Here is a 72089-nt window from a genome sequence, read left to right as displayed (position 1 = left end):
AGACTAATAATTAGTCACGGTAAATATTAGACTAAAATCTAGTAGTAATAATACTAGGTTTCGTCGAAGGAAATTATTTTAAAGTAAACGAAGCGTTGTCCGAGTACCGAGTCACCACCTTCTCAGGTGAGTGCATAGTCCCTTTCATCTTACACATAGATATGAAGTATTTTAATATAAATTACGTGCTGTGTGTGCATATTGTCTGAATACTTGCTGTCTATGCTGGGTGAAAGATTTTTATACATGTTTTAAATGATTTAAACTATATATGTATTTTATATCTACAAAATGTGTTGGGTAAAACATGGGTAGATGAAATAGTTTTTTTTGTGATAACACGATGGGAGACATCAATGTTGTCAGTGATCCAGTCATCTAGTGGAGTATAGATGATGACCATGGGCGATACTAGACGGTCCGGTGGAACGCTAGTAAGCTCGTAACCTGTATGTGTTTTTGAACTAGGTGCTCATTAGGTATTTTGAACTGAGTGTGTTCACTATGTATCTTTGAACTGAGTGTGTTCATTAGGTATTTTGAACTAAGTGTGTTCACTAGTTACTTTTGAACTAAGTGTTTACCAGATGTTTTGGACTACGTGTTCACCAGTTGTAATCTATAAGCTTTGGTAACGATGGACTTCGTGCCAATTCCTTAGGATAATCCTTAGGAATGAATGAACGAGAAATAGCTGATTCTTAGGGTAGAACCTTAAGAGTAAAGAGGATAATAGGGATGGGTAATTGGGTTTAATTGCTTGATTGTTTAAACATAATAATTATATTATTGTGGGTTGAAAACCCTATGTACTCACCAGGTTTCCCAACCCGACCCACTCAGTTTATTTATATCACAAGTGTTGATATGAAGTCACATTACACTGAGAGATTAAAGAGATGTAGATCACTAGTGTAAATAAATGTAAGTTCTGTTTATGCTTATGTTTCTGTATTAACAATGACATCCCAAATGTTTTAAAATGAATAAAATACGTTTCTTCGAAAATGTTTTAATAACGTATTTATCGTGTTTTTCTGGGAACAAATTCCGCAACATTTTTATGAAAAGAAGTACTCTGACTTTTATAAATCATAAACAAAATCGGTCTTTTCTGGACGTGAAAATGGGGATGTCACAGTATCATAACAACATATTATTAGAGTACAAATTCCCAAAATCTCAAAATGCGGAAATCATAGGGTGATACAGTGCAATCAGGCCGGGCCCTTCCCCTTCGAACTGGAAATACCTGAAACATAAACTGAAAGCTGTAAGCACAAAGCTTAGTGAGTTCCCCCAAAATACCCCATACCATACAAACATACAGCCAAGCATATTTGAGTGCTTGCAATCCCATTCGGTCTATTTCAACCAGATACAATCATCTGGGTGCTTGGAATCCCCTTCGGTCTATTTCAACCGGATACCATCAAGTATATATGGGTGCTTGCAATCCCATTTGGTCTATTTCAACCGGATACTAGGTCTATTTCACCCCTACCACTACCATATAAGATCATAACAAAGAATCATATAGTCATCAAACAAACACATGCATAACTCACAGTTGGCATGAAGTCACCCATCATACTACAACATAAATTAGTGGGCCGACATTGGCGCCTTCGACCCACAGATACAGTGAAGGAAGCTCACCTGATGCTAAAGATAACTAAACCTCGTACCCGAACTGGACTCCTCCTGATAACACAATAGTTAACCCTAATTGATAATTAAGGTCCATTACTCAACCCGCGAGTCCAAGGCCCACAAGTAAACCCCTTAAGGGAAAAAAACCATTTTGACCAACCCATGGTCTAAAACCCTAAATCTTGACCAAAAGTCCAAAAGTCAATAAAAGTCAACTGCCCAACACGTATGATGGGCTTACTCTCTTCCTATGTAGGGCGTACTCCGAAAACAGGCGGGAATGGGGTCTCACCTGGCTACGTTGGGTGTAGCCAGTAGTACGACGGGTGTACTCTGTCCGACCCCAAAAACATTACCAAAATGGTCTTAATCATTAAGGCATCCATCCAAACACAAATCTGACCTTCTTAGAACGTCTTAATCCATAAAGTCTAAAACTTTAAGCCTTTGCATAGCTAAACAGGGATTTGACCTTAGAACTCTAACTTAAGCCACACTCATCACCACCAAACTCTTGCATGGCTAGAAGAGACCATCAAGTAACCATTTTCATGAATCTACAAGACCTAACATGCATGGAAGGAAAACTAATATGCTCTACAGTGTCCCCAACTCATAAAGGTCCAAACTTTGGGACAAAAAGCTCATAAAACCCATTTATGGAGATAAAAAAGGAAACATATCAAGGTATAGACTTTATACCTTCAAAAGATACACAAGGAGGAGTAGTTTCTGGATCTATAAGCTTGCAAGCAACACCTCATTCTTTAATGGTCTTCTTCTTCAACAAATAAGAACCAAAGTCACTAATAAGCTCCAAACTCTCGCAAACAAGGCTTAAACTTGAGATTCGGGTTTTTGAGGTAAAGTGGCCGATAATGAATTTCCAAGGGAGGCATAAGGTGGTTTAAATAGTAGAGCAAACCCTTAAAATTAGGGTTTTAAGATGAGCTAGTATGCTCGACGTACCTCACGTACCCACAGCGTACTAGCAGGCCCTAGACGATCAGATCACATGAGTATGATGTGCGTACACACATGTATTCCCAACGTAAGAGATGAAAAGCGAAATTCAACTAAATGGGATTAAATGTGCATACTCAAATATGCTAAGGGCTAAAATGGAGATACCTTATAACTGGATGCTATAGAGGCGTTACGGAAAATAAAATATATCCTTTTGATTAATGCTGATCCGATCTTGGTCAAAACACTAAGATCAAGTTAGGTATTAAAGGGGAAAAATACCAAATTTTTTCATGGTTCTCTTAATTAATGGCAGCAACGACTTCAAAATTTTGGCATAAATCTGTTTGGACATCTTGCTAGGATCTTCTTGGTATAAGGTTATATTTGCTTATAGTGACATGATAACTATTTACATGAATCAAATTGACTATATAGAGTTGACTTTCATCCATGAAATTAAACAGGTGGTTTGGAGTTGTGCTATGGTTAAAACTCTCAGACAAGATGGTTTTTCATTCCTCTTTTATCAAGAACATTTGGATCATTATGGAGGATGATTTCATTGAGCACGAAATCACTCCAAGAAGGCCCTTAAAATTAATAAACAATGCATATCATCAGTTTTAAATAAAATTGTTAATTTACACACATAAATACTATAATTTTAAGCTCTACTACTACAAGCACATAGAGGCTATACTTTCTACTCTATTAGCTTTGAGTATACTAACATTGAATACATAGAGACTATACCATCAGTTCTACTATACTAGCTCTTATATCCTACCACACATGGACATGTATTGTAATACATAGTGTAGTAAGATAACTCAACTCAATAATTACTCTGACGAGTAGCAACTATCTGGGTGATTCACAAGTATTAACCTATAATACTATTACTTATTTATCCTTATGAAAATCTAGTAATAAAAGACAAGATCTTTCACTAATATCAATAAATACTGGGATTTCTATCAAATAAGGACCAGTCAGGCTGGACAGTTGGGAGGCAGGACCATTTCGACATATAGGCTTTCTGAAATTCAACAACCACGCTAACATGACCATTATAGACATCTTTCTCGTACGTAGATCAATCAATATTTATAACTGGAATTAGTGATAAATCTTATTTATAGGTTCATAATAATGACTATAAATATAAGTTATACCGAAAGCGATATAAGTGTAGCTTAACTTACAAAGATTTTCCTGATAAAAGTTCGGAAATTACACTGGAAGAATGCTGACTCGAGAGCTTCCACTTGTCGGGCTCTCATCGACTCCAGAGCTTCACTATAACCTTAAAACAAAAGAGATTTTCTAGACAAAATGGATATATATATATATATATATATATATATATATATATATATATATATACACACACACAGAGAGAGAGAGAGAGAGAGAGAGAGACTTAGGATGGTGTGAGGAATGAAAGAAACCGAAGACTTCTATTTATAGTAGGGGTGCACGCCGCACACCATAGATGTTCGACGCATATATTGTCAGGGTTGGTGATGCGGTTTCAATCAATGGGTGATACGTGGGAAAACTTGGTGGGTCGTGTTGGGCTGTGTTCGCATGCGCATAAACTTCAAAAATTCGTATCTTCTTTATACGAACTCCGTTTTTGATGTTATTTATATCAACGCGTAGCTATTGACGAGATCTACAATTTTCATTTAGATTCCGTCGGTTATTTCTCATTTTATTTTTAAGTTATATTTTTAACAGACTTAGATTGTTAAAGTTCGTATAAAAATCATAACTCTATCATGCAATATCCGTTCTTGACAGTATTTATGTCGAATAATAGGTATCAATGAGATCTTCAACTCTTGTTTAGATTGTTTTCCCAACAATTGATCAATCCTAGTTTAAGCTTTTGTGTTGCGCACTATTATAATGCAACTTCTAAAATCATAATTTCTTTTTATAAAGTCAAATTTGGATGTTCTCTATACATACTCTCTTGGTTTTGTGATTACTATGATTTTTGTTAAGACTATTTATCCTAAATAGTTTTCTATAAAAAAACGTTTAGTTACATGAGTAGTCGCTTATAAAATATGGTGAAACAAGGTGTTAAATTTGAAAAACCAAAAATGGTTGGCAAAACTCATCCCAAACACAAGTTAAATTATAAAAAGTTGTTATTGTGAAAAAAGTAAAATTTCTAGAAAATACAAAACAAAAACAACAAAGCCCAAGGCGGAACACAAGCTCTAAAGGTAGGGGGCCGAAATCGAAACAACCAAACAATATAAACAAGTTTAAATTTGTTTAAAGGGTTCTACTTTGGACACACCAATCTACAATACCAATCTATATTAATAGACTACTTTTTAGATGAATGATGATAGTTATTATCATATAATTACTATATTGATATTACTACTACTATATTGATATTAATACTAATCATTGCATTGTTTTTTGAAAAAGTATTGTTTTTTGAAAAAGTAATTTTCTTTCTATTTCTTTTATATATATATATATATATATATATATATATATATATATATATATATATATATATATATATATATATATATATATTTAAAAAAAGATAAAAAAATAAAGGGTCTTAAAGTTGCATATGACATGTATTGTTAAAGTATTGTCTCAAAAATATATATATAGCATTAGACTTATTTTTTAAGTTATACATAATTGCATATTTTAAAAAAGATTAAATATTGAAAATTGTGTACTCCCATTTACTCATGCTTATTTTTTGTTGGTTTTTTTTTTCTTTTATGGCTACTTTGAATTTTTAAGATAGACACCTCATTTCCTATTTTATATTTTAAGATAGACACCTCGTCTCTTTTGTTTATTATTTTTTTTATGATTTTTATGTAAAGAAAAAAAATAAATAACTCATAGGGTTCTTTTTTATTCTTTTTTTCTTTTATGATTTCTTTGTTAAACCATGCATACTAAATTTTAATTTTTAAATTACTATACAAATATGAATTTATAGTCATTATCATCGTTTTAATTTTAATAGGTTATTTTTTATATCAAAAAACTGAACATATATAAAAGTTATTATCATTATAATTTCAAGGTTTGAAACCGTATAAAAGTTTAATCACACTTACGAGAAATTAAGTTTTTGTTTATATCTTTTTATTTTTGTCTCAAAAAAGGGGCCCTACTGTGGTTTAACAAACAAATCATAAAAGAAAAAAAGAGAAAAAAAGAACCTATGAGTTATTTTATTTTTTTCTTTAGGTAAAAAATCATACAAAAATAAATAAATAAAAGAGACGAGGTGTCTTAAAAAATCAAAGAAATCATAAAAGAAAAAAAAAATTAACAAAAAAGAGCCGTGAGTAAGTAGGAGTACACAATTTTCAAAATTTAACTTTTTTTCAAAAGGATCCATGATTGGTGTGTTGAGTAGGTTGGTATATATAAAAAAATCCCTTGTTTAAATTGTAACATATCATAATACTATTATACTTTTTGTTTATAAATGCGGTTCTAACAGCTACCAACTAGGTTTTTGAATAAAAATGAACTAAAAACTCACAACTTGGGTTATTAATCGTAGTTAATCTTTAGTATTTTCTTTATAAAAAATAGCATTATAATATATATATATATATATATATATATATATATATATATATATATATATATATATATATATATGGGAAGGCTCATGCAAAAATACATATAATTTGTGAAAATGCAAAGAACCAATAATAAATTAACACATCATTCTTAATATAATTTAACTATAAAATATTATAATTATGATAAAAGGTTATATAAGTAATCTACATAACTAAACTTCCATAAACGGTTTTGTTTAAAAACAAACCGTTCTAATTTGAAACCACATACTCACAAGACAACCGCCAATATCTTTTTTTGGTTAGATTGTACAATTATCAGGACAATTTAATCTTATCACCCCCGTTCTAATAATTAAATAGTTAAAATTGGACTATTATTTAATATTATCACCCCCTTCATCCCTCTTTCATAACATCATTCATCTTTCATAATATCACTCGGTTCCATTTTTATAAGATATTGATATTCAGTCAATGTAATAACCATAATTAATCTCCATATTAAGGATCGCATGTCATTAACTAATTCATATTTATTACGAGATGTACAAGAAATATTAAGATAGAAAGTATGAAATTGTTGTGTAGAGTCTTATAAATGATCAAACTGTGGTTTGAATTTTAATATTAATAATAACGACGCAAACTTGGTAAACAAATAGAATGCAGTGAGAACATATTGTCTGAATGTTTGATCATTATGTAAAAAAAACAAATAAAATGTACAGTCACGCTATTACTAGTTGATATAAAAATCCAAGTGTTTACAACACCATAACTAAAATTCTCAACTTGGTGTTGTTCTAAAAAAAATCTCAACTTTTGACGATTGAAATTCAATACCTACGCATTTGGTGAGCAAAATTTTTGTCCAAAAGTAAAGGTACAATAGACCAAATCTTATTCATATCCATGTAATTTTACTTAGAACTCATAGCTTCTCACCATTCTTCAAATTGTGCAGCTTGATTATAACTTTTGGGTTCAAGATTGGCAGATACAACCATAAAAAAGGCACTGCTGTGATGATAAAACCAAAGAAAACTGATAAAAATATACATTAAATAGGCAGTAAAATGAATACCTATCATTTTTCATTTATCCAATTAATGTTTATTTCAAGGACTTTAATTCTTCTTTCCTTGAAATCAATATATTTAGTCGTAATTATGAAGTTCTAACTTCTCTACAATTTCACAAAATTCATGTTGCCTTGATCAATCATCCCACTACAACATCATAAAATTAGAGATCAATATCAAGTTATCAACCACTAAAATCCAAATAAACAAATAATAAATAATATTTATTTCAAAATGTTTTTGTTTCAAAATAGAATATAAAAAAATTACTTGTACTTGAAAATTAAAATCTCCAGGAGCTTTTATGCAGAAGAATCAAACAAGTGAATTTGATACGAATCGGTACCTCATATCCTTTTTGGATCATATATTTGTCATAAATAAAACTACATTTTGGATTTCAAGAAACATTAAATCCAGTAGTAAAAACACTTAACTAACAGAAGTTTTCCTCCGAGACCAAAATAAAAAACTTTATGTTGATAAACAGTAGACATGTATCCAATTTTGGCTAATAATTCCATTCTTTGAGTCTGAATGCCAAACATTATATCACCAGAATTGTGAATTGTTAGTTATGAAGTACTACGAACATGTTGATTGCTATGTATAAATAGAAATTTGAATAAAATTAAATTGATAAAGGAAAAAAAATATTATTTTAGGTTGTTTTAGTTAAATAAAGATATATCTTTAAATAGACTGCATATAAATTATAAATAATTATACTTGTTACATGCTGTTAAAATATATACTATATGTATTCCGGATAGTAAAAAAACAACTTATCATTTTAAAAAGATTGTTCACAAAAAAAATTAAATACTACGGAATCATGAAATAGAATTATAATAGGAAAAAAAATACTTTTTTTGGTAAAATAAAAAACACTTACAAATCTTTATACCCTTTGTGTGCATAATAAAATCACTTTTAAATTCAAGGACACTCGCTAACAATTACTGCAAGCACTAGTTGCATATCAAGATGTAGAAGGGTAAAAAGGTCAATTTGGTTGATAAGAAACATCTTACTGCTAATGACCTTTTTAAAATTATTTGATCAACCATATTTGAAAAATGTTTACCCCTTCTTCTAACCACGATGACCCACTAGAAAATTATTGTGAGTTTGGGACTTGGGATATTGCTGAATGAAGAGAATTACCTTAAAATCCAAATATCAATGAGATTTACCTTAAACTATAAATATCAATATCTCCGAGATCTGACTTGCAAAGATATTTCTGAATGGAAACCAACACCGGATACATCTAAAGTAGATGCAGTTATAAGGACTCTGGTAGTGGTTGAATATGATATCACTGCTATCCTCCCAACATTTGTGTCCACCTAGAAAACATGATATCATGAATATGTATGTATGACTTCATTAACAGGTCAATTTTATAAAATAAATAAATAAATAAATAATTTTGAACAATGATTTACAGGGAAGGCAAGATGATGAAGTCTTAAAAGGAAAACACATTCCACACTTTTCAGCCCCAATCCTCAAAAACTCAGTAAGTATTTCATTCAATACAAAAGATTATATAGTAAGCGAATCATAGAATGTCTAAAGAGAAGACTCTCATTAGACTATCATTATAGGAAACATTTAGGTGCATGATAAAGGATTGGCGTGATTCTTGAAGAATGTCTAAAAAGAATCTTGAAATTTCTTTCCCCTCGTCTTCTCTTTATGCACTGATTCAAGCCACATGATTAATCAGGATCCGCTTACTAACTCAGTTTGGGTTTGACTCCCTACTATAAAACCTACACATTTGAGAGGAAAAGATTACAAAAGATTCATAAAAACATCATATCGAGAATACATAGAGAATGTATCGATACTCTAATTGGGCTTTGAGAAGAGCTTCTCTTTCCTCCAAATTAGCAAGCTCTGATGTTAGGCTTTTTACTTCTTTAATAGATAACGCAACCTGCCAAAATCCCAATACATGCTATAAAACCTCATCGTTGGGATGCCAGAAACTTAGCCAAACAAAGACTCTATTTTAAACCGTAAAAAACACAACCCCAACAAAGTTAGGGTTTCAAACAACCAACAAAATGGATTAATAGTGAATGAATTCAAAGAAAATGAATTTACCTGGTGGAGATGATGTGAAGATGAAAACAAAGAGAAAAATAAGTAAACAAAAATGAAATCAGATAGAAAAAAGAAGAAGTAACATATGAGAAAAGGCATCGTTGCAACTTACCAAGGTATATTCGCATGGCATCGACGATGGAGGAGCAGTGAGTAGTTGTAGATGGTGTACATAGGAAGTTGAAATGTTGGATTGATGAGGAATTGAAGCGGTGAGTGGTAGTAGATGGTGGTGGAAATAGTGGTGGATTGAGGAAATGATCAACGTCAATATTAATGGCAGCATAAACATAAACATTAACCGAGAAAAACACAACTTCATCCCATAATTCTTGCAAATTGCACACATAAACATGAAATTGCAAAACCTAAAAACCAAAATTGACATCTCCACCAGATGTTGAGATAAAAAAAAAATAATGCCCAACCATGCAATGATGCGTCTATGGAGTTTTGACTAGGTATAAAAGGTGGAGCAGACCCCGAATGTTGGTGTTTTATTGACGGAGCAGACCTCAACTATCGATGGTTTTAGGCCGGAGGAGAAACAACAGCGTCTATGGAGTGGTGATGGCGGTGGTGCGTGGTATTGATGGTGGCAGCAGGTGGTAGTCATCGATCTTGTTGTTGGTGTTAGGAGCGGCGAAGGGGGTGATTAGGTTTGGTGGTAATAGAGAATCGACGATGATATGATAATCGGAAGTTTGATCGGGGGAATAAGAGTAAAGGTTAGAGAGAGAGAGAGAGAGAGAGAGAATGCGGAGAATATGAAATCGTGTGTGAATGGAAAAAATGTAAAATTACCGATCAGTACATAATGGCGTAATTACAATTAATAATTTATTTATAAATTGTTATCAGTAAATAATTATAGGTGGCTTATTCTGATTGGTTGTTTTCATTTTCACAAGTTATCTGTGTTTTCACGTGAACTTACTTCTATATATATATATATATATATATATATATATATATATATATATATATATATATATATATATATATATATATATATATATATATATATATATATATATATATATAGAAGTAAGTTCACGTGAAAACACAGATAACTTGTGAAAATGAAAACAACCAATCAGAATAAGCCACCTATAATTATTTACTGATAACAATTTATAAATAAATTATTAATTGTAATTACGCCATTATGTACTGATCGGTAATTTTACATTTTTTCCATTCACACACGATTTCATATTCTCCGCATTCTCTCTCTTTAACCTTTACTCCTATTCCCCCGATCAAACTTCTGATTATCATCATCATCGCCGGTTCTCTCATTACCACCAAACCTAATCACCGCCTCTGCCGCTCCTAACACCAGCAACAAGATCGGTGACTACCACCTGCTGCCACCATCAATACCACGCACCACCGCCATCACCACTCCATAGACGCTGTTGTTTCTCCTTCGACCTAAAACCATCGATAGTTGAGGTCTGCTCCGTCAATAAAACACCAACATTCAGGGTCTGCTCCACCTTTTCTACCTAGTCAAAAATCCATAGACGCATCATTGCATGGTTGGGCATTATTTTTTTTATCTCAACATCTGGTGGAGATGTCAATTTTGATTTTTAGGTTTTGCAATTTCGTGTTTATGTGTGCAATTTGCAAGAATTATGGGATGAAGTTGTGTTTTTCTCGGTTAATGTTTATGTTTATGCTGCCATTAATACTGTCGTTGACCATTTCCTCAATCCACCACTGTTGCCACCACCATCTACTATCACTCACCGCTTCAATTCCTCATCAATCCAACATTTCAACTTCCTATGTACACCATCTACAACTACTCACTGCTCCTCCATCGTCGATGCCATGCGAATATACCTTGGTAAGTTGCAACAATGCCTTTTCTCATATGTTACTTCTTCTTTTTTCTATCCGATTTCATTTTTGTTTACTTATTTTTCTCTTTGTTTTCATCTTCACATCATCTCCACCAGGTAAATTCATTTTCTTTGAATTCATTCACTATTAATCCATTTTGTTGGTTGTTTGAAACCCTAACTTTGTTGGGTTTGTGTTTTTTACAGTTTAAAATAGAGTCTTTGTTTGGCTAAGTTTTTGGCATCCCAACGATGAGGTTTTATAGCATGTATTGGGATTTTGGCAGGTTGCGTTATCTATTAAAGAAGTAAAAAGCCTAACATCAGAGCTTGCTAATTTGGAGGAAAGAGAAGCTCTTCTCAAAGCCCAGTAAGAGTACCGATACATTCTCTATGTATTCTCGATATGATGTTTTTATGAATCTTTTGTAATCTTTTCCTCTTAAATGTGTAGGTTTTATAGTAGGGAGTCAAACCCAAACTGAGTTAGTAACCGGATCCTGATTAATCATGTGGCTTGAATCAGTGCATAAAGAGAAGACGAGGGGAAAGAAATTTCAAGATTCTTTTTAGACATTCTTCAAGAATCACGCCAATCCTTTATCATGCACCTACATGTTGCCTATAATGATAGTCTAATTAAGTGTTTTTACTACTGGATTTAATGTTTCTTGAAATCCAAAATGTAGTTTTATTTATGACAAATATATGATCCAAAAAGGATATGAGGTACCGATTCGTATCAAATTCACTTGCTTGATTCTTCTGCATAAAAGCTCCTGGAGATTTTAATTTTCAAGTACAAGTAATTTTTTTATATTCTATTTTGAAACAAAAACATTTTGAAATGAATATTATTTATTATTTGTTTATTTGGATTTTAGTGGTTGATATTGATCTCTAATTTTATGATATTGTAGTGGGATGATTGATCAAGGCAACATGAATTTTGTGAAATTGTAGAGAGAAGTTAGAACTCCAAAATTACGACTTAATATATTGAATTCAAGGAAAGAAGAATTAAAGTCCTTGAAATAAACATTAATAGGATAAATGAAAAATGGTAGGTATTCATTTTACTGCCTATTTAATGTATATTTTTATCAGTTTTCTTTGGTTTTATCATCACAACAATGCCTTTTTTATGGTTGTATCTGCCAATCTTGAACCCAAAAGTTATAATCAAGCTGCACAATTTGAAGAATGGTGAGAAGCTATGAGTTCTAAGTAAAATGACATGGATATGAATAAGATTTGGTCTATTGTACCTTTACTTTTGGGCAAAAACTTTGCTCATCAAATGTATAGGTATTGAATTTCAATCGTCAAAAGTTGAGATTTTTTTTAGAACGACAGCAAGTTGAGAATTTTAGTTATGGTGTTGTAAACACTTGGATTTTTATATCAACTAGTAATAGCGTGACTGTATATTTTATTTGTTTTTTTACATAATGATCAAACATTCAGACAATATGTTCTCACTGTATTCTATTTGTTTACCAAGTTTGCGTCGTTATTATTAATATTAAAATTCAAACCACAGTTTGATCATTTATAAGACTCTACACAACAATTTCATACTTTCTATCTTAATATTTCTTGTACATCTCGTAATAAATATGAATTAGTTAATGACATGTGATCCTTAATATGGAGATTAATTATGGTTATTACATTGACTGAATATCAATATCTTATAAAAATGGAACCGAGTGATATTATGAAAGATGAATGATGTTATGAAAGAGGGATGAAAGGGGTGATAATATTAAATAATAGTCTAGTTTTAACTATTTAATTATTTACTGGCTTTTTGGTTCTCCTTTATATATTCACTAAGCCTTGTCCCGATAATTGTACAATTTAACAAAAAAAAAAAAAAAAGATATTGGCGGTTGTTTTGTGAGTAGATGGTTTCAAATTAGAACGCTTTGTTTTTAAACAAAACCGTTTATGGAAGTTTAGTTATGTAAATTACTTATATAACCTTTTATCATAATTATAATATTTTATAGTTAAATTATATTAAGAATGATGTGTTAATTTGTTATTGGTTCTTTGCATTTTCACAAATTATATGTATTTTTGCATGAGCCTTCCCCTATATATATATATATATATATATATATATATATATATATATATATATATATATATATATATATATATATATATATATATATATATATATATATATATATATATATATATATATATACACACGGTTTGTAATAAAGGATTTCTCTATATCTCGTCAAATCCTTTTTATTCAATTTATACAATTAAGCAATTACACAAGGTACATATACAAAAATAAAAAGTTTACACAACAAATGGTTTATACATATCTTACAAAAATAGTAATTCTTACTATCTTATATTCCTAAAAAAATTAGTAACAAATTAGTAACAAAATTCGTAATTAGTACTTTACTATCTTATTTTCCTAAAAAAAATTAGTAACAAATATGTGCTCCTATGACTATGAGCCGGGAAAATGATTTAGAAGGGTAACTACCTCTTATCCGTGTTCACATATTGGCAACTTGTTCTTTTTTGTACATAATAAAGCAACTAACTTGTTTTAACTGTTTAAATTACACCAATATTACCGGCTAATACATGTTTTAACCGGTAACTCAAAGGGAAAATGACTTAGGAGGGTAACTACCTCTTATCCGTGTTCACATATTGACAACTTCTTATTTTTTGTGCCTAAGAAAGCAACTAACTTGTTTTAACTGTGTAACATCCCAAAAATCATGACCAAAAATTTCGTTTTTAATTTAATACTAAAACCATAATTGTCAAACAATTAATTTAATATTTCGGCATCGGGTCCCGCCTGGCATCGAGCCCCGCTCGGTATACAGATCTGTCTCTCTTAGGCCCCGCTCGCTAAGCACATACAATCATATAATATGCTAACACATAAAAAAACATACCCTACTGTATCTCTGTCCTAAGAAACATACTCTGCTAATAATGAGATACGGAACATCGTCCGTACTCAGCTAGTAATGAGATACGGGACCTCGCCCACACTCACCTCTCTACCAGGCACATACAAGTATCACACATACAATAAGTATAACCTAACATGCAAACATTCCTCGGGCACCCGCCCAACATCAGACCTTGGTCTGAAATAACATACTAGCATACAATGTCTAGGGCTAACCCCCGGGTCTTACTACTCACAGACTACATGGGCTGGGATTGTGGCCTTAGACCCATTCACACAGTGAGGAGACTCACCTTGCACTCCTGAAGCCCTGGCTGGAACTAGCTGAGTACGGACGAAGTTCCATATCTCATTATTAGCAGAGTATGTTTCTTAGGACAAGGATACAATAGAGTATGTTTCTTAATGTGTTAGCATGTTATATGATTATATGTGTTTAGTGGGCGGGGCCCGGAGACAGGCGGGGCCTAAGAGACACATATATGTATACCGAGCGGCACTCGATGCCAGACGGGGCCTGATACCGGGCGAGGCCCAATGCCGGAGTATTAAATTAATGGTTTGACAATTGTGGTTTTAGTATTAAATTAAAAACGAAATTTTTGGTCATGATTTTTGGGATGTTAGACAGTTAAAACAAGTTAGTTGCTTTCTTATGTACAAAAAATAAGAAGTTGCCAATATGTGAACACGGATAAGAGGTAGTTATCCTCCTAAGTCATTTTCCTTTTGAGTTACCGGTTAAAATATGTATTAGCCGGTAATATTGGTGTAATATAAACAGTTAAAACAAGTTAGTTGCTTTATTAGGTACAAAAAAGAAGAAGTTGCCAATATGTGAATACGGATAAGAGGTAGTTACCCTCCTAAGTCATTTTCCCACTATGAGCCTATCACACATGTATTTGAAGAAAAGTCAAAAGCTATATAGGATATAGAGGCATAGGTGCTCTATTGCAGTATTTAATTAAAAAACAATTCATGTATATGTATACACGCAATGTGTTGGATTCTGCTTAACAACACTTTACCATAAAATACCCTAAAGCAACCACCGAGAAGGAACAAGATACAAGAAAGAGTATGCTGACTTACAACTTATTAGCAAGTGAGACTACAGAGTTGAAGCAAAGTGAGTGCGTGGCGGTCCGAGACGACCGAAGAGACTGAGAAGCTCGACCAATGCATCGTTAAACCATTGGAAAAACGGAGAGGAAGATAAGAGCGGTGTGTTCAGTTACAATCTTTTTGAGACTTTTTAGGTCTTTTTTTCTTCGTTTTATAGTTATACGATAGTTTGAACTTTTAGATTTGAATTTTGGAGCATATGTTTCCTTCAAATTAGGATGGTTAGTTATTCACAAAACTTTTACTTTTATGGTGTTAGTTCCTCTCAGGCCCTCCAATTTCCAAAGCTTCATTTTTTTAATATCCTAGAAATAACTAAAAAATAATATATAAACAGGTATAAGTAGGCTGGAAAGCGGGGAGGCCATGGCCCCCTCTGGCCTCTAAAAAGTAAATACTTTTCTAATTTGAACAATAATACAAAAAATATAAAAACACTTTATTTTGCCAAAACATTGGTGTAAGTGTGTAACCACCAATTTGTAAAATTAGGACCGGTATTTATATATCATATTAGCCACGATTAACTTTTATAAAAATATTATCTTTTAACACAATCAAATCAAAACTGAATAATTAAACCTGAAAAAAGAAATAACAAAATACAATGTTTTTTTTATGTTAGTTATAACAATATAGTAGTATTTATTTAAGAAAAATGACAACATATAATGTCTTTCGTTATAAGCAACATATTTATTTATACAACTGTCTTAGAGTAAACTACAAGATTGATCCTCCAATTATACTCAGGCAACAAATTCCGTCCTTCAACTTTTGTTTTTCGCCTTTAATCATCGGACATATGTTTGGATAAGTTCTTCCGTCCAAACTAACCTCTAACCGTCTACTGTTTTTAAAAAGTCGTTATCATAAGCATCTCATAAAATTATTACTATTTGTTATGTATGAAAAGACATATCTTGTTAAAAATTCTGAATCTGCATTGCTATAATCTGTCGACCGAATTTGTATGACATTTTATAAGCAAATAAAAGTTACAAAAAAATAACAAAACATATGATCATAAGTTCGATCAATTACTCCTTGATTAATATTTCTTCAGCCATCTTCATATATAACACCTCCATACATATATCCACCACTAAATTAATTTACTTGTCATCATCATCAGCGGGTTTGGTGGTGGTGGTTTCGGTGGTGGTCGTATTGCCGTCAGCGTCAGTTTTGGTGGTGGTGGTGTGGGTTGTCTCATATTTATGAAGGTATTCCTCCGCCTGGTCCATATACTTCCCCAATCCTTGCTTCTCATCTACAATTCCATAGGTCGCCGCTGCATCCAGGATGTCAGCAGCAGCTCCGGCTATCTTGCCCGTGTCAGTCTCCTGGCCAGTCACCGCCTCAGACATCACCTTGGCGCTCGCCATAAGCTCAGAATTGGATGGATGATCGCCGGAGTCCTTGTCAGCGGTTGTCTCGTTCTCCATGGTTTGTTTAGGGTTGTGACCTTTGAGAAAATTTGGATGAAAACGAGTGGGGTGAATAAATAGGTGGTCTATTTCTGAATTTGACCCTGGTTGTCAAAGCGTAAGTTGAGCTTTGTTGGATACGTGTTGATGATAAAGTAAGGGTGAAATGGACATTATGCCATGATCAGAAGAATGAGCGGTGATCAAATTATTGCCAAAAATGGATGTGACTTGAATCGGAACAAAAAAATATTGACCGTTAACTTTAATGTATTTATATTTAACGACATGCATGGCTTTAGTGGACTTATATATTCCTTAATTCTTATGAAAGTATTCTTCAACTGACCATGGATCTCTATTCTCTAAGTTTGCATAAGTGATTTAGTCATATTTATGAATTATGACCCAAAAAAAGTAAATTGCAAAAAGTGAGTTAGGTTGCTAAGCATTTTGTCTCTCAAATGCGTAGTTTTAGTTTAGCTTACTTACATAAAGTCAAGGCTAGTTTTTGTTGGTGATTTTATATCACTAATGTTATTTAAGTATAATGGGATTAATTTGTTGATTAATGTCACTGTGATAATTATTGAACAAATCGGTATGGTGTAGAGTGCACATTTGTTTAATTTTGTCTTTGTTGAAAGTATATTGCTATTTAGGGGCGAACCGACGGGGGTCCAAGGGCAGCGCCCCTAGGAATGAGGTCAGCGCGGAAATTTTTTATATATGTTATTTTGCTATATTAAAAATGCCTTAAAATCTGGATTTTTGGTAAATGTACCCAGTTTTGTGATCCATATGCTAGACCCGAATTTAAGTTAGTTTATGACGTTTTGACAGTTTTAGGACATAAAACTGTCATGTGGCAGTTTTAAGACTGGAAGTTTTTCTGTTTATATGATCATATCCGAAATTTGTTGTTGGTACTCTTCTTCTTCATAAAATTTTGAACATTCTCTCTTCTGTTTTTTCAATTCTGAGTCTTATCCGATTAAAGATTGGGAATACCACCCAAATACTTTAATCTGAAAGTGAAAACCACAATTCTCATAATTTTCAAGCCTTTTCTATACCCCAATTCTTACAAAGATTAAAGTATTTCTGTGATCATGGCAAATGGTGATTATGTGAAGGAAATGACAAGTAAGTTTGAAAAACTGAACAAGTTTGAAGGGAAAGATTTTCGTAGATGACAGAAGAAGATGAAGTTTCTCCTTACCACTCTGAAAGTGGTGTATGATCTGAGTACACCCATGCAAGTCTTACCAGCACCGGGATATAGTAAGAGGAACATGTTGCGGGTAACAGGGAAGGAACCAACACTGGGAGTGGATGGAGCTTTGGTATAGCAAAGGGTTGTTCTACCTAAGGATCGAGAAGGTTGTTGTTATGGAAAGTTGCCTTGGGAAGGCCGGTCAACGCGCAGGAAAAGAAGGGGTGAACCCTTAGGATGTTCAGCATGAGTACTCGGGGAGTACCGGAAGGAGTATTTGTTGGGTAAGAGAAATGCACTAAAGGTTTATGGCGATTGGATGATTCTATGGAGGATGTCCTCTAGGGTTAGCCTTTTGCTCAAGAAAGATCGGGCGAAAGACAAATGGAAGGGGTGCTTTGAGGGCTGGACCGGGCAGTCAGAGTATGCATCATATCGGAGCACCGTGAGAGGTTGCGGGGTAGTGGGTCGTAACTGACTTCAAGGACGAAGTATAGTTTAAGTGGGGGAAAGTTGTAACACCCCGAATTCAGAAGAACTAGAAAGGAAAGGAAAACCTCAAAATCATAAGGCGACTCGTCGAGTAGGTAGGGTGACTCGACGAGTAGGAGCGCGTTCCGGGTCGCGGGTTAAGTGACCTACTCGACGAGTCGGAGGACCGACTCGGCGAGTTGGTCAGGGTTTGGGAAACCCTAAATTCGGGACTTAGCACCCTATTAAGCATCTTATTCTCCTCCTCTTGGTTCCATTCCCAACCCCTATTGTCCAGAACTTAACCCACGAAACCCTAGATCATTTGGTAAGTGTGTTAGCCATTCTTGAGTGTTTTGGTGTTCTTGGAGACTAGAAGAGGAAGAAGGAGATTGAAGGTTCAAGTAGGAACTTGTAGATCCAACAACACCATCTTATTTCCAACATTTTCTGGTAATCAAGTCTTCATCTTGACTTATAGCTTCTTAGATCTATTTATGTCCACTTTATGAGAGTTTTGATCCATGGAGCTTGATCCATGGGACAAGGATGTCCCAAGAAAAGATCCTTTTAGATCTGGGGTCCCTAAGAGTGGTTAAGGCATAAAGGTGCAAGCTTTATGCCATTGTAACCCTCATGCAAGCTTTAAGGAGTTCTTATGGCCTTTTAAGCCTCAAAAGGCCATGCTTGGAAGAAAAGGTAGAGACTTTACGTGTCCTTCTGGTGTATAAGGCCTAGATCTATGTTGTTATGCCTTGGATTGGAGTAATAAGAGTTTTTAGGACCAAGAGTTATGTCTTAAGGAGCTAGGGTTTGGCTTAACCCATTAAGAAGGATTAGTAGTGGGTAAAGTTGGAAACTTTACCCTCATGAGGTCATCTTCAGCATGTAGACGAAGTTTGGGGTTTGAATATGAAGTGTAAGGGCTTAATCTGTTAAGATGGCCAATCAGACTGGGGGGACTCGGCGAGTCCAGCGAGGGACTCGACGAGTCTAAGTGTATTGTCCCATTTTTTTTATTATGTTGGGACTTAGCGAGTCTGAGGGCTGACTCGACGAGTTGACTCGATAAATCGCGATATTGAGTAGCCAGTGAACTCGATGAGTCAGGGGTTGATTCGACGAGTTGGATCGCGATCTCAGGATTTTGACTTATTGGACTCGGTGAGTTAAAGGAGCAACTCGGCGAGTTGGGTCAACTTGGAGCGTTGACTTTGACTTTGACCAGGGTTGTTTTGGTTTGACTTTTGGAGGGTATTTTGGTCTAAGTGTTATTTTGGGAATTAATAGTTTGGGGAGCCGAAGGATCAACAGTTTAGGAGTTGCTGGTTAGCAGTCGGAGGTGTTCAGCTAGCCTTCAACAGTGCAAGGTGATTCTCCTCACTATGTGAATGGGTCTAAGGCCACAATGCCGACCCATGTAGTTTATGAGTAGGAAGACCCGGGGGTTAGCCCTAGGCACTGTATGCTAGTATGTTATTCCGGACCAAGGTCTGATGCCGGGCGGGTGCCCGGAGAAGGATTATATGTATGCGATTCCGGAACAAGGTCCGATGTTGGGCGGTTGCACAAGGAATGTTTGTATGTTAGTTTATACTTGTTGTTTGTGTAATACTTGTATGTGCATGGTAGGGAGGTGTGTGGGCGAGGTCCCGTATCTCACCACTAGCATAGTATGGACGGGGTTTCGTATCTCATTAGTAGCAGAGCAGGGGCGGGGCCGAGTTAGGAGAGAGGTGAGTGTGGGTGGGGACCCGTATTCACTGTCAGCAGGAGCGTGGACAAGGTTCCATGACTCATCAGTAGCATAGCAGGGGCGGGGCCCAAGATAGGCGAGGCGTTAGAACATGAATTCAGTAGAGTATGTTTAGTTTATGTGTTATGTGCTATATTATAGATTGTATGTGTTTAGCGGGCGGGGCCCGGAGACAGGCAGAGCCTAAAGGAGACAGATCTGTATACCGAGTGGGGCTCGATGCCAGGCGGGGCCCTATGCCGGGCAAGGCCCGATGCAGCGGGCGGGGGCCCAGTATGTGGTTATGTATATGTGGTTATGCGTATGTGGTATGTGGTAGGTTGGGGAACTCACTAAGTTTCGTGCTTACAGTTTTCAGTTTTGGTTTCAGGTACTTCCGGTAGCGGAGGGAAGAGCTCCAGCTGATCGCATGGTACACACCAAGAAGTTTTAGCCTGAGATGTTTACTCTGATAAAAGAATATGTTTTGAGATGATACTCTAATTTGATATAAACCTTTGCTTAAGAATAAAATGATTTGTTACTTATGGTTTTATTAATGATTTAAATAAAATTTCCGGACCGTATTTTGGGGACGTTACAGTTTCTTTCTTTTTGTTCACGATTATAATCAACTAGGCGTTTCAAACATATTTGGAGCCCAGGGTAAAAATAAAACGGAGATCCTTCAATTACTGAATATTTGGATGATCACTAAATTTTAGTTAAATTTGATAAAAAATTTATAGTTAATATATGAATTAAATACCTAAGTTTTTTAACTGAGCTGTACTACAAATTTACTATTGTTATGTGAAAGCAAAATTACACATAACATAATTTGATAAATTTAAATTAATTTTTGAAAAACAAATGCAAAATCAGAAATTAAAGGTGTTAAATGTCATAAAAATAATAGTTAAATGAAAAGGAATTAAACAAAATTGAAATAAATGAAAAGTATGAAATTGAAGGGGGTAAATGTGCATTTTAGAAAGTGTAACATAAGTAAAGAAAATAGAAAACTTCCACTTTTGTTTGTGATATGAACAAGTGGAGGATCTGATAGAACCATTATAATTAGGAAAAAGAACGCTACGAGAGTGAATCCAACAACCTAGACACACCCTTTACCATGTAATCTACAACAATTTTGATTTTATCATTTAACATATTAAATATAATATAAAAATAAAACCAGTTTTAAAATTGTGCCCTAAACTTTTATGTGTCCTGGGGCGTCGCCCAACTTTCCCACCCATTGGGTGGGACCCCATAATGAATAAAAAGCATCATTGAGTCACCTTAATTTTTGTTGTTTTTTTCTTCTCATTATCTTTTATAAACACAATTACACATTAAAATAGCACAACAAAAAGGTTGAAAAGCTATATCTATTGTTTCAACCTAAACATGAAACGGATTAGATATGTTACTTTTTATTAACTAAGTTTCTTTAATGCAGAAATGTGTTGAACGTGTTGAGTAGCAACTGTACATGTGGAGAAAGTTTGAGAATGTTGTTGGATGTTTGTGATACTAAGGTCTGTTGTTGATTAAAGAGAAATATCAAGGGGCTCCCAAAGAAATGACTGTACATTTGCACTGCTACTGTGTGCTACAAAACTGTGTCATTTTGACAAATTTGCCACGGATAAGTTTTGAATACCGACGGAATTATCAACGTGTATGACCTAATTTACCGCTAGAATTTGCTATTGGTAATTAGTAACGTACTAACGTAGCAGCGACAAAATTCAGTTGTTAATTCATCGAGTTTTAGGGAAAAAAAACAATTTAAATTTTACATTACTCAAGATTTTTTCAATATTAAATACAAAAGTTCTAATACAACAAACACCGTGATTGTTGTATTGCATTTTTTGTATTTAATATTGAAATTTAAAGATTTTTGTAAAATTTAAAATGTTCTTTTTTCTTCCTAAATTGCTAATTCATCGATTTTTGTTACAAAGTATAAATTAGCTTTTGAAAAATGTTGGCATTCCACTAATGATGTAAGATTGAGAAATAAAACAGGTGAAATGGCATTGTTGACGAATGTTGTTTTTGTTTTTTTTTTGTTTTTTCTTTTTTGCAAGACTAATATTCAAAAAGAACCTAGCGACAGGCTAGGCAAAAGGAGGTTACAACATTGGGCTAATTAGTCATTTCTCCCATTTATATTGTGAAACATTTTTTGAGCGGCTATTAAGCCAAATAAAAGAATACATCTGAATTTCTGAAACTAGAATTGGACAATGTTGGTGATTTTGTATCATCAATGTGTATTTAAATGTAATGGATTGACTTGTTGATCAAAAGTCAATCTTGATGAATATTAAACAAGTAAGAAAGGTGTGGAGTGCACACTTGTTTAAATTTATTCAAGATTCAAAGTAGACTGTCATTTAGGGGCGAAGCCCCTAAACGAACGGGGGTCCGAGAGCAGTGCCTCTGGGAGCGGGGTCCAAGAGGCGGCAGCCCCTGGCGGGGTCCAAGGAGCAGAGCCCATGACTGGTGACTGTTATTGGTTTTGACAGTTGGAGTAGTTTTTGAACAAAGAAAACTGTCTTGACAGTTTTCAGACAAATGAACTACTTAATCTTTTTGGTCATCATTTTTTCTGGGTACAACAACAATCACGAAATTCATAACAACCAAATTTTATGTTCTTGCGTTTTATCCGATTAAAGATTGGGAGTACTACCCAAATATTTTAATCTAAAAGTGAAACTACAATTCTCAGAATTTTCAAGTCTATTTTATCCCGATTTTCTTACAGACAAGACTTTTCATTGGCTTTGAAAATGACCTCATTTTTGTACCTCAAAGGACCCAACAAAAAAAAAGCCAAAATCACTCTCCATCTCTCGACCTGCAGCTTGTGCATACCTGAATAGTGATAATCGCCCAAACATCTCCTCCAAAGAATTTAAAAATGGTGACGATGGTTTATTATAGATAATGATTAAGGATAAGTAATTTAGAATGGTATTTAATTAGAAATTGAGTAATATGATTTTGTATGTCACGGCTCAGGTGTAATTAACCTTAAAAATACCAATGCAAAGCGTGTCGGTAACCAGGCCCGACCCTGACATTTCGGAGGCCTTGTGCAAAAATTAAAATGAGGCCCCACAAAAATTTCTTGTAAATATTATTAATAGGGATGAGCAAAAGGACCGAACCGGCCGGAACCGGACCGGACCGGGGAACCGGCTTCGGCCAAAATCAAGAACCGAACCGGCCCGGCGGTTCTACCGGTTCCGGTTCTACCGGTTCCCGGTTCCTACCGGTTCTTGTCGTGTCTTCAAATGTTGGAACCGCTCCTTGAAAAATAGCATCATAAGGTACCGGTTTTTGCCGGTTCTACCGGTTTTTTCCGGTTCTACCGGTTCCGGTTAAATCGGTTCCGGTTCTTACCGGTTCCCGGTTCCAAAAATCCACAAAAATAACGTCCCGGTCCCGGCCCGACCGGTTCCATCGGGTTCCGGTTCCGGTGCCGGTTCCGGTTCCGGTACCGATTCCGGCCGGTTCCCCGGTCCATATGCTCATCCCTAATTATTAACTACATTTGCTACCACTAATTCAAAACATAAAGTTGCTAAAAAACATCTTATAAATTCACTACCACAAAATAATGTCTTCATCACTCATTAGTAATCAAATAAAACTGTAAAACTGTTATAAACAACTTTTCAACAACAACAAAAAAAAAACAATGCATTACCATTTTCTAAACATTGACCTTCTAGCATTTTTAGAAGAAAATTCATCTATGAGACTTTCATAATCAAGAAACTCGTTCTTAATCGAAATCAATGCCAAAATGTTTAATCTCTCTTGAGACATGGTCGAGCGTAGATAAGATTTTAAAAGCTTTAGTTTGGAAGAACTTTTTTCCGTTGATGCAACTGTAATAGGAATAGTCAACAATATTCTATATGCTAGACAAGAAACTAGATAAGTATTCATCATTTTTAGGAAATTTAGTATTTCGTTAGCTGTATTGTGTTCAACCGGTAAATGTTTTTGTAACAACTCCATTTTGTTGAATAAATCATCAACATTAATGTCTGAAATATGACCATTTTGCAGCCTCTTTTCCAGATTTTTGCAACATGATTTTTGCAACTATTTCAGGAGCTTGAGTAACTATGACTTTCACACTTTCAATCCTACTTTCCCACCTTGTAGTTGACAATGAATTTAAAGTGAGACTTTGTTTCGGTAATTAAAACGCATCGGAGGCCAAATGTTAAAACACATCTAAAATTGGAACCAAAAGTTACCGGACTAATTTTATTTATTGATAAAACATAAAAATCGATTTTACAAAAATACCAATACTATAACTATAAATTATCCTAAAAGTCGGAGGCCCCCTAAAATCGGAGGCCTGGTGCGACCGCACCACCGGCACCACCCCAGGGCCGCCACTGTCGGTAACTCGTACAACTTCAATATTTAATAATAACAATTAACAAATTAAAAATAGTGTAAAATGGTTCTTGGTTTTGTGTGGGACATCGCTAATTGAATCTTCTCTTGTTTTGTGGATGTATTGCACAATGTTATGTTTTACTATGAATCTATTCACAGCTGGACGTGAACTTCTATATTTTGGTTCGGTTATAGATACAATCAAAAAATAAAAATAATATAAAAGTGCTCTAAGGCCTAAACATTCGTTTGGAAACAATACGTTAAACTTTTCATAATAGCAATTAATCGAAGTATACAATCAACGAACCAATGCTTATAATTAGGGCCGTAAACGAACTGAACATTCGGTGAACCGTTTGTCAACTGTTCGGCGGGAAATTCACTTATTTTTGTTTATTTAATAAATGAACGAACATTAACAAAAATTATCGTTTGTTTAGTTAAACGAACGAACATGAACAATGGTCTCGTTCGTTCAATTATATTCGTGAACGTTAGTTTACATTCATTTATGTTTGTTCGTTTAATTTATTTATATTCATCTTTGTTCAATTTTTTTATTATATTACCATATTATATGTTTGTTTATGTTAATATATGTTCAATTGTGTTTGTTTCTATTTGTCTGTTTATGTTCGTTTAGTATGTTCATGAATATAAACGAACGAACATGAACAAAATAATTTGTTAAACGAACAAACACGAAAAAGAAAATCTTGTTCGTTTATCCATTCGTGTTTATTTGTTTGTTCAACTAACTTAAACGAACGAAAATGAACAAACCCTTATTCGTGTTCATTTGATTCGTTTATAACCCTACTTATAATACATTAGCGTGCTTTTAAAGGCATTAATTAAATAATCGGGTTAAAGTTGAATTAATGATCAACCAATATTTTTTTTATGATCACTAAACTTATTTTTCTAGGCATAGGATTCCTAAACAAAGTTTTTTGTTTGTCAATTTTGTATTATTTATATATTATGATGAGTAAATTACACGAATGGTCATTATGGTTTGTGTAATTTGCGCGTTTGGTTCCTAACTTATTTTTTAACTCGGAAAGTCCCTATTGTTTGTTTTTGTTACGCGCTTGGTCCCTAATGTTTGTTTTTGTTACGTGTGTGGTCCATGTCTTACCTTGAAAGACTATTATTTAAATAAGGAAAAATAGTAGGGTAGGTATGGTAAGGTGATGGGGTGTGGTTGGGGGTGTGTTTATTTAAATAAATTAAAAAATCAAGGGCAAAATAATTTTTTTAGGTATGACAGGGACCAAACACGTAACAAAAACAAATAGTAGGGACCTTCCAAGTTAAAAAAGTAAGTTGGGAACTAAACGTGCAAATTACTATAAACCATAGAGACCATTCGTGTAATTTACTCTATTATGATCAACAATAAAATGCTATAATGATATAAAGATGAACAAAATGTTTACTAGTTGAACCAATTATATTCGGATGTCAATTTTATAGAAACGTTATGTGTATAAAAACAAAATAGTAACCAATTATTTTGCTTATATCTTGCATCAAAGATAAAGATCCATTGACTAATAATCTTATGCAAATTGATCTATGTTTCTTTGGCATGCAGCTACTATGCGGCTCTACACCCATACATTTGTGAAGTTACCTTTTGAGAAAATACTTTATTGATAACCACTCAAATGGGCCACAATTCCTGCTATCAATCTCTGATCAGTTTTACAAAATTTGTTCAAGGCCATTTAGTTTGACAAGATCTAGATTTAGTGTCAAAACTATGAGTTTGTTTAGGTCAGTTAAGAATATGTATTAATCATAAATGTTTTATCAATAATCAGACAGTTTACTGAAAAAGCAATCACTATTTGTTGTCTTGTAACGTTCTCTTTTCCAAATTTAAGATTCTTTATATTAACCAATTATTAATGAATTAAATATAGTACTACATAGATAAAATCAACGACACAATACCAGAAACTAGGACATCAAGATTAGTTACTTAATCTATATATATAAGACTAATGTTGATAATATTTCTAAATATGGGTAACATTGTTTTATTCTGAAATACGAAGACGATTTTTGGAAAATGGTGGAACTTCAATTGCTTTTGAAGAACAACTATGACATAGTTTTAGCTGTACTTCTTTCATGTGTTGTCTTAAGTTTCCTTACCAATAAAAAGAGGAAATCAGTGGACACGATACCTGGAAGACTTGGTCTTCCTCTCATTGGCGAAACATTATCCCTTCTTTCAGCTGCTAATAGTAGCAAAGGTTGCTATGAATTTGTTCGTATTCGGAGACTATGGTAATCTCTTTCTCATATATGTAGCTGTTTTCATGCTATTGTTAATTTCTGCACAAAACAAATAAAATGGCCCACTTAGAAAACCATAGCATGACATGCATGACCTGGGAACCATTGTATTGATTTAAATTCCTCATATGATATATGTAGTTGCATCATGCATGATCTAGATGATATTTAAAAGGATTTAATTTATGAATGATAAATATAGGTTAACAAGTTTGTTAGTTGGTAAATTTAATAAATAAATTCCTCATTCAACAACATGTCAAACAAGATGCATATATTTCCTGATTTTAGTTGACTTTCTTTACTTAATTAAGTGACGAAATTAATTAATTATGTACGTACATAGGCATGGAAACTGGTTCAAAACGCGACTGTTTGGCAAAGTTCATGTATTTGTCCCAAGTGTAGTGGGTGCAAAAACAATTTTGACAAATGAATTTAAGCTGTTCAACAAGTGTTTGGTGAAATCAATGGCAGATGCTGTTGGGAAGAAAAGCTTGCTTTGTGTACCAGTTGAGAGTCATAAACGAATCAGACGCCTTCTTTCTGGTCCTTTCTCCATGGAATCTTTATCCCAGTTTGTTCAGAAGTTTGATAAGTTGCTCTCCTTAAGATTCAAGAAGTTGGCTGAAGATGGTAAGAGTTTTGTGGCTCTTGACTTCAGCATGAAGGTATAATCGATGAGGAGACTTGGTTTTACTAATCAACTAAAGTACTTTTCAATATTTTCATCAAGATCTTATCCAATTCAGATAGCATTTGATGCAATGTGTGACATGCTCATGAGCATCACGGACGAATCCTTGTTGAAAAATATAGAACAAGATTGTACAACTATTTCAAACGCGATGCTCTCAATTCCAATCATGATTCCTGGCACTAGATACTACAAAGGCATGAAGGTAGAGCATGTCGTTTCATATTTCTATTGAGATGTTGTAACTAAGTGAGAAATAATATGTTGATGTAGGCACGTGAAAGACTTATGAACCTTTTCAAAGAAATGATTGCTAGTAGACGTAGTAGCAAAGAACCTTATGAAGACTTCTTGCAGTCAATGTTACAGAGAGACTCATTTCCAGCTGATGAGAAGCTTGATGATTCAGAACTTATGGACAACATGCTAACGTTGATATTAGCTGGGCAGACTACCACCGCAGCTGCAATGATGTGGAGTGTAAAGTTCTTAGATGAGAACAAAGAAGTCCAAAACAAGTTAAGAGTGAGTAACCATGACCAAATTATGTCATCAAACTTTATAACATCTGATACACAAAGTGACGACATTAAAGTGAAATAACAGGAAGAACAGTTGTTGATACAAAGAAATAAATCAGGAGGGGCTTTACTTTGTCTCGAGGATCTGAACAAGATGTCTTATGGTTCAAAGGTCAGAAACACAATACTACAAGCTTGTTTGTTTTGATTTTTGATTTTATACTTATCCAAGATTGATAACTCGTTTGAGTTGGTCTATAATCTTGGGACATTTTAGGTTGTCAAAGAAACCCTGAGAATGGCAAATGTGTTGCTATGGTTCCCTCGTGTTGTGATTGATGACTGCAAAATTCAGGGTAAGTACTTTTTTGATTTCTTGATAACAGAAAGAAATATCTCGGACATAATATTTCTTGATGAACTCTTGACCCTTTCTGCGACAATACAAATATAAAGGTATCCATAATACATTAAACTCTATAAAGTTTGATAGATTGACAAATCTCACATTTCATACAAGTTTACTGTTTTTTCTCTACAATGCATTGATTTCTACAAAAAAAAAATCAATAGAACATATTTAAAAATTTGCATTTTTCCGTTCAACAATTAAATGGTCATTTACCTCCATATACAATGAATGTCAATGTGACATCCAACTATGATGAGGTTTAATCCATTGAATGCTAACTATATATTACACCTTATTCAATTATTCCATTAAACTATGTATTATGGTTGCACTTAGTAATTACCATTTCGTAACAGTACCACTACCACCCCCGCCGCCGCCCCCTCCGCCACTGCCATCGCCATCGTCACCACCACCAACAACAACAGAAAAAAAAAACAAAGAAACAAAAGCAGACCCCGAGAATCTGATTATAATGAGGTAGGGTAGATATATGTCGACAATCATGTCTTTGTAGGGGCAGTGACTGTGTCACATAGGTATGACCTATGACATATGCAAACAAATAACCCGCAATACAAAAATACAAGAAGAGAGTAAGTCAAAGTGAGTAGTAATCTTAAAAATTGATAAATCTCAATATAAACATATGGGTCAAGGAACTTGCAAGTGAGACAAAATTTAACAAAAGGGGAGAAAGTCAACAAGAGCAGTAAAAATACAAAAATAAAATGAGGGACTAAAACCGACAACTGAAACTTCATCCCCATATTTGGAGAAATGAATAGTATTACTCCATATATGGTGTAATACTACTCATATCTCAAAAAATGGGTGAAAATGAGTAGGGTTGGAGAAGAATGAGGGGGAAAATAAAGGAAAAAATAACATTTGGGGATGGGTTGGACATGCTCTAAGCATGAAAAGTATCAACATAATTGATCAGAAGACGCAACATATAAAAGCTCTAGACTACTCATTAACTCAAATGTTTAACCTCCATACCCTACTATCTAAAGTGATGTCCTAATAAGAAGTTCCTCCATGTCTAAGCTCACAATATCCTCTCACTTCCCTCTAGAACATCTTCTCATCCTTTTACTATCAATCATCATTGATTCAACACTCCTTATTGTCATTGATGGTAGGCTCCTTTGGACATATCCATACCACATCAATTGTCATTTTCTCAATTTCACGGTGATCTATGTCTTTCCCAACAAATTTCTAATAGCTGCATTCAGGGTCCTATCAAGAACTTGTTTTCCACAAATCCACATAAACATCCATATTCCATAACATCATGCATAATGAAAACCTAAAATTTGTTTATTTTGAAGGAATCAAGGGTAAATACGATAATTAGACAAGATAGTTAGAGAAGTAACCACACTTATACCATGATATTACAAAATCAAAACAACTCACAATACCAAGGAATAGTTTGTCAAAGAACTTTTGGGTCTATCAGAAGTGGAATATATGCCAATATTTTTATAGAAATTATCAAGTTCCAACAGTTTAAGAGAAAGATTTGCAACTTTATGTGAACGATGTTGAGTGTAGTCTATTAGTTCTTTGATATTAAAGATATCAAATGAGACACACTAAACTTGCAAATCAATATTACATCTTTAGAACTTCAAATGTCTTCGTAGTTATATTGTGAATATTTTCGATAACCCTCTTTAAGAATTAGAAGATGTGCCACACATATGATTTGACTGGAATTTTGATTTAGTGATCATATGAAAAACTTTCATCCCATTTAGTCCAGTCGTAATGTAGTTAATATTTTCTTAGTAGGAGTAACATAAAGCTTAGAATTAATTACATATGTATTTGAAAGTTTTGCCATAGTTGATTTCATCATAATCTATAGTTATATTGTAAAGATCATTTCTTTATTATTGGAACTAATTTAAGTAGTTATTTTTACTTAAAAAAATTATGTTCAAGGAAGCAACTAGAAAATGTGTCATGGTTACAAGATTCTCTCCATCACATATATAATTTATAGATTTTGTAGTCTAACACCATCTTTCATTTACTATGGAAGCCACCTGATCTATGGGAGAAATCAGAAATGTAAGAAGACCACTTTTTTAGGAAAAATAGTATAAAGTGGTTTTCTAAGTATACATACTATGACCAATAAAAAATATCGCTTCCAAATACATATATTGTTTGTTATGCCCTCACTAAAGATGAGTCATATGGGCCGCCTTGAAATGTAGACTATATCGCTTTATCATTAGAGCACCTTTTATAAATTTACTTTTTCGTGACTCACTGTTTTTTCTTTATCTTGATTCTTGAACTACAGATTTTGAGATAAAGAAAGGATGGCATGTTGATATAGATGCTACTCACATACATTATGATCCAACATTATACAAGGATCCTTTGCAGTTTAATCCATCTAGATTTGATGTATCGGGATAACCATCTATTTCCATTTTTTCAATCAAATCATATAGAACTGGTCATGCTAGAATTAATAAAATTTGACAAGGCTATTCATGTCTCCAGGAAATACAAAAGCCATACTGTTATATACCTTTTGGATCCGGGCCTAGGACATGCTTAGGAATCAATATGGCAAAGGTGACAATGTTGGTATTCTTGCATAGGCTAACATGCGGATACATGTGAGTTGATTTTTTAATTGCCACAATCTATCTTTTTCTATTATATTTTTTTTCTCAACATCTTTCTCCTTATTCCTACACATACAGGTGGACTGTCAACGATCAAGATCTTAGCCTAGAAAAGAAATCTCACATCCCTAGATTGAAAAGTGGAGTTCCAATTACATTAACTGCTTTAAAAGACGAGAACTGAAATAATATCAAGTTCAATGGTCTTTTAGCATCTCCCATGCTCAAGAGTTACGTAATAGGTTGGCTGCTAATATTGTTTTGTATCCCTTTAGTGAGTTATGTTCTTCTTACTATATCATTCTGTTTTGCTCAATAAAACATGTTCCTACAAAACACTTCATTTATTCGACATGAATACATCAAAAGATTAACTAAAACTAAATGTACCATGAAGGTGAACACTGTAATAATGTTATTAATATCTTTAAAATTTTAAACGATATGCATCAACTCGAGTTTGTCGCTTATAATTAAGTACTATAAATTGTATCCCTTTTGAATAAATTTTTTGAGGGAAAACTTATTGTGTATAAATTCCAACTATTTTCCAACAAAATTCAAACTTGAAGGAAACCCCCAATTTAGCGACGCAATAAGGATAAAATACTGGGAAAAAAGCCTTAGAAATTTGTCGAAACATTTCGACATTTTTCCGACCAAAATAATCAATATTGTTTTTTTTAAATAAACTTCCTCGGAAATGTGTCAGAAATTTCAAACTATATCACCATTAAAATAGTTCTAATAAAAAATGTTGATCCCCTCAAAATTTGAACACATCATTTGATTCGCTACATACACTCTTAAGGTGGAGGGAGTCATTCCCTCCCAACCCATTCAACCCACTGCCACATCAACATTTCTCTTTACTATCTCTTCCATCTTTCTCAACCCACCATACATGGAAATCCTATCTTTCTCAACCCACTCAACTCACTTAATTTTTATTTTAAAATAAACACAAACTAATAAAAATTATACAAAATTAATTTGGATAATATTAAAAATATACAAAATAATTTAAAAACTAATTAAATAGCATACAAAATTGATTTGGTACAAGTTTTGATGCATAATGTATAAGTGATTAGTGCATGAGTTGAAATGATATATACGGGTTAGTGAAGCCGCATATGTAACTCACTCAACCTAAAAGTGTCAACCCGCTCAAGAAGGTTTCATACATTGGAGGTACCGCCGGTACCTCCCACAAAATTTTCCATGATACCCTCCTCCCTTACTAGTTTGCATAGAGTTCAAGCCAAGAAAACCTCTACGATATCTAGTATATACAAATAACTACTTCCATTGGGGTTTTACATTTTTTTTGCTCGCGTTGCTAAGGTTTTTAACCACTTCTCTTATTTTTATTATTATTATTATTATTATTATTATATACGAGCTGAGGACCGGGCGGTGTGCCAGACTTGTACTGAGGGTTTGATGGTATTCTGTTCGAGGACTGATTTAGTCGTGGAGCAAGCCAGACATAAGTTATGGGCACCGAGGGCAAGCCAGACTTATGTTGTGGGCTTAGGGGTAATCCAGTCTTTTAGTTGTGGACCCATTGCATGATGTTAATATATATATATATATATATATATATATATATATATATATATATATATATATATATATATGTGTGTGTGTGTGTGTGTGTGTTAATTGGTTATGTGTTCGTATTTTGGGGGAACTCATTAAGCTTTGGCTTACAGTTTTTGGTTATGTTTCAGGTACTTCGGATAACCGCGGGAAGGATGTGACCGTACACATCCTCTTGTAATGATCTATGATTTTGGGAAAACTATATTGTTGGAAATGTTTTGAAATTTGTTTTATAAACACTTTATGGTTTTGGGTTATATTTAAAAAGTTTAAATTTATCATGATTTTTATGAGTGTTCCAGTTACCTTCTGAGCATTTATACAAAATCATATATGTTCATAATTGAACATTCATATATATATATATATATATATATATATATATATATATATATATATATATATATATATATATATATATATATATATATATATATATATTTGTAAAACCCCAAATCGTAATGTATCAATCGGATTCACCAAAATTGGTGTAGAATCTCAATCTGGTGATTAATGTAAAACGAGATATGGAACAAGAACACAGGATGAATCTTCAATGCACACTATATTTAATGATAGTCTAGTACATAAGATTCGGATTACACTCGGTTTTCTCTCTATTTCTCTCTAGAACACATTCTTGGCTGATGATAATCACACGTCTACGCCTTTACTCGCCTATTAATAGGCTATATATACATAGACCTAAATAAAAAAGGCCCAACCCAAAACCCAAAAGCTTAATCGAAATCACATGTGATTTTGGTCCAAACACCACCGAAAACATGTTGTTTTCGATCCAAGACCGAGAACTCTAATATCTATGAAAAGCAAAGTATAAATCTCAATTTATGACCTAACAATCTCCCCCTTGGTTTATAGCATTCTTTTCTCTTCAATCTTCTCTTTGATCTTGAATTTTAGCTTTAATCTTCGATTTCTTCACAACTTCATGATGAACATATGAATTTCTACATGAATGACTTCATCTTGAACAGTCGGTCTTTCTTTTAAGAATTAGACTTGGAACGCACATTGGATGTAGAGGCTTCTTGTAAAGGTTCTTTAAAATCAACACTTTCAGCTTTGAAATACTTTAGAGATAATGACAAAGAGACCGATTGTTCTAGATCACTTCAGCAAGTTCATAGATAGCGACAAATTGATTGAGGAGACTTCAATGCAATTCGTCACATAACTTCAAATACAACTTCACCTTGCTTCTGGGGTTGAAAGATTGTATGTTGAAAAATAATCTTCACTTCCAGTTCCTTCGAATGAAAATTCTTCATCTATCACAATAGTGCTTGAAAAGTCACCATGACTAAAAAGTCCATGTGGATCACAAATTCATAAAAACCCTTCTCACCACAGGTGTTCAAGGAACCAGCCTTGGCTCAGATGGAGACTACTCGCAGTATCTGTGTGAACACGGAGGAACGCACTGCAATTTGTTGAGTATCAGAGAACTACTTGTGGCTATTTTTGATGTTAGCCCCTGCATATCCTAGATCACAGACCTCAATGCAATTTTTCAAGTTAACAAGTTAACTTGGCCCTTGGCAAGACGTTCAGCGATAATCGTGCCTTGCGAGGTGCATAGCCCTAGTGTCATTATTGTTAATTCCTTACCTGTGAAGAATGTATCCGAGAATACATTTGAGTCTCCATAGTTTTTCATGACAAAGAGATTGTCAAGATCTTGGGTGGGATGTTCAACGATATCTATTTCCCTGTTGGGTGAATCGCCCAGGTGCCGTGACATCTATATAGTTTTTCAGACTTTCAATTCCTTGAATATGATAGATCTTAGAAAGAAACTGCCTAACTGATAGTTTGTACAGTTTCATGCCTTCAATTCATTTCCAATTTTCTTCTCCTTGCTTAGAAAATTACGATACAGTCTGATACGATCTTCTTGAGTCTCTTCTTCTTTTGAATTTCTGATACAGCCTCCTTGAGTCTCTTTTTCTTCTGAATTTCTGATACAGTCTCCTTGAGTCTCTTCTTCTTCTGAATTCGCTTTTTAAGACAAACGAAATTTTGAGATAAAAAATAAAAGTAAAAATAAATTTAGCACACAATAAAATTAAACCAAAAAATAAAAATAAAAATAAAATACACTCAAAAGTAAAAATAAAATATTTTTGGATTTTTGATTGTACTGAAAAAGAAATAAAAGAAAAAACATACATATTTTTTATTTTTTTAATTTTTAATTCTCCCCCTAAATTTGTGCATAAAGGAAAAATATGAACAAATTTAACAAAAATAAAATACAAAATGTAAAAGAAACTTTTGGGATCAAAAGTTGTCAAAAAATATAATATCGTTTATCAGCACACACTTGCATGTAAGACTCTGGTCAAACACCAATATTGTGATCCACTTAAACACAAAGGATATTTGTAAGTTGGATAGATTATAAGTGACAAGACATTGCAACTAAATTTCTAAATAGACCATTTAGCTGACAACAACCAAGAATATTGTTGTCCACTTAAATTCAGCAGCGAGATCTACAGTCAGCCTTTAGTTAATTTAATTTTAAGTGCACTAGACTGTGTTCCCCACTTCACGACATACCCTAGCAATCAAGGAATTCCAAATAGATCTTTACTTTAGGTGAATGTTCAATTATTTGAGAGAGAAAATAGATATAGAGATGCATATGTTGTATCCCAGGTCGGATCTCTTCCAATCACATAGAGGGACAACATACGACTAACATAGATATAAATAGAAATATGAATATGTTGTGTCCTAGGTTGGATCTTCCGATCACACAGAGGGGAAAACATATGACTGAAATAGATAGATAGATAGAAGCATAGATAGAGATGCATATGTTGCGTCCTGGGTCGGATCTTCCGATCACGCAAAGGGGGCAACATATGACTGACATAGAGGATAAGAAAGAAAAACAATTTCACACCGACCTACTTTATCAGAACCCCCCAGTCACCCTATCAGCACCAGAATTAAGGACATAAGTTTGTACGTCGAAGAAGTGTTGAGCCACACTTCTATATGATAAGTAACTTTAATGTATCTCGCAAGCACCCTTGTTTATCTCATTGCTCAATCTATCCAAGCGTCGTATGTTCAGTCCAAATGTAGCTTTTTAAGTCCAGATGAGTTAACATTGTCAAGTCCTTTCATTTTGAATCCTTCGTGCCTACCAGCACATTGAACATAGAGTCTAAACAATTTAGTTTCAGTGCATTACACGTATTTCATATTGCCCTTTAATACTAAACTTCATATCACTTCCCAAAAGATTATCAAAAGAAAAAATGGAAGAAAATAATAAATACTAAATAAAATTGAAAAAAAAATCAGTCTTTAAAATGCATCATCTTAAGAAATACCGTAAGAACAAGCTTGGTTTTAAGAAAAACTTGGCTTTTGGACAATTAAAAACAACATCATTATCACAGAGAAGATAAGAGTCGGAAAATTCAAACCGTAAATCAGCAATTGAAGTTACATTCAGATGACATGAGAACAGCAAGTAGTGACAACAACGTATTCATCCTCAGTTGTGTTTCAATTCTGGAATGAAGTTAACAAATTCAAGATTCAACATGCCATTAAATACAATCCCCATTTGTGATCCTTTCTCTCTTCCTTCCCACAAAGGACACATACCCTCAACTAAGGTTCTGAATGTTGTATAGATGAGAGAAGTCTCGTTTCATGTGCCTGGAAAAAACACTATCAACATACTGAAGTCTGATGATATTCCTCCATAGTTGCTCTGACACAGAGTGCGGGATTAGTCATTCTTGGGAACCCAGTCCATTTTGAAGTTGGATCTACCATTACTCTCTACACAAGATACTCTTCCCATGACATATCCTGTTTATCAGACATAGAAGATGAAGAAATGTTAGAACTATTAGATGATTTAGGAGTGTGAACTTTTGGTACCCATCTGTAGTCCGGTTTAACCCATTTCTTGTTTGATCGGATGAATGCCTCAACACTCGTTTTAGAACTTGAAACCGATCGCCGAGATGACTTGGACCTAACCGATATTTGTTTAACTGAACCATCTCTTGAATTTGGCATCGTGTCCATTTGAGTTTGATTATTTCCCTTTTTATCATTCCAATCACCATTGTGTGAACGTGACCTCGAAGGGTTTCTTTTGAAGGATCTCCCTATTGGTACATTCTCCCAACCTTTTTTTGTAGTAGGGAACATACACACGATTTGGACAATTTCTGACAATGTGTCCAGGTGTTCCACAGTGGAAACATGTATGTTTATTCACGTAGAAGTTGTTTCTGCCTGTCCCTGGTAGCGTTCCCACGCCTTGTCTTTGATTGGTTCTACAAGCACACTTATAACAAGCAGTCTGTTTTGCTTGTTTTAGTGGCCTGTATTTACCAACAGCAGGTTTATTAGAAGTAACAAAATTAGAAGCAACAGATTCAGAGTTCAAAGAGACATTGTTTAGACAATCAACATAATTAACAGAACTAGAACTATTTTTGTTCTCCTTGTTCTCATCTTCCACTACTTTACCTACACATGAAGTAGAAGCATTAGTATCGCTCACCTCAATACTCTCGGTTGGGCCGGATTGTTCAGTCTTAACTGAAGTTGGTACACGGGGTTGGCCACACTGAGCAGGTATCTCTACCTCATTATTTTCAAGGGGCGGGGTATAGTTATCATTGAAGGGAGGTGGAATACTATCATACCCTGGACCCTTATTCTGATTATCTTTAAATTTTAACTGTTTTTCTATCATGGACACAACTACCTCACTTGACACATCAAATTTCTTAAAGTTAAATTCGGCATCTTTATATTAACCTTTTAATGCATCAAGTTCGGTAGTTAATTTGGCAATTTTCTTTTTCGCATAATCGTAGTGTTCACATTTAATTCTATATTCCTCTTTAATTCTTTTTAGGTCTTTAGTTTGAGCATCTACTTTTTCTTTAAGAGATTTATTGAGTTTCTTAACATTGTAGATTTCATTTTTAAGGTCAAAAACCTCTCTTACCAATAATTCCTTTTGTTCACGGTAATGATTTATTTTATCTTCATAGGATTAAGAAAATGAGGTTTCACTTACCTTGGTGATTGAAGAACTCATTATTCATCAAAAAGAATAATTTTACCAAAAAAATAGATCTGATTGTGAAGCCAAAAAAATACCCTTTGACTTGAAACCTTGAAAGTCAAACTTTTTGTCTAAAGAATAACCTTGACTGAGAACAAAAGTTTCTAGACCGAGAATGAAGCTTCAAGACCAAAAACGAGGGTATTTGACCGAATACGTGGCTTTTTGACCGAATGCAAAGCTTTAGGATCGAAAACGAGGTTATTTGAACGAACACGTGGCTTTTGGACCGAAAACTAAGTTTTAGACTGAGAATGTGAGGCCTCTTAACTGAAATCTTGAAAATCTGAGAATACCACCGATAATGCAAGAACGAATACTCTTAACCGAGATCTTGAAAACCAAGAAGTGGAGTTGATCAAGATCTCGCACCGAATACGCGGACCGAAAAAAGATCTGAAAATTGAAGGCGCATCGAGAACCTGCGAGGTTGCGGACCGAGAACGAGGTGAAACCGAGAACCTGAACAAGAACACGCGCCCTAACCGAAATCGTTGTTGGCCGTCGAGATCTCTTAGGGTTTGAGCGAAGACCAAGGTCTGCCGCCGAGATCTCGCAAATTTTTGACCAAAAACACCCAAAACATGCCAAAAACACGAAATTTTCAATTATTTGTTCCCAAATTCGACTAAACTCCCTAAAATAGTGAAGAACATGAAGAACAATGGCAAAAACTTTGTCAAAAATAAATCAAAAACACCAAAAAGCTCCAACAAAAACCGTTAATATTTTGCAATAACCCGATTGATACCAATCCTTAGCTTTGATACCAACTGTAAAACCCCAAATCGTGACGTATCAATCAGATTCACCAGAATTGGTGCAAAATCCCAATCTGATGATTAATGCAAAACGAGATATTGAACAAGAACACAAGATAAATCTTCAATGCACACTATATTCAATGATAATCTAGTACATAAGATTCGGATTACACTCAGTTTTCTCTCTGTTTCTCTCTAGAACACGTTCTTGGCTGATGATAATTACACGTCTACGCCTTTACATGCCTAATACTAGGCTATATATATACCTAGACCTAAATAACAAAAGCCCAACCCAAAACCCAAAAGCTTAACCGAAATTACCTGTGATTTCAGTCCAAACACCATCAAAAACATGTTGTTTTCGGTCAAAGACCGAGAACTCTAATATTTATGAAAAGAAAAGTATAAACCACAATTTATGACCTAACATATATAAATGAACATTTATACAAAAATCATACACATTTATAACTAAAGATTTATACAAACCTTCCATTCGCTCAAAATCATGTCCTTCATAACTATAGTTAATACAAGCAATTCGAATATGATTACAACCCTTCCCATCGCTTAGAAATTGTTATTTATTCCACCATCACCATCTATTTCCCCTTGTTCTAAGTAAAACCTAGAAAATAAAAACAAAACTTCTAGAGCAAGACGAGAACTTCCATTAAACACCATTTGAGGCTAACCGATCTTGGTGAAGCGACGATGTGTAGAGATCCTAATCTCATGAGTTAAAGTTTCACTACGAGACATATGTGGTAATTAGGAATAGGGTAAATTATATCATTCGTCCCTCGTACATGTGCCAAAATGTACGTTTAATCTCTATTTTCAAAAATTAACTCGGATCGTCCTTGGGTTTGTTTTTTTATTGCACTTTTAGTCTATATTGACATGAAATGACTATTTTACCCTTAGTAATTTCTTTTTTTAATTGTCTATTATTTATTTATAAATTTTTATATTTTAAAAAAAAAGGTAAAAAAATATCCTACCCCTTCCCTTCCTCCTTTCTCCAGTTACCTTCTTCTTCTCTCTCATTTAAACTCACTGCCAACAACCACCGAACTTCGACACTCCTCCTCCTTTCTCCGATGAGACCAACTTTTCTTTTTCTCTCTTTTCCGACCGCCACCCACTGTCGCTACCACCTGCTTTTTTCGGGATTCTAGTTGACGAGGTGTATTTCCCAATTTCCTTTCTTCTTCTTCTTTGAATTTTATCGGTCATATCCCTCACTCTTTCTCTCTTTCTCTCTCTCTCTCTCTCTCTTATAGACTGCTATCTTTATCTCTTCCATATCCTCTTTCTAAGCTCCGACACCTCTATATGTCCTTGCGAAGACCCCTTGCAACCACTACCAACCATCACTCAAACCTAAAAAAACGAACCCTTAACCATAAAATCAAACCTAACTAAACCCTAAACCTATAAATTATAGAAGATGAAGATTTAGATCGGAGAAGCAAGTTAAGATCAAACCCAAATCTTCTCTATCGACGATGGAGATAGAGAGAGGATTACATTCCCTAATTTCCTTTCTTCTTCTTCTTTGAATTTGATCGGTCATCTCCCTCACTCTCTCTCTCTCTATCTCTCTCTCTTATAGACTGCTATCTCTGTCTCTTCCATATCCTCTTTCTAAGCTCCAACACCTCCACCTGTCCTTGCGAACACCCCCTTGCAACCACCACCAACCATCACTCAAACTTAAAAAAAACGAACCCTAAACCATAAAATCAAACCTAACTAAACCCTAAACCTATAAATCAGAGAAGATGGATATTTAAATTGGAGAAGCAAGTTCATATCAAATCCAAATCTTCTCTATCGACAATGGAGACAGAGAGGGGATCACATTTCAGACTGGTGTTTGAGATGGTTTTCAAGGGCCGATTTGGTGGTGATTCTAGGCAGTTTTGGTGAAGGTAAGGTTCAAAAATGGTTGTCAGTATTCAAAAACAAGTTCAATGGCTAGGTGGTGGCATTTGGAGGCATCAGTTTTCGAGGGTGGTAGTAGCAACGGTTTCTGTTTTCGATGGTGTGGTTCACGATGAAGACAATGTTCTTCTAGGAAAAGAAATAATTGATGGTTCAGTGAATATGAATAAGGGATGCTACAAAAAAATGGCTAGATTTTGACTTCAAGGAGTGTGCTCCGGTGGTGGTTGTCCGAAAATGGTGGCTCGGTGGTTCTTTAAGAGTTAACAGAAAATAAAAGGGAAGAAGAGAGATCAGTAAAAGAAGGCGAGGGGTGGGGTGGATCGGGCCCTATTTTTTTCTCTTATTTTTAAATTAATAATAATTATTATAATAGTAAATTAATTGAAAAATAAATAAAAAGGGCATAACGGTCATTTTATGTCTCCTAAGGGATGAAGCGTGCAACTTTTAACCAAACTAGAGACGATCCGAGTTAATTTTTGAAAATATAGATTAAACACACATTGTGGCATATTCACGAGAGACGATTGATGTAATTTACCCTTAGGAATATGTTTGTTTGCCGTTTAAAAAAAATGAAATGGCTTTAATAACCATGAGATATAGACATGGGGGGTGTTAGGAAGCAAAGTGGGCAGGTGTACAGGACTACCCTGTATATAGATAATGATTAAGGATAAGTATTTGATACAATGTTGCAAAGGTATTTGGTAGTATTTATGTCGTGTATCAAGGGTATATAAAAATCGGTATATTAGATGGTAATTGTTTTTAATTTGAATGGTAATTAGAAATCGAGTAATATGATTTTGTATGTCACAACTCATGTGTAACCTTAAAAATATCAATGCAAAGCTTGTCGTCAACTCCTAAAACTTCAATAGTTAATAATAACAATTAACAAATTCAAAATAGTGTAATATGGTTTTTGGCTTTGTGTTGGACATCGCCAGTTAAATATTCTCTTGTTTTGTGGATATGTATTGCACAATGTCATGTTTTACTATAAATCTATGCACAGCTGGACGTTAACTTCTATATATTGGTTTGGTTAAAGATACAATTAAAAAATGAAAATATTAATATAAAAGTTCGGTTATAGATACAATTAAAAATCCAATAATATAAAAGTGCTCTAAGCATTCGTTTGGTAACAGTACGCTAAGTTGGACTTTTCAGACTAGCAATTAATTGAAGCATGCAATCAATCGAACCAAAAATCATCAAGTAATAATCCATTATTGAGCTGAACATACATACGATCATTAATTATTAATTGGCTGATATGAATGCCAACCATTCGACCGGTTTCAAGTACAATTTATGAAATTATTGACCAAAGGAAAACACACATTTTCAGATGTCTTCAACATATGCAAGAAGCGACTGGTCTTTTTCCAAGATGGCCATTTCTTCTTTTTGCAGACGAACTAGTGCTTCAATACCATCTCTAGATGGAGTATCCATAAGAAGGATACAACTGTCATTCACATCAGGAAATCTTACCATTATTTCTAGCGGCTTTCCCCATCCAAAATCCAATTCGTAAAGTGGAAAACTACACAAGCTTGAACAAGTATACGCTCGAGTTTCATGATCACCTGCTAACATCGACAATCTGCCCAACAAATTTCCAGCTGCTTCTTGCACATCTCTTAATCCTTCTAGCTCCATGATCCCATTCCTCAACTTAGCAATCACCTCATTCAGCTTGATTGCACCTGAATCCGCCATGTTTGCTATCACCATTGTACTTATGTTGCCTGCTGCTACTTCTTGACAATTTTTGATGATTTTGCTCCTCAAGTTCACCGTATGAAACAAGTTTGTTGGCTTTGAAGAGCCTGACTTTGTTGTCGCTGCACCCGCTGCACATTTGAACAGTAGAGATGTCACTAATTCGACCCGAGTAGGGTTCATCGGAGTTGCTGCCATCGCGTTAACCTTATTTTTGAGCTCATTTAGTTTGGCATTGGGGAACACCAATCTCTTTCTTGCATAGTTAAGTTTCTCTATGCTTTTAAGCTCAAACTCAGGCATTTCGGTGTTACTTATGGCGGAAGAGATGAAACTTGGATTTATTGGCGATCCACCACGTGAAACAGTGGCCCAGTGGTTGAAGAAGTTGACCATCGTGAATCCATCAGCTACCTTGTGCGATATGGACACAGCCACTGCGGCTCCACCACCAGCGAAATGGTTCAGTTGGACCTCGACCAAATTAGGGCTAGTGTTGTGAACGCTAGGAATGAGTTGATCAAGGATTTCTTCTTTCTCTTTCTGAAGAATGAAGTCATCAAGTCGGGTGTCAATAGAAGCTTCCAAGAACTCAACTCCTTCGTCATTACAGTTGATGTGAGAGGCATGAGGCCCAGGGAACCTACCCGCAAACGGATAGTATTGTGTTAAACACTGTGATAACGACTTCTTTAGGATGTTGGGGTTGCCGTTGTTATAGTTTGGGTAGAAAAATACAATTGGCATGTGAATGTGGGCAGCAAACTGATCGAGCAATGAAAGATTATGAGTTCTGAGGTGTGGAGGTGTTGGGGATGCTGGTCTTATGATTTCTTGAGATATGATTGTGTGAAGTTGCCTTATCCTTCCAAATCTTTGGAGCTTCGCCATAATCGTCCTCATTACTGATAGGAAAATGAAGATGTAGCCATATATAGTGTTAGATTTAAAAAAGCAAACTAAAAAACATAGAACTAAGAAAAATACCATGTATGATTGTTGGATCCAAAATAACCCAAAAACTTAAATACAAAATTTATATTTTTTCCTCTATAAATGCTGAGATATTATAAAATAATCTTCAAAATTTAAGCTAATTGACATTAACAATATGAATCTAAACTTTACGCAATAATCCGACTCTTGTGTACAAATTCGTACCATATCTATAGATTTCTGGTTTACATGATTTTCATTTGATGTTAAGGATGAATATTAATTAATGATATATATCTATTTAAATGATCATTGATCTAGACAAATTAAATTTACATGATATTCATATTTATATGTGAAGTTGAGTAAGTTTAGTAAATTCACAAAACACTATATAAATGAAAAAGTTTTATGGAAGTCGGACTCTTCCGCAATAAAAAATAGAACAATTCTTATAATAATGATACATAAGATTCATATACAAACAAAGTTTTTTTGTTTGTCCTTTCTATATTATTATATTATTATGACCAACAATAAAATGTTATAAAGGAAATTAACCCTTATGATCTGCTGTAACAGGTTACATCCAATCGTAATGGTCATATGTAAACACTTTCAACAAGTTTGTTATCTAGTTGTCACTATAAGAAATTAGAGTATTACCGACGACATGCGTCGCTGCTAAAAGTGATGTTTGTCGCCGCTAATGCTATTTGCAGCGATGCGTCGTCACTAAAAGTCTGTTGTTGATGCTTTGTCGTTAATACTCTAAATGTCGCCGCTAATGTGACATGTCGCCGTTAATAAGCGGACGTCGCCGCTAAAGTATTGTCTCCGCTAATAATCCTTGTTTTTTATGTATTTCACATTAAAATTGAAAAAAACTATATAAAAAGTATAAAAACTGTTATGATATTAATTACTCTAATCATACATCCTTCCGTTCCAAAATATTAATCCAATATCCGCTTAAAATACTTATCCAATTTAACATAATGCAAAATACTAGTCTAAAATACTTATACAAACAAAACATTACAAAAATTCTACAAGTAGCTACTCGTCATCATCGTTCTCCTCATTTCCTCCGGTTTCATTTTGTTGCGGCAACGAACAAAACCAATCTTCAAGTGCGGTACTACATGTCAGATCTTTTAACATTGTTTGAAGCATGTCTAACTACAAAGAAAACAACATAGTCTTATAACTTAAACCAGAATTATAACATTCTATATACAAAATATACATTCTACATACAAGCAAAGTACAAAATACAGCATTGAACTATAACTAATAATTACCAAACTACAAAATACCATTATAGCATTGTACTTTCATAAACTAACAATTAGCAAATTACACATATTGCATATAACACATTATAACATTGTATTATAACTAACAATTACCAAACTACAAAATACCATTATAGCATTGTACTTTCATAAACTAACAATTACCAAATTACACATATTGTATATAACACATTATAGCATTGTACTATAACTAGCAATTCCCAAAGTACACATATTGCATATAACACATTATAACATTGTACTTTTTTTATTTTTTCCATTATAGCATTATACTTATATAAACTAACAATTACCAAACTATTAAAATACTAATATATCAAACTATAACAAAACTAACAATTACCAACATATAAACTATTATCAAACTAAAAATTACCAACATCAGAAACTATTACTAAGCTAACAATTACCAACATTTGAAACAATTACCAAAACTATATAGTCTTGTTACATGTAATTATGGTGGTGGCTGTGTCAGTGGTTGTTCCTGATCGTACATCGACACAACCTTAGAAGGTTTACACCAAATGCCTCTGATATGGCCTTGTCGAACACCCAATATTCTTTCAAAACAATTTTGTGTATCCTTTAGTGTTAGACCGTTGGCTTCAGAAGAAGCTTAAGTAAGTTGATTGATCTCATGGAGTAAAGCATTCTCTATTTTCAAAAAATGATAAACATCATAAAAATTAGATTACTAAATATCCTTTGACGATATAAATACTTATATGAAAATAAAAATTACGCACTTACATATTGTTGCTCAACTACAGGACTGCTAAATACCCCTTGACGGTAAGTATTAGCCTTACGAAATGCTTCGATTCAAGTGATATCCTATTTAACATTAAAAAATAGATTTATTATAATTTAAATAAACAGTTAAATATATCATAACTTACTTCTTTGAAACAAGCATTGCTACACGAGCACAAACCCCCTCTATTTACAACTTCTTGTGCACGGACTCCTTTATTTGACGTCGAACACTTTAAAATTTTGGGAGTTTGAAAATATTTGACTGCTTGCGCCTAATTTTCATGTGACAGGGGGGTGGCTAATGCTCTTGGGATATCTCTAAGCCCTCCGACATTCTGAAAATAAGTATGGCTTTATTTTTCCGGCCACTATAAACTCTTTGTAAATTTGTATCAATGCTCTGCAGCAACTAAGCACGCTTTGGATCAAAGTTAACCTTATCCAAATCAAATTTAATCTACAAATACAAAAAAGTAAGTTAATTAAATACCAATCACAACTAAACTTCAAATATTATCCAAGATACCTTTAGCTGCACGACTGTGACATTCCTTAAAGTCAGGGGAACATTGTCCCAACCAGATACATTCAAAGGGATGTTCATCCACATATACATCCTAATCTCACGAATAAACCAATTACCACGGTTCCCGACAGGGGAATGTGTAAGCTCCCTGTCGAAATCCAAATCCATGGGTTTTCCCTTGTTTACGTGTATCAGCTTTAACTTCAAATAAGAACAATAAATAAAAGTGAGAACATGAGAACACTAGTTTTATGTTATTATTCTGATACGAATTTAATATGTGTAGTATAGTAGTAATTATAATGTGAATATTAACATATAAGTTTTCATATATTCATTTTTAGGTTATTATTCTACTATAAAGTTCATATATATGTAATAATTTAGTAAATTTTAATGTGAATATTAATGTTTGGTTTTATAGAAAACAAAATTGTAGAATGCGTAAAACAATTAACGATTAATAGGGTACATGCATCCTATAAAAGGTCTATATCATACACCTTAATTGCAACATAAAATGAACAACTAAACCTAGCATAACCTTAGTATAACAAGTATATAGTTACATACCTTTTGATTCGTTATAGTAACAAATTCATTTCAATCTCCTTGTAATGTAGGTCTTGGAAAGCTTAGCACCAAAAGGATGATGCCTCTAATAGCTCACACCCAAACCCTAGAACTAAAATACTGGAGGAAGGAGGAAGGAGGAGATTTTCGGCTAGATTATCTTCCTAGGAAGAATATGAAAGAATTTGACGTCCTAAAGGGTCATATTTATAGTTTTGGTAACTTAGGGACAAAACAATATTTGAATGACTACATAATAGATTTAATCATAGTTCAAAGCATTTCCTTATTTACAACTATGAGGCTTCTGGAAACCCTAGAATCCCTCCTAATTTCATTCACCACGTATATGGGTCCTAGAATCTTCATTCCTTACTCAATTATTAACAGTTACAATTCAACCATTAGACCAAATGTGTCAAAGAGGGACATATGGCGAAGGATTGCCCCAAGGGGTTTGCAGTCTGCTTTCACTGCAACCAGACCGTCCATCGGAAGGCCGAGTGCCCCCAGCGTCTTCTGGGATCAGCACAGGGATTTGCACCTGCTTCTTTACGTGCTACTGAGAGTCGGCTCGAGAAGGTCGAGACACCAAGGGTTCTTGGGAAAGCCTTTCAGCTGACAGCGGAGGAGGTCCGTGCAGTACCGGACTTTGTGGCCGGTATGTATTCTTTATTTATATTCCTTTGAGATGTGTTGTGCTTATATTATGTTGTGTGTAGGTACTCTTTTTTTGTGAGTTCTGTACCTGCTTTGGTGTTATTTGACTCGGGTGCGAGTCGATCCTCCGTGTCTTTAGCTTTTAGTCGTGACATCAGTATCTGACGTAAGGCATTGAGTTGACCTCTTAGGGTTTCTATAAACGACGAGCATGTGGTTTTTGCTATTGATGTGATCCAGGGATGTGTACTAGAGATATTTGGTATTGAGTTTTCGATAGACCTGGTACCGATCGCGATGGGTGATGTTTGTGTCATAGTGGGCATCGACTGGTTGAGTCCATTTGGAGTTGTGATCGACTGTGAACGATAGTTAGTGACTATACGAGACCCTAGTATGGGAGTGCTTACGTTGTATGGTGAGGGTACTAGATCTGGATCAGCTTTTTGTTCTGCTGCCAGAGCGAGACAGAGTCTACAGCAGGGTTGTATGGGCTTTTTGGTGTATGTGATGGATACGCAGGTTGCCACAGAGAGGCCAAGTTCTATTGTCGAGGTTCTAATAGTGTGTGAGTTTCCAGATGTTTTTCCCGAGGAGTTTTCGGGTGTGCCTCCCGAAGAGGCAGGTGGAGTTCCAGATCGATTTGGTTCCTGGAGCGGCGCCTATTGCCAAGGCACCTTATCGTCTTCCGCCACCAGAGATGCAGGAGTTATCCTCACAGCTCCAGGAGCTTCTGGGGAAGGGTTTTATCAGACCAAGTAGCTCGCCGTGGGGAGCGCCGATCATTTTTGTCACGAAAAAGGTGGTTTACACAGGATGTGTATTGATTACCGGGAGTTGAACAAGCTGACGGTCAAGAACCGTTATCCATTACCGAGGATCGACGATCTGTTCGATCAGTTGTATGGGGCGTCTTGGTTTTCCAAGATTGATTTGAGGTCGGGATATCATCAAATGAGAGTTTGCGAGGAGGACGTCCAAAAGACGTCCTTTAGGACTCGTTATGGGCACTACGAGTTTGTGGTGATGCCTTTCGGGCTCACCAACGCACCGGCATCGTTCATGGACCTCATGAAGTGGGTGTGCAGGCCTATGTTGGATCGATCAGTGATCGTGTTCATCGATGATATCCTAGTGTATTCGAGATCCAGATAGCAGCACGAAGTCCATCTTAGAGAGATCCTTGGAGTTTTGAGGACGGAGAGTCTTTATGCCAAATTCTCCAAGTGTGATTTTTGGTTACGAGAGGTCCAGTTCCTGGGATACCTCATTAATCAGAATGGCATATTGGTCGACCTGGCCAAGATCGAGACAGTTATGAGATGGTAAGTGCCGAGATCCCCGACTGAGATCAGGAGTTTCATGGGTTTAGCCGACTACTATCGAAGATTTATCAGAGATTTCTCCAAGATTGTCGTTCCTCTCACCAGGTTGACCCGGAAGGGTGCTACTTTTACTTGGGGTCCCGAGCAGCAAGCCTCATTTAAGACTCTTCGCTAGAGATTGTGCGAAGCCTCGGTGTTATCCCTTCCGGAGGGAGTGGAGGAATTGTGGTTTACTGTGATGCTTCTATATCCGGGATGGGTGCGGTCTTGATGTAGAGAAGTCACGTGATAGCATATGAATTGAGGCAGCAGAAACCTTATGAGACGAGGTATACCACCCACGACCTGGAGCTGGGGGTAGTGGTGTTCGCCCTCAAGATCCGGCGCCACTACCTGTATGGAGTTCGACGTACCATATATACGGACCATAAGAGCCTGAAGTACCTCATGGATTAGCTCAACATGAATATGGGGTAGAGGAGGTGGTTAGATGTAGTGAAGGATTATAACTGCGAGATCTTATATCATCCGGGCAAGGCTAATGTGGTAGCCGACGCCTTGAGCCGTAGAGCAGCGAGTGCTCTGATCTGAGATGTGTGCATGAGGATGACAGTGATGACTCCAATCTTAGACACCATCCGATAGGCCCATGTGGAGGCCGTGAGACCGGCGAACCGCAAGAGGGAGCGGGTTATTGGATAGGTGTCCAAGTTTGAGACGGACATTCATGGACTTATGACCTTCCGAGGGTGGATTTAGGTGCCCTACACATGTGGAGCTTGTCGTATATTGATGGAAGAAGTGCATAGATCAAGATTATCGATCCACCCAGGGGCCACTAAGATGTATTTGGACCTGAAGAGAGAATATCGGCGGCCCTGTATGAAGAGGGATGTGGCATGGGTAGTTGAGAGGTGCTTGACCTGTTGTCGGGTTAAGGCGGAGCACCAAAGACCACATGGCCCGTTACAGCCTCTAGAGATTCCCCAGTGGAAGTGGGAGCGGATTAGGATGAATTTTATCACCAAGCTACCAAGGACCGCACGTGGGGTTCACGCGATATGAGTGATTGTAGACCGGTTGACGAAAAGTGCTCACTTCCTCGCCATCAGTGAAATCTCTTCTACAGAGAAACTGGCTGAGATTTATGTGAGAGAGGTGGTAGCACGGCATAGAGTGCCGACCTCGATAGTGTCAGATCGATATGTGCGTTTTACTTCTAGGTTCTGGAATAAATTTTATGAGGATATGGGTACTCACTTGCATTTCAGTACAGCATACCACCCGCAGACAGACGCGCAGAGTGAGCGAACGATTCGTACTCTCGAGGACATGCTACGCACATGTGTTATGGACTTCGGAGGAAGTTGGGACACCTATTTTCCCTTGGTTGGGTTTTCTTACAACAACAGCCACCATTATAGTATCGGCATGCCTCCCTTCGAGCTCTTATATGGGAGGAGGTGTCGGACTCCCATCTGTTGGGGAGAGGTAGGGCAACGAGTGATGGATGGCACTGAGATAGTGCTGAAGATGACCGAGCAGATTCAGCAGGTCAGACAGAGGCTACTGACAACCCAAAGTCGCTAAAAGAGTTACACAAATCGGCGGCGATCCAAGTTAGAGTTCTAGGTTGGATATTTTATCCCCATGGAAAGGGGTGATCCGATTCAGGAAACGGGGCAAATTGGGGCCCCGATACATTGGTCCTTTCAGAGTAATCGCCAAAGTGGATAAGGTATCTTACCGACTGGAGCTACCTTCAGAGTTGAGTCAAATTTATAACACCTTCCACGTGTCTCAGTTGAGGAAGTGTGTGGCCGATGAGACGCCGATGGTACCACTAGAGGACATTCAGGTGGATACGAGCCTGAATTATATTAAGATTCCGATTACGATATTGGATCGGAAAGTGAAGGTTCTGAGGAACAAAGAGGTGCCCCTAGTTCAGGTCCAGTGACAACATCGGAAGAGATCCGAGTAGACGTGGGAGCCAGAGTCCAAGATGCGCGAGCAATACCCAAAGCTATTTCTAGAGCATGACTTCGAGGGCGAAGTCTGATTCTAGTGGGGAGAATTGTATCATTCGGGCTCCCAGGTATATTATTTATTTATTTATTTTTGAGATTTACTGAGTGACTCGACGAGTTGTGAGCCCAACTCGTCGAGTAGAGTCGATTTGGCCACGTGGGTTTAATAACTAACTCGACGAGTCAGAGAGCCGACTCACCGAGTTGGCGCTATGAGGTGAAACCCTAAATCTCCAGGTTTGGGGACTATTTAAGAGAACTTATGTCCTCATTTCCACCTCACCAGCTGCCTAACTCCCTTGTGTGAAACCCTAAACGTTTGTTGTGTGCTAAGAGAGTTATAGAGCTAATCTTTGAGTATTCTAGTGTATATTTTGAGGAGAATAAGAGATTATCCAGCAAGGAACGAGGAGAAATTGTTGGATCTAGTGCTATATTACCCAGAGCTTCTGCGGAAGGTAAAATGCCTACACCTTTCTCATCTTATTGGTTAGATCTCATGATTATGGAAGTTAGGGCTTTTACCACCTTTTTATTGGGACATTGAGTGCATTGAGTCTATTAGGAGGTCTAGACTTCAGATCTGGACCTTGTGAGGTCCATAGAGTCCAAAGGTCCTTGCTTTATTCAGCCATATAAGAGTATTTATGCTTAAACACCCTTATTAGAGTTGTATTGGCATTTTGGAGCAAAATATGCCATGCATGAACGTAAAGATCGAAGCTTTACGTGACATTCCAGCCTTAGGAGCCTAGATCTAGAGTAAGGAGTGGTAGATCTACCTTAAAACGTCTGAATAAGAATTCACACTGAAGGGACTTGCCGAGTCAACGAGCTGACTCGACGAGTCGGCTAGGGTTTTCCCCAATGAGTCTGGACATAGGTAACTTGGCGAGTTGACGGGACAACTCGATGAGTTGAGTTAGGTTTTCGCAATGTTCTGAAGGAACAAGGAGGACTCGGCGAGTCACATAGATGCACTAGGCGAGTCAGGTCAACATGGACAGTTGACTTGAGTATTGACTTATGTTGACTTTAGGGTTTGGTCAAGGAAGGGAGAATGGGAACCATGGAGGGGTAAAATGATCTTTTACCCATTCCTAATAGTTTGAGAAAGAGAGAGAGAGAGAGAGAGAGAGAGAGAATAACCTAGTTTATTTTGAATCGTGATTTAAGTGTTAATTAGGGATTATTATCTTATGTGTTAGGCGGAGGCTAGTTCAAGATTCGTGTACGAGATTATTACTTACTAGCTTACGAGGTGAGTCTTCTCATTATACTTTACCTAGTGTGGTAATCCTTGTGTGACCGGAGGGTCTTACGTGTTATATTAAGTATTATGATATCATGCATTATGTCTTTGTGTTTTGTGGTGTGTATTATTATGAGCTTACCAAGTTAGGACCGGAGGGTCCACCCGAGTTGTGGGACTGGAGGGTCCCACTGAGACACATTGACCGGAGGGCCTTATTTGAGCATAGCCATGAGAGGCTAATGAGATATGTGTGGTATTTAGGGGAACTCACTAAGATTCGTGCTTACCATGTTATGTGTTATGTGTTTCAGGTACCTCTTAGGATCACAGGAATGCACCGGCTTGATAGTACACACTGGAGCGAGATTATTTTCATGATTCTGGGATAGTGATTTTTATTTGTGGATTTGTTGACATTTGAGACACTTGTGATTTTTGAGAAAAGAGTTTTTATTGTGTTTTAAAATGAAAATTTTTATTTGAAAATTTACGGTGTAACAAATCCACCGATAAACACCATTTCCACAACCTAGTGGGTTGGCTGTGGAATTGTAAAATACCTACGTGGCGCTAATTTGGCTGGTGGTTTAGCCGTGACCACTCTCCACAACCTTATTATGCATACTTTGATTTAATTATGCAATTGTTTAGATTGTTTTTATGTTTAATTTTCACCCATTTTATTTTAGAAAAATATATAAAATCAAAAAATTGAGACGCGCAAAAATGATATCCAATAATTCGCATATCCTCTCTAATAAATGAAGGTTTTATTTTTGTCACTTGTCACACTCTCATTCAATTTGTCAAATGTTATTTTATGGTTATTTTGAATTAATTTTTTTCCACATGTCATTTTATGAGTTTTTCTATTTTTTAAAATACCACATAATATTTTAATATAATAATTGAAATAAATATAGTAATAAATGAATATTAATATTATTAATGAACTTACCTTTTAATTTCAAATTTTTTTAAAATTAAAGTTCATTAGTTTTTTTGTTTATTTATTTAAATTATTTGTTTAAATTTAAAAGATAAAAAACATTTTTATTATAATAATTTATTGTTTTTCTTATTTTATTATAAATTCAAAGAATATTAAGAACTTATGCCTTGTAGTGATGGATTTCTATTTAAAAACCCATGAAAAAAGAAATTTATGTATTTTATGTATGATAACAAACCACGGCCAAAGGGTATATATAAACATTTTCAGACTTCTTCAACATAAGTAAGAAACTCTTTGTCGTTTTGAAGAATGGCTATTTCTTCTTCAGGCAGATGGACAAGTGCTGCAATACCATCTCCAGATGGTGTATCCATCAGAATGAGAGTCTTCTCCTCCACATCTGGAATTCGTATTATTACTTCTACCGGCTTTCCCCACCCGAAATCTACTTCATAAAATGGAAGCCTACACACGCTTGAACTATAATAAACATCACCCTGTAAGCTTGAGGATGTGTTTGCAAACTTTTCAACTACTTCTTGCTCATCTCTTATTCCTTCAAGCTCCATTTTTGCTTTTCTTACCTCAGCAATCATCTCACTCAACCTGATTTCACCAGAATCCACTAGCTTTACTGTCGTCCATGTAAATATGCTGCCTACTGCTGTTTCAGGATATTTTTCAACAAATTTGTTCCTCATGTTCATTGCTACAGACAAGTTCGATGGCTCAAAAGAACCTGACTTTGTCTTCGCTGCACTAACTGCATGTTTATATAGTAGAGATGTCAACACTTCGACTCGAGTAGGGTTCATTGGAGCTGCACCCATGGAAATAACCTTGTCCTTGAGCTCATTTAGTTTTGAATTAGGAAATATAAATCTCCTGGTAGCATAGGTTACTTTATCTATGTCCTTAACGATTAACTTAGGCATTCTAATTTCATTACTTGTGGAGGATGAGATGAAACATGGGTTTACGGGTGACCCGCCACGTGTAATAGTGGCCCAATGGTTGATGAAGTTGGCTACGGTTGCTGCGTCAGCAAGCTTGTGTGACATGGACAACGCCACTGCCACTCCACCTCCTGCAAAATGGTTTAGTTGAACCTCGAGCAACTTAGAGCAAGAAGCACGAGCAGTGCTACTGAGACCATAAGGAAAGAGCTGGTCTATGGTTTCATCTTGCTCATTCTTGTGAAGGAAGTTATCGAGTAGGCTATCATTAGTAGCTTCCAAGAACTCGACCCCTTCGTCATTGCAGTTGATGTAAGATGCAGGAAGTGTTGTAAGCCTACCCGCGAAGGGATAGTAGTGTGTTAAACACTGCGATAATGATTTCTTTAGGATGTTGGTGTCGCTTTTTTTGTAGTTTCGGAAGAAGAAAACAGATGGCGTGTGCATGTCGGGAGCAAACTGATCAAGCAATGAAAGATTATAAGTTTTGAGGTGTGGAGGTGTTGGGGAAGATGGTCGAATGGTTTCTCGGGATATGATTGTGTGAAGTTGCCTTATCGTTCCAAATCTTTGGAGCTTTGTCATCATCTTGTTCATTAATTCGTATTGACAAGATTAATGCAAGTGTCTGCGGATGAAACCTGTGTGCGTCTTTATATATATATATATATATATATATATATATATATATATATATATATATATATATATATATATATATATATATATATATACCATGCTGTCCATGCACATCACGTAGTTGAATTTTCAGTATTTAACTTGGGCACGTACGGCAAGTTCCGTGTTTGACTAGAGAATTACAAAAACAAGCACATGGGTTTTATATAATCGCTTTAGATTAGATAAAAACATAATGAATTGGATTTATTTAATTATCTACACAGTTAATAGTTTGTTGTCCTATCAAATCATTAACCTACAAAAATAATGTCTGAAACCGGCTATACCGATTATTGTTTGTCAAAAACTCAAAATGCAGGTGTTTTATAAATAGTTAAAGGTGATTTTAATGGTAATCATGTAAGAAAAATGAACAATGTCTAAGAGCTAATACTTGCGTATCATATTAACTCGTTAAGCAATAAAATAATTAAAAAAATATATAGAGTAAACTTGAGGTGTTTTCAATGTTCGGCCAGACCTACAAACATCATCCATGACGAATTGGCTGTATACTTTCGTTGACCATGGGTTTTTAACAAACTTCGTTTTAGTAGCCAAATGGGAACCATCGGCTAGTGAGACATTGGAATATACAAAATTGTTGTATGGAAAAAGATCAAAGGAGAACTCCTGCCACGTGGGTTCTATATCTACACGTAAACGGCTGTGAAGATTGTTTTCATATTAATTTTTCATCTTTTTGGAAAATATAACGGGGAATATTGAAACGGAAATTCCTATCAAATAATATGTTAATCGATTGGTAGGATATAAAAATGGTTGAATTTGTTTCCAAGCAAAACTTCAAGAAATTTATATATACCCCCTTCTTGAATTAACACGAGATTGTTATTAACTAGCTACCATATGGATCCCAACCAATTGATGGCCAGCGAGGTCCTCTTTGCAAAGTTTCATTTAAACCCACCCTCTTGAAAGATCATAAGGGTAAGTGGAATACATATCATCGGATACCTCCATGTAGTGCTGCATCCAACCCGAAAGTCAAGTGGAATGCACATTTTGACAGTTAACTATTGACCATTGACCATTGATCGTTTCTTTCTTCTTTCTCATTTGTGTATTCCAACTAGTAAAGCCAAAGACTTATGTCACAAAAGCATCACCCCAGACTCTTTTATTTTGTTCATTTCTAACTAGGCATGGGTTGAATAAAGTTTGGTTGGAAATTTTAACCGAAGATGGTCCTTCTTTTGATATTCTTCTTTTTAGATATCTTTCCATTGTCCTTTGTTATTTTGTTAAACAATAAGATAACCATTAAACAAGAACATAAAATTAGCATAAAAATATCCGAAAAACTAAACAATAAAAAACCAAAAACACAATAATATAAAACCTCTAAATTAAAATCTTTAATCTTTATAAAGAAAAAACAGAATAATATCGAGTGGCTCACTAATTAGAAGTCAAATTATTAAATTAATCATAACAATACCTCTTAAACTATACAAAAACAAGGTCACCCTAATAGAAAACAAAAACACCTAAACCCTAAACTCTAAGATTATAATGGATCACCAATTGAACTTTCCTATAAAGAGACAAACACTTCGATTAAATTAAAATGGCGACAACAAGACAACAAAGTACCCATTAAACTAAGCAAAAACAAAATTCAAAGTCCCAGAATTCCATGTTCTTGAATCTTAGAGTTGAATCCAATAAGATTCCTCTTCAGCCGATCTGATGTCCCCTATTTTCCAAAAATAATAATAATAATAATTATTATTATTATTATTATTTAAGCTTTAAAATCATAGTAATTTTGTTTGAGTAAAAATGTTGTTTCAAAATACAAAAACTCTAAGGATATCATAATTAATACATAACATTGTTACAGCGTAAAGACTAATAGTTTTGGATATTATTGCAGGTTGTCTCTTAATAAATCAGCAATCATAAACAAGTTTCAGCAGTTTTAACCATGTTATATGTGAAGTATTTAAATTGAATGGTCAGGTTGGGAAACCTAGTGAGACACATAGAGTTTTCAATCCCACAATATTATTATGATAATAATATATAATTACAAAATCTGCAAAACCAACTGTTACCAAACAATATAGATATATCCCATAACTTATCTATCTATAAACATTATACTCATACATACCCATCCCAACTGATTCTCACAAATCATAGTCCATGATTATCAAGAAGAACCAACTCGTCTGATGAATCGTTTAGAGTAAGGTTGTGACTACACAGCTAGGGATTTCCTTGGCTAATATAAGTCATAAAGTGTGACATCCCCAAAATCACGGCCAGAAAAGACCGGTTTGTTTATGCTTTGTTTAAAAATCAGAGTTACATTTTAAATGAAAGTGTTGCGGAATTTGTCCCAAAACAAAAATATGATAAAGATTTATCAAAAGCATTTCCATAGAAATGTATTTCATTAAAAGACTCGGGATGTCATGTTCGTACAGATCAAAAGCATAAACAGTACAATATAAGCCTTACTACATTATTTCATATCTACAGGCCTATATCCGTAATCCCTCGTCCAAAACATCACACCTATGCTCATGCGCCACTACCTGTAATACATAAAACTGAGTGGGTCAGGCTTGGGAGCCTGGTGAGCACATAGGGTTTTCAACCCACAATAAATAAGTTTATTAATTTCATCGATCAACAATAACCCGATTACCCGTTCCCGTTATCCTCACTTTACGTCCCTAAACACCTATCATAAGGGACCTAGCCTAAGGATCATCATCGGGACGGACACTACTGCTAAGGGGATTCCTCAGCAATAAATGTCCTAAAGGCAACCATGTGGGGGATGGAGTACACTGGTGAACATATCGTTCACAAACACCTACAGGTTGCGAGCCTGCTAGTGTTCCACTGGACTGTCTAGAATAGTCTGTGGTCGTCATCCATACTCTGCTAGATGACAAAATCAACAACATCAACATCGAGGCCTCTCATCATTTTATCACACATCACCTATTGCATCTACCCATGTTTTACCCCAACATTTTCGTAGATATAAAATACATATACAGTTTAAATCATTGAAAACATGTATAACAACGTTCATCTAGCATAGATAGCAAGTATTCAGATAATATGCACACATAGCACGTAATTTATATAAAATACTTCATATCTATGTGTAAGTTGAAAGTAACTATGCACTCACTTGTTAAGGTGATGATTCCAAAATCGGGCAGCGCTTGCTTCTAACGATTCTATTTTCCTTCGACGAAACCTAACATTATTATCGTTAAATTTTAGTCTAATATTTATCGTGACCAACTATTAGTCTTAGTATTATTATTATTATATAAGCGTTAAACAATATTTTCCAACCACTATGTACAGACAGGGGCCAGACATAAAACACCGGAGGGCAGGACCATTTTGGCATATAGCACTTCTGAAATCCAACAACCCTATGTGGCCCTTTAAACCAGATTCCCCGTACCGCGAGTAGTTAAAAAAAATATTATAACGACACTTATATAAGTTATAATAATAGCTCAAATATTTATTATAAGTTCATAATAACAATACTAATTTTAAATATAAGCTATATTAAAATAAGGTAAGCATAACTTACTTACAAGGGGGTTTTAGCTAGGAGTCGGGCTCTGCAGGGGCAAAACTTCGTCGCTGAATCTTTCTAAGAAAGATTCGTGCAGCGCTTCAGCGCTCACCTTACTATACTAAGCTACAGAAAGAGAAGTCGAATCACAAGGGACCGAAATGCTCGGGGGATAAGGAGAGAAAGACTCTTGAATCAAGATAATGGTGCAAGAAATATGAGAGCCCAAGGCTCTTATTTATACTAATTGAATTTTCAAAAACTACCCTCCATAATTACTTAATGACCTTTTAGTTATATAAACAACTAAACACCCCTCTATAATACTATTATAAATGGATTTAATGATATTTGTACTAAACTAATGTCGAAAGAACTCAACATTAGTCTTATAATGACCGCATCGTCGATACCTTTCTAATGATATATACATATGTATATATATCTGTACGTATACATGATTTGTACGTTATTTTAATACGTAAATATGCTATTATAATTTGTAACTCGTTCATACGAACTCCGTTTTTGACGTTCTTTATATCCACGCGTAGGTGAAGACGTACTCTACAACTTTCGTTTAGACTCCGTCGGCTAATTTTAACTTTATTTTTAAAGTTATACTTTTAACAAGCCGGGACAGGATTGGTCTGTTTAAAATCTCATAACTTCTTCATACGAAGTCAGATTTGGGCGTTCTTTTTATCGATGTTCTTAGTTTAACATATTCTACGACTTTCGTTTAGATCACTAAGGCTAAATCTCGCTCTATCGTAAATTCACTATTCACGCTTCCCGGTATCGTGTCGGTTCTGTCGTGAAACTTCGACGGGTCATAACTTCTTCGTTATAACTTGGATTTCGGCGTTCCTTATATGCACGGAAACCTTGAGACATATTCTACAACTTTATGTAGAGATATCGGGATTATCTCACACTTTAATTTTGACGCTCATTTTTATTCTTTATTAATTATACATTTATAATTAAATAATAAACACATATAATTCACATAATACTCAAATATTTCATCTTTATTACTTCAAAAAGAGTTACAAGAGTTGACCTAGACTATTACATTGACAAAAATGCTTAGCCCTGAAACCCAGGCGTTACAATTCTCTCCCCCTTAGGATGACTCCGTCCCGGAATCATGCATCAGCAAACAGATGTGGATAGCGACTCATCATGTCATCCTCTGTTTCCCAAGTGAGATTCGGCCCATTCGAATGTTTCCATCGGACTAGCACCAAGTCGACCATCTTGCGTCGTAACTTCTTAGTCTTACGGTCAACAATTGCCTCAGGCTCTTCGATCAACCTTTTATTTTCATCCATCCTTAACTCTGAGATTGGAATTATGTCGGGAACATCTCCCGTGAATTTCCTCAAATAACACACATGGAAGGTGTTATGAATACCATTGAGTTCTTCGGGCAATTCCAGCTTGTAAGCTTGGTTCCCTATCTTCTGAAGAACTTTGAACGGTCCAATAAACCTTGGACTCAACTTTCCTCGTTTCCCAAATTGTATAAGTCCCTTCCACGGTGAGACTTTAAGCAAAACGGAATCCCCAACTTTGAAAGTTATCGGTCGTTTTTTCTTGTCAGCATAGCTCTTCTGACGATCCTAGGCTGCTAACATCCTTTCCCTAATCACCTTCAACTTCTCAGCAGTCTCATGGACTATCTCGGGGCCCATAAACTACTTCTCTCCGGCTTCAAGCCAACAAGACGGCGTACGACACTTCTGCCCATACAAGGCTTGATAAGGAGCCATCTTGATGCTCGAGTGAAAACTATTGTTGTAGGAAAATTCTACCAGAGGTAAGTGCTCGTCCCAATTCCCTTGGAATTCGAGGGTACATGCTCTCAGCATATCTTCCAGCGTCTGAATTGTTCTTTCACTCTGACCATCAGTTTGCAGATGATAAGCAGTACTCAAACACAACTTTGTACCTAACTCCTCTTGTAGACTCCTCCAAAACCTTGACGTGAAACGACTATCACGATCTGATACAATCGTAAGAGGGACACCGTGAAGTCTTACAATTTCCTTCACGTAAGCATTTGCGAGCTTATCCATAGACCACTTCTCGTTGGCTGCTATGAAGTGTGCACTCTTGGTGAAACGATCCACGACTACCCAAATCATGTCGTGACCGTTCTTCGTCCTGGGCAGTTTAGTCACAAAATCCATGGTGATGTCTTCCCATTTACCCATGGGTATAGGTAAAGGTTCCAAACTCCCATACGGTTTCTGATGTTGTGCCTTAACCCTCGCACATGTTACGCACTCGGCCACATACTTCGCAACATCGAGCTTCATCGTCGGCCACCAGTAGTAGGGTTTTAGGTCCCTATACATTTTAGTGCTACCGGGATGAATCGAGTACATGGTCTTGTGTGCTTCTTCCATCAGAAGATCTCTTATTCCTCCCGTCTTAGGTACCCAAATTCGATCTTGGAATACCTTCAGTCCTCGACTGTTTGTACCAAACACTAACGTTCTTCCCAAACGTTCTTCCTTTCGGTCATTTTTCTCTAAAGCTTCTTCTTGAGCTTTCCTGATACTTTCCACAATCGTCGAGACGACTTCAATTCTTAACGCTCTTGGCCTTTTCCTTTCCAGATTGACTTTCCGACTGAGAGCATCAGCAACAATATTTGCTTTACCTGGGTGGTAAAGTATCTCACAGTCGTAGTCCTTGAGAAGTTCTAGCCAGCGTCGTTGCCTCATGTTTAACTCCTTCTGATTAAAGAGATACTGGAGACTCTTATGATCAGTGAAGAGCTTGCACTTCGTGCCGTAGAGGTAATGCCTCCATATCTTTAAGGCAAAAACTACCGCTGCCAACTCCAGATCATGAGTGGGGTAGTTCTTTTCGTGCTCTTTCAATTGTCGAGATGCGTATGCTATCACCTTTTCTCTTTGGGTCAGAACACAACCCAACCCGACTCCATAAGCGTCACTATAAACCGCGAAATCTTCGACTCCATCGGGTAGAGAAAGTATCGGTGCTTCACATAACTTCTTCTTTAGCTTCTCGAATGCCTCATCGTGTTTCTCACTCCACGTATACGTAGCTCCTTTATGAGTCAAAGCTGTTAATGGAGCAGCTATCGAAGAAAAGCCTTGGATAAATCGTCGATAATATCCGGCTAATCCTAGAAAGCTTCGAATCTCCGTGGGACTCTTTGGACGTTCCCACTTCATTACAGCCTCGATCTTTGCGGGGTCAACCATTATTCCCTCCTGGTTAACAACATGACCCAAGAATTGGACTTCCCGTATCCAAAAGTCGCATTTGGAGAACTTTGCAAAAAGCTTCTCCTTCTTCAACACTTCTAATACTTCCCGTAGATGCTTGCCATGCTCCTCTTGGCTTTTCGAGTAGATGAGAATGTCGTCGATGAACACTATCACGGATTTATCGAGGAATGGTTTACAAACCCTATTCATCAAATCCATGAATGTTGCGGGAGCATTGGTTAGCCCGGATGACATAACCAAGAACTCGTAGTGTCCATATCTCGTTCTGAATGCAGTCATCTCAATATCCTGCTTTCTCACCTTTAGCTGATAATATCCTGACCTAAGATCGATCTTTGAGAAGTAGCTCGAACCTTGCAGCTGATCGAATAGGTCATCAATCCTCGGCAATGGATACTTGTTCTTCACCGTTGCCTTATTCAGCTCTCGGTAGTCTATACACATTCTCATACTTCCGTCCTTCTTCTTCACGAATAACACCGGAGCTCCCCAGGGTGATGAACTAGGTCGAATAAAACCGTTGTCCAACAGCTCCTGAAGTTGCGTCATGAGCTCCTTCATCTCCGTCGGTGCTAATCGGTAAGGTGCCTTTGCTATCGGTGTTGTTCCTGGTAACAAGTCTATACGAAACTCCACTTGCCTATCAGGTGGTAATCCAGGAAGATCTTCGGGAAAGACTTCAGGATAATCACACACAACCGGTATATTCTGCACCTCTTTCTTCTCCTTCTTGGCATCGATTACGAATGCCAAGTATGATGCATATCCTTTGGACAAACATTTCCTGGCTTTCATCAGGGAGATGATTCCAGAATTCACTCTGTGTTTGTCCCCATACACCATAAATGATTCTTTTCTGGGTGGGTTTACCTTTACTATCTTCTTTCGGCATTGAATCTCAGCATCGTTGGCGCTAAGCCAATCCATACCCAAAACGATGTTGAAACCGTTTAACTCTATGGGTAATAGCTCTTCGTGGAATTCGTTTCCCTTTAGGTCAATGACGATGTTCCTAATACGATTACTAACATGTACAAATTTGCCACTGGCAACTTCTACAATCAGGGCATTATCTAGTTTTTCTACAGGCAATGCTAATTTCCCACCAAATTTATGCGACACAAAGGAGTAGTTGGCTCCGGAATCAAATAGTATATTTGCAGGCAAACCATTTACAAGAAAGGTACCTGAAGCGACGTCTGCTGCCTCCTTTGCAGCCTCGAGCGTTATCTGGAAGGCTCTCGCCTTCGGCTTCGGTGGTATGTTGGGTCTTCCTGTCTCCTTCTTCTTCGAGCAGTCCTTCAAAATGTGCCCTTCTTCATTGCACCCATAACAGGCTTTCTGGTTGAGGGTGCATTCATTGGCGTAGTGCCCAGGCTTTCCGCACTTGTAACAAGTGACCCCTCCGTCACACTTCCCAGAGTGCTTCTTCTTGCACTTGTCACACCATTTCGCTTCTGATCCTCCTCCCCTCGAACCAGACTTCGAGAATCTACTCTTCTTGTTGGACTTCGAGGATCCATTGAACTTCCGTTTCTCACCAACCTCAGCCCTCTCCAGACCTTTTTCCTTTTGTTGGGTCTCCATGTTCTTAGCTGCTCGAACAGCTGATTTCAGAGTGGTTGCCATCTTGACTGTTGGGCCAAAGTCAGCCGGCAGTCCGTTTGCGAATTTCTCAATTTTGGAAAGTTCGGTTGGCACTAGGTATGGAAACAACTTCATCTTTTCCGTAAATGCAGCAACATAGTCATCGATGCTCATTCTCCCCTTCTTCAAATTTTGGAACTCATTGTTCAGATCAATCAGGTCTATCTCTGAACAGTACTGCGCCTTCAGTTGTTCCAAGAACTCATCCCATGACATTTTCAGAGCTTCTCCCCGTGGCATTGTATCTGCCAATAGCTTCCACCAGCTCAAGACTCCAGTTTTCAATTGTCTCACAGCGAAGACAGTCTTCTGCTTCTCGGTGCAGTCGCAGCTCTCAAACACCATCTCCATCTCAAAGATCCAGTCCATAATCTCAACAGGCTTTGGGCTTCCTGAGAGACTTGGTGGTTTCGCACCCAAGAAGTTTTTGTACATCCGCCCATCCTTGTTGTTTCTCCCTTCTGGGCCATCCTTTTGCTCACCTTGAGTCCCTACTTGACTCACTTGGCGGCTATAGTTCCCTTCCTCAGATGGCTCGGGAACTGGCTCCGTCGGTTCAACATGTATGGTAGGTTCGTCCCTATTTTCGTGGAGCATCCGTCTCATTTCTTCCCTTTGTTCAGCTAGCATAGCCTGAATCATGGCTTGAACTCCAGCCATGGTGACTGGCTCAGGTGCAACTTCTTCAACAACAGGTATTTGCTGAACCACTGGGGGTTGGTTCCTACCTCCATTTACGTTCACGTTTCCGCTACGGGTCCTTGCCATCTTGATCTATACACCGAATAAGGTGAATTTAGATCTTTATTTAGGATAGACGTTTTAAATCGTCCTTATCACTCCGAAACGTTTACATGCTAGTTCTAATATCGTAGTCGTACGTTTAGAATCCTAAACACATAAGGTTTCCAGATCCGGTCGGCAACAGACCATAGATCCGAACAATTAACAGCATATTATGCACAAAGCATTTAGCACATAAAAGCATTTTAGGCACAATTCCTAAAATAAGCTAGTGCTCACACCTCACAATCATCGCTTAGCATTCTAAGTTTAAGTCTAGAAATCCTACAAATTCATAGTTCGCTTAAACTAATGCTCTGATACCAACTGTGACATCCCCAAAATCACGGCCAGAAAAGACCGGTTTGTTTATGCTTTGTTTAAAAATCAGAGTTACATGTTAAATGAAAGTGTTGCGGAATTTGTCCCAAAACAAAAATATGATAAAGATTTATCAAAAGCATTTCCATAGAAATGTATTTCATTAAAAGACTCGGGATGTCATGTTCGTACAGATCAAAAGCATAAACAGTACAATATAAGCCTTACTACATTATTTCATATCTACAGGCCTATATCCGTAATCCCTCGTCCAAAACATCACACCTATGCTCATGCGCCACTACCTGTAATACATAAAACTGAGTGGGTCAGGCTTGGGAGCCTGGTGAGCACATAGGGTTTTCAACCCACAATAAATAAGCTTATTAGTTTCATCGATCAACAATAACCCGATTACCCGTTCCCGTTATCCTCACTTTACGTCCCTAAACACCTATCATAAGGGACCTAGCCTAAGGATCATCATCGGGACGGACACTACTGCTAAGGGGATTCCTCAGCAATAAATGTCCTAAAGACAACCATGTGGGGGATGGAGTACACTGGTGAACATATCGTTCACAAACACCTACAGGTTGCGAGCCTGCTAGTGTTCCACTGGACTGTCTAGAATAGTCTGTGGTCGTCATCCATACTCCGCTAGATGACAGAATCAACAACATCAACATCGAGGCCTCTCATCATTTTATCACACATCACCTATTGCATCTACCCATGTTTTACCCCAACATTTTCGTAGATATAAAATACATATACAGTTTAAATCATTGAAAACATGTATAACAACGTTCATCTAGCATAGATAGCAAGTATTCAGATAATATGCACACATAGCACGTAATTTATATAAAATACTTCATATCTATGTGTAAGTTGAAAGTAACTATGCACTCACTTGTTAAGGTGATGATTCCAAAATCGGGCAGCGCTTGCTTCTAACGATTCTATTTTCCTTCGACGAAACCTAACATTATTATCGTTAAATTTTAGTCTAATATTTATCGTGACCAACTATTAGTCTTAGTATTATTATTATTATATAAGCGTTAAACAATATTTTCCAACCACTATGTACAGACAGGGGCCAGACATAAAACACCGGAGGGCAGGACCATTTTGGCATATAGCACTTCTGAAATCCAACAACCCTATGTGGCCCTTTAAACCAGATTCCCCGTACCGCGAGTAGTTAAAAAAAATATTATAACGACACTTATATAAGTTATAATAATAGCTCAAATATTTATTATAAGTTCATAATAACAATACTAATTTTAAATATAAGCTATATTAAAATAAGGTAAGCATAACTTACTTACAAGGGGGTTTTAGCTAGGAGTCGGGCTCTGCAGGGGCAAAACTTCGTCGCTGAATCTTTCTAAGAAAGATTCGTGCAGCGCTTCAGCGCTCACCTTACTATACTAAGCTACAGAAAGAGAAGTCGAATCACAAGGGACCGAAATGCTCGGGGGATAAGGAGAGAAAGACTCTTGAATCAAGATAATGGTGCAAGAAATATGAGAGCCCAAGGCTCTTATTTATACTAATTGAATTTTCAAAAACTACCCTCCATAATTACTTAATGACCTTTTAGTTATATAAACAACTAAACACCCCTCTATAATACTATTATAAATGGATTTAATGATATTTGTACTAAACTAATGTCGAAAGAACTCAACATTAGTCTTATAATGACCGCATCGTCGATACCTTTCTAATGATATATACATATGTATATATATCTGTACGTATACATGATTTGTACGTTATTTTAATACGTAAATATGCTATTATAATTTGTAACTCGTTCATACGAACTCCGTTTTTGACGTTCTTTATATCCACGCGTAGGTGAAGACGTACTCTACAACTTTCGTTTAGACTCCGTCGGCTAATTTTAACTTTATTTTTAAAGTTATACTTTTAACAAGCCGGGACAGGATTGGTCTGTTTAAAATCTCATAACTTCTTCATACGAAGTCAGATTTGGGCGTTCTTTTTATCGATGTTCTTAGTTTAACATATTCTACGACTTTCGTTTAGATCACTAAGGCTAAATCTCGCTCTATCGTAAATTCACTATTCACGCTTCCCGGTATCGTGTCGGTTCTGTCGTGAAACTTCGACGGGTCATAACTTCTTCGTTATAACTTGGATTTCGGCGTTCCTTATATGCACGGAAACCTTGAGACATATTCTACAACTTTATGTAGAGATATCGGGATTATCTCACACTTTAATTTTGACGCTCATTTTTATTCTTTATTAATTATACATTTATAATTAAATAATAAACACATATAATTCACATAATACTCAAATATTTCATCTTTATTACTTCAAAAAGAGTTACAAGAGTTGACCTAGACTATTACATTGACAAAAATGCTTAGCCCTGAAACCTGGGCGTTAGATAAAGGCACTTAGGCCATCAGAGTATTTGATGAATTATGGTATCCCATTTCATCTACATTTATGGGTAATGAGCCCACACCAGTAACGTAATTCACAAGACTATCTAGAACGTTAAGTGTTGTCATCCTACCATGTTAGATGATCAGACATACCCTCCGGTTGCCTGATCAGACCCATAATATTTGGTTGTCAAAAAGAATACTATTTGTAATCTAGTACGTAAATCGTACATTGACACGTGTCATTGAACAGAACTCTACTATTCGTTCCTATCTCACACGCCCTTAATATGATGTTAACCAATATCCAAACTTAATTGAACTAAGTATTCCCATTAAGTCCTAATGTATAAGTATAACTAGACAAGGTCAAAAAGCTTGTAATCAACACAATTTCCTACGTATATAATATTTTTACAATACAGTAAGCGACTATTTATTTATCCAATTTAACTGGATCTAAATATTTTTTATATGTCATAGTTTTAATCTTAGACAAGATTACAATCATTGTAATCGACTTTTAATAGTAACTCTTGTTTAAACGACATTTATCATAACTTAGTGTATATTCTTAACACATAGTATATTTTAACATGCAGTAATCTTTTAAGTAAAAATACTTATTTTTAAGTTTATCACGTAATAATATCATATAAACATTTTAACAAACAATACACCATAACTGGTTCACACAATGCAAATTATCAAATACACATTTAACAAATATTTCATATAATAAATATTTTACTCACATATAAAATTTCAATAGATATTTAATACTTTTTAATAACTACTGGTATTAAATTATGTTCATGAAAGTTACTGTGCACTCACCTGATGTAGGTGGAAGACTCACGGAAAAGTCGGATCTTTGACTGTGTCACACCCCCAAACCGGAACGGCGGAAATGTTCAGGGGCGGAGGACGTCATGTACAATATCAAAACAAATGTATAATAGTAATCAAAGTAACAAAAACCATTGTATTGATAATATATATAATTTACATTGAGTTCAAAACATTACATGATTTACATTAAAACTATAGCAAAAGATAGGACGTGATACTACTATGCTCCGTCTTCAAAACGCTTGAGAAAGTACATGTCTACTAGTTTCCTAAGAATACAAGTAATTTGGAAAGTGTATCAACATTTAAGTTGGTGAGTTCATAAGCATTTTCGTGTTCAAAAAGTACGTTCTTTATTCTTTGAAAGTGTTACGATGTTTCTCCAAAAAATCCTATATTTTCTTATTAGTTGAATGGAATGTAGTCTTAGTACCTTAAGACAAATTTGTATAAGTTCTTTTACTTAAAGAATGACACTTTGAAATAAATAATCGTATTTGTTTCCAGAAAGTTAAATTGTAAATCATTTACTTGTAAAATGATGATGTTTATCCCGGAAAATTCTATATTATCCATGAGTTGAGTTATAGTCTAATATGAATCAAGACCGAAAAGTGTAAGTAAATATGTTATACTTAGCTTGAATAACTTGTAGTTTTATTATCAAATAAAACTAGTTGAAAATGTGTTTACTCTAGATTCTGAATGTGATAATAATATCCTATTATGATTACTTAGTACAAACGAGTTATATAAAAAGTAACCATAAAGATTCTACTCCTTAAGTTTATTTGAGAAGCATATTACTACGTGCATGAGTCATTGTTTCCACTTGCGAGTTCTTATAACCATAATAGACGTCAATACCGATGTTGACATTTGTCACCCAGAGGACTATAGCTAACAATCAAGGTGCAGGATCGTCAGTCCCGTATAAATCTATACACAAATTCATGTTCTCCCTCCAAGAGACTTTGGTTATAAATGGGGACTTTCGTTGGATACTATACAAAGTCATTGTCTCACAAATATACTGCTAACAACGATTTCACGAGTAATACGGTGTAAAAAAATTAGTAAATAAAAATACAAGTTTTTATTTATATCTTTTTACGATAGAAAAAGTGGATTGACTCATAAATTATACTTATTATAATTTATATGTTTGTTTTCATATCGCTTTTCTATCTGAAATTCTTAATCCTTTCATAATATTTATAAAACATAAAAATAATCGTATTTTTATATAAACGTTATTCTGTCTCGCAAAGGGTTAAAAAAGTATCAATATTATCCGAACTATAACTATTATAGTTTAAAATGTATATTACATTAACATGATAATCGTGTTATTTTAATATATGTTGTTTGTAAATATGTGCACATTTGATAGTAATATTGTTTCGCGTATTAAATACATAAAATATAAGAAACATAATCATTGGTTTATATTTTAACACATGTTTTCTTGTGTTATACTTGTATTCCCCCCTATAAAACATATAAAAAGTTTGGAAAAGTGTAGGGATATGAACTCACTTGACGAGTGGTGATTCGGACAACGTTTCATTTCTAGGAGTGATTTTTCTTGACGAATCCATGAGTTTCTAATGAAAAATCGTGCTTTATGCGGGCAAAGTTTCGACTGGAAAAGGTTATTTCCTCGAGAACTTTTGGGCTTCGGGCTTCCTTCGGGTGTTAGATAAGTTATAGGGACTTCGGGGTATTGAAGAGTGGTTAGAGAGAGTTTAAGATAGGAGAGAGGTTGAGAAATAGCAACCAAATCCGGAAGGTTTCACCTTCTATTTATAGTCTAAAATCTCGACTCTCACGTCGTGAGCATGCATAGATCACGTCGTGAGTTTGATCATGATCATCCCATAGACTTGCCTTCTGCATTCTAGGCCTGAAAAGTGGTGATTTGACTCTTCACGTCGTGAGTTTTCAAGCTCATGTCGTGAGTCTTATACGTAGACTTGCCTTCTGCATTCTACGCCAGAAAAGTGGTGATTTGACTCTTCACGTCGAGAGTTTTCAAGCTCACGTCATGAGTCTTATACGTAGACTTGCCTTCTGCATTCTAGGCCTGAAAAGTGGTGATTTGACTCTTCACGTCGTGAGTTTTGAAGTTCACATCGTAAGTTCAGTCAGATTAGGGTTTTCTGACACGCGTCTTGCTCTCAGATAGTTGTATCTTCGGAAGGTCAAAACTTCTTCATGCAAAGTCAGATTTAGACGTTCAATATATTTTTGGAATCGTATAGACTTGCAGTATTGAATGAAAACTTCATTAAAGATTAAATTACATTGATTATAATATGTGTTTGTTATATTTATGGGAATTATCTTTGACTTGATTTTGACTGGTGTTACAGACTGACACTTCAAATTTCCCTTTAAAACGACCTAAATACGAATATTACTAAGCCTTATTTTTCGTTCGTATTTATAAAGTTTAATCATTATAACTTTTTTATCATATTTATCAATATTCCCAAAAGAAAACCGGCGTATAACTGGTAAGAAACAACCATGTAAGATCGTATCAGAGGTAGGATTCGTTTGGCATATAAAGATATATATTGTTTGGAAAATCCACTTTAAATACCTCACTGATCTCGTTTTCATCATTCACGTAAGTAGATCGGTCAGTATAACAATTGGTATTACTAATAGATCTTATTTATAAGTTCATAATAATGATTATAAACATCAATATAAGTTATACTTAAAGCATAGTAACATAACTCAACTTACAGCTTGTTTGACGAAAAACTGGACATTACGCGAGCAAAACTTCGAAACTGAAAGATCTATTTCTCGGGGCTCTCAAACGTTCCAGAGCTTCGCTACTAACACCTAAGAAGTACTAGAATATGGCCTCAGGGCCTTGGAAGAGTTTAGGAGTGATTAAGAAGAAATTGAAAAAGGAAATGAGCTAGAAAACGAGAGAAAATAGCCAAAACAGAAGGGCACGTTGCGTTCTATCGACGTGTTGTAATCCTAGCGGCTGGCGTGGGGAGGAAGGGTGCAGTGTGGTCGTGACACGTGTCACCCTCTGGTGGTGCCATGTGTCAGCTTATGGTCTGCCGAAGTTTAATTTTCTTTTAAAAATCATAACTTTCGAATACGGAATCATTTTTCGATGGTTTTTATATACACACACAGCTATCGACGAGTACTACGGCTTTCATTTAGACTTCATCGACTAATTTCACTTTATTTTTTGTTTTACGGTCCGAGAGGTTTGGACTGTAAATAACGCTGTGAAAATCATAACTTCTTCTACGAGCTCCTTTTTCAACATTCTTTATATCGTCAGCTTCATATTGAAGAGTAATACAACTTTCATTTTGATAGTTTTGGCTAACAATAAACCGATTTTGATTTCGATTTCTGTATCGCACTCAAAACTTTAAAAAATCATAACTTCCTCATACGAAGTCAGATTTTGACGTTCTTTATATGGACGCGTTCCTATTGACGAGAAATTTGACTTTCATTTACATCACTTTGGATACAAGCAACCTATCTCCATTTCACTTTTTATGACGCATTTTGTCGTATCGGTTTGGACACGAAACTTAGATAAACCATAACTTCCTCATACGAAGTAAAATTTGAGAGTTTTTTAAATCCACGGAATCATGATCACGACTACTAACACTTTCATTAAGATTATTTATCCTAAATAATCTTTTATTTTTAATCTTTATTTTATCGCTTTAATGATAAATTTTATATTAAGGTTTTCTACAAGTATATTATAATCCTAATATTTGTCCACTTAATGTGTACACGATAATTATTTATTATCTCATAATACATATGAAGAACAATTATTTTAATTGTTCGATGAAATATAATAATTATTACGATTATACCCTAAACGTCTAGCCTAAAATTACAGGCGTTACAACCTATGACCCATTTCAAGAATTTCTTAAAAGAGATTGCATATCAATATGAGGATTTCTTAAAAACTCAGGTCAATTTTATCAAGGAAAAACGAAGCTATTGGATTCTTGAGTTTAGATAGATTTCTTATCATAAATTGTGTCGAATGACTAAGCCAAAGTGATCTGAAAAAGATTACCCCAAAATCGATTTCGAAAACATATGTTATGATTACCCGTATTTTTCATGTTTTATCTAAGTTAATGTTAAAAATAAGAAGTATACCTAGCTTTGTGGTTGTTTTTGGACTTCAGATTTAAAGAGAGGCGGAAAGAAAAAACATGGTGACATGAATATTGAAACTAATTTCAGTCTCTGATCTCCGACAACGGCAACAGAGGAGGGCACATGATCGGCTAGGTTTAAGGAAAATGAAAGAAGATAGGTCATTTTGGTGTAGACTTAACAGAGAAAAAAGAAAATACGCAACTTTTATCTTTCAAATAGGGTAAGTGGGTGCACATGATTTTCTAGTGGGGACCATGTATTCAAACTTTTTTTATATAAATGCTTGATGGAACCCACTTTTAAGTGGGTCCATCCACCCCTCTACTAAAATATTAGCCCCGCCACTGCCTCCATGGTCCACTTGGCAACGACCACTATTCATGAACACCCTGGTGGTTAATGGTTGTTAGTGGTTGCTAGTTGTGGTTGTTTAGACAATGAATCACAACACCCAATCAATTTCTTTCCCTCTTTTTCTCTAACTTACTCTGCATCTCTTTATATTTTAAATAAATAAAATATACATTTTTATTTAAATAATCAGAAAATGAGAGGAATAT

The 72089-nt window shown here is 35.6% G+C and overlaps 4 protein-coding genes across 4 annotated transcripts; 1 reads left to right on the top strand and 3 right to left on the bottom strand.

The window, feature by feature from the left end:
* Nucleotides 1-15924: 15924 nt before the first annotated feature.
* On the bottom strand, nt 15925-16815 carry LOC111879094 (nodulin-related protein 1). Its single transcript, XM_023875570.1, has 2 exons — nt 16487-16815; nt 15925-15949 (listed from the first exon to the last, which is right to left on the bottom strand). The coding sequence occupies exons 1-2, from the start codon at nt 16813-16815 to the stop codon at nt 15925-15927; spliced, it is 354 nt and encodes a 117-aa protein (XP_023731338.1).
* A 9927-nt stretch (nt 16816-26742) lies between these two features.
* Nucleotides 26743-31584, top strand: LOC111879093 (abscisic acid 8'-hydroxylase 3). The gene is made up of 9 exons (XM_023875569.3): nt 26743-26969; nt 27325-27649; nt 27731-27880; nt 27949-28200; nt 28282-28368; nt 28474-28552; nt 30935-31041; nt 31141-31259; nt 31347-31584. Exons 1-9 carry the CDS (start codon nt 26749-26751, stop codon nt 31450-31452), a joined length of 1446 nt encoding a protein of 481 aa, XP_023731337.1. The 5' UTR covers nt 26743-26748; the 3' UTR covers nt 31453-31584.
* A 10462-nt stretch (nt 31585-42046) lies between these two features.
* Nucleotides 42047-43376, bottom strand: LOC111879092 (acyltransferase Pun1). The gene has a single exon (XM_023875568.2). It carries the CDS (start codon nt 43374-43376, stop codon nt 42093-42095), a length of 1284 nt encoding a protein of 427 aa, XP_023731336.1. The 3' UTR covers nt 42047-42092.
* Nucleotides 43377-52988: 9612 nt separating this feature from the next.
* LOC111879077 (acylsugar acyltransferase 3) lies at nt 52989-54402 on the bottom strand. The gene has a single exon (XM_023875556.3). The coding sequence runs from the start codon at nt 54362-54364 to the stop codon at nt 53075-53077; it is 1290 nt and encodes a 429-aa protein (XP_023731324.1). The 5' UTR covers nt 54365-54402; the 3' UTR covers nt 52989-53074.
* Between the last annotated feature and the right edge of the window lie 17687 nt (nt 54403-72089).

This window comes from Lactuca sativa, chromosome 3, assembly GCF_002870075.4.
Source record: "Lactuca sativa cultivar Salinas chromosome 3, Lsat_Salinas_v11, whole genome shotgun sequence".
NCBI classification, from domain to species: Eukaryota; Viridiplantae; Streptophyta; class Magnoliopsida; order Asterales; family Asteraceae; genus Lactuca; species Lactuca sativa.
This window is presented reverse-complemented; position numbering and strand designations above follow the sequence as displayed.

Bases quoted from the DNA above. Each gene is read 5' to 3' on its own strand.
- LOC111879094 (XM_023875570.1), bottom strand. From the start codon at position 16,815: ATGGAGAACGAGACAACCGCTGACAAGGACTCCGGCGATCATCCATCC. The intron at 15,950-16,486 runs GTAAATTAATTT...TTCTTTTTTCAG, and splicing joins CCCGCTGATGATGATGACAA to GTTTAATTATTCAGTTTTGA.
- LOC111879092 (XM_023875568.2), bottom strand. From the start codon at position 43,376: ATGAGGACGATTATGGCGAAGCTCCAAAGATTTGGAAGGATAAGGCAA.
- LOC111879093 (XM_023875569.3), top strand. From the start codon at position 26,749: ATGGTGGAACTTCAATTGCTTTTGAAGAACAACTATGACATAGTTTTA. The intron at 26,970-27,324 runs GTAATCTCTTTC...GTACGTACATAG, and splicing joins GTTCGTATTCGGAGACTATG to GCATGGAAACTGGTTCAAAA. The intron at 31,260-31,346 runs GTGAGTTGATTT...CTACACATACAG, and splicing joins AGGCTAACATGCGGATACAT to GTGGACTGTCAACGATCAAG.
- LOC111879077 (XM_023875556.3), bottom strand. From the start codon at position 54,364: ATGAACAAGATGATGACAAAGCTCCAAAGATTTGGAACGATAAGGCAA.